Genomic DNA, 60,948 nt, shown 5'->3' on the forward strand with positions numbered 1-60,948 from the left:
GAGATGTTGTGGGCTGGGAACTTGAGTAATACATGTTAGCTTGGGGCCTCTGACCCGCTAGGGCCACTTTAGTTTCTTGAAAGCTGGACACACTTATAACATAATGGCATCGAAGGCGACAAAACTACATCTAATTTATAATACATCAATCTCAGATTTGACCGGAATTCAAATGATATATTCGAACCCTTTCAAACGCCAAAGAAACAACTAAATGGAACTAGCCTCACCATCCAAAATAATCAGACCAGCGAAAATAGAACTAACTGAAATCAAATGATCAGAGAATAAAATAAAGAAAAGAATCAGTGAACAAATATTTCAATTAGCAGACACTGTACACATTGTACAGGGGGAACAAAACACAAGGCCAGGGGAGGAAAGCGAAGCTGCCTCATTACCTCTCCTTAGAGCAAAACTGTGAGCTAAGCACTTTTATTTTTCGTCAAAGCATCTAAGATGGACACCTCTTTGTGAACACGAGTGTGGTAAGGAGGGAAGAGGGGAAACGGAGCAGGGTGGAGGATGTTTTATAGAGGGGGCGTGCCGGATGGGTCAGGCAGGTCACCCGTGACACAAGTCAGTATTCGACGTCCATCCGGCTGAGGACGTCGGGAGATGACATGGTTACCTTCAAGTAGGCTTTGGTTTTCCTAGGGTGTTGTAGATCGGGATGATGGATGCGAGTAAGCATTTGCCTCTGGTTCCAAAGGTTGCATGTACGAATCCAGCGATATAAAGTTAAGGCCCCTCGGCCCTAGCTTGAAAAGTATGGTATGCAAAATAAGCCGCCGTTCTAGAGACCCTGACATTAGTGACGCAGGTGGAGATGAAGATGCTTGGATTGTATGTGTACCGTATGCTTTCTGTGTGAATACCACAGAGTGGGTTGGGTGTTCGTATGTCTGTAGGTAGGCAGAAATAGGTCTATACAACTACTGTGTGTCTGTCCATTCTACTGAATTCCCTTCATGCTTCCTAAGTCTTTAAGGGGTAAGGGTGGCATCGGACAGAGACGGGGGAGAGAGAGAGAGAGAGAGAGGGAGTAGAAAGAAAGAGGGAGGGAAGGAAGGAAGGAGACCAAAAATCACCGAAATCACAGTGGAGCCCTTCACAAATGTCTGTCAGGAGGCCCAGCTCGGGCCAAATGATTGTGCTGCAGGAACCCACTTGTCTCCTTATGACAAGTGAGCTCACTCTACGGTGGTGTGTGTGTGTGTGTGTGTGTGTGTGTGTGTGTGTGTGTGTGTGTGTGTGTGTGTGTGTGTGTGTGTGTGTGTGTGTGTGTGTGTGTGTGTGTGTGTGTGTGTGTGTGTGTGTGTGTGGTTGAGAGGAGTCATTGGTGTATGGCAAAAATGCTCTTTTATTTTTTACTTGAATCGCTAACTCACGTGGCCAGTGAAAGGTGAGGGAGGCCTTTATGCTGGGGTGCTGTCTTTTACTCTTTTACTGCGGTGGAGGAAACAGCTTGGTCTCTATCTCTCTCTCTCTCGCTCTCTTCCCCCTCCTTTTATCTGTCAGTGTTGACAATACTAATGGTAATCAAATTACAGTATAACCTTTACTCGTATATACCTTTCACAAAGTTACAGCATGTAGTGCTTAACTATGTTTTAAATTCAAACATACTGTAAATCAAGCCAAACTGTAATGGCTTGCCTCTACCATTTCAAAGCCTCATTCACTTAAAGAAGGCCAGCATCCCGGAGTCGCCTCTTCACTGTTGACGTTGAGACTGGTGTTTTGCGGGTACTTTTTAATGAAGCTGCCAGTTGAGGACTTGTGAGGCGTCTGTTTCTCAAACTAGACACTCTAATGTACTTGTCCTCCTGTTCAGTTGTGCACCGGGGCCTCCCATTCCTCCTTCTATTCTGGTTAGAGCCAGTTTGCGCTGTTCTGTGAAGGGAGTAGTGTTGTGCGAGATCTTAAGTTTCTTGGCAATTTCTCACCGTCATTTCTCAGAACAAGAATAGACTGACGAGTTTCAGAAGAAAGTCTTTGTTTCTGGCCATTTTGAGCCTGTAATCGAACCCACAAATGCTGATGCTCCAGATACTCAACTAGTCTAAAGAAGGCCAGTTGTATTGCTTCTTTAATCAGCACAACAGTTTTCAGCTGTTCTAACATAATTGCAAATGGCTTTTCTAATGATCAATTAGCCTTTTAAAATGATAAACTTGGATTAGCTAACACAACGTGCCATTGGAACACAGGAGTGATGGTTGCTGATAATGGGCCTCTGTACACCTATGTAGACATTCCATAAAAAATCTGTCGTTTCCAGCTACAATAGTCATTTACAACATTAACAATGTCTACACTGTATTTCTGATCAATTTGATGTTATTTTAATGGACAAAAAAATAGCTTTTCTTTCAAAAACAAGGACATTTCTAAGTGACCCCAAACTTTTGAACGGTAGTGTATGTAACGCGGGTCTGTCTGCCGCTAACAGCTTAGCTTCTTCCACTGTCCGACTCCCCCATACTGGGCTCCAACCAGTGATCCTCTGCTTCGCAACACACGTGACCACTCTCCTTGACAACGGGCGAACCGATTTGAGCCGTACAAAAAAGTACCTCTTGGATGGCTCCATTTCAAGCTTACTCTGAAGTGAGCTTACGATACATTCTTAGCCGCTACACATATAACCCCTCAAACCTACTATGCATCCTCACGTGAGCTTAACATTGGTGACAATTGAGTCTGACATTATACTGTACCTTTTAAGTCTTCTGATTGGTTGGCTGGGCACTTCCTCTCGGGCGTCGGCCATTTTGTTTTGTTTGTTGGCACAAGAAACAGGCCTTGCGGGAGCGCAATGGGATTCTTGTTACTTTCGGTTATCTAGCTTTATGAAGAATGTACACCACTCATACAGCTAGATAACCAAAGATAACAGCCAACCCCTCGGGCCCACCCAGACCCACGCGGCGAAGGATAGTAGCAGCTAGGCTGGATACACACACACCTGTAGACGAAGGATAAGAAAACGACACACTCTTATTATGGCAAAGTACTGAACGTGAAGAGAGTGTGGACAAACGTACAGTTGGCTTTGTAATGAAGGAGAAAAGCTTTCAATATCAAAGAAAAACAAATAATCACAGAATTCTATCATCTTAAACAATTTGACCAAATACACAGTGCCACACAACCTCATAAACAGTAGCCTACAGATTTCCAGTCATCATCGATATATGCAGGACAAGCTTTTGCCTCCAATTATTTGTCTATTAATTGACTAATCATGTTGTTAATAATGAGACTAATCATGTTACCAAGTGTGTGAATTGTATTTCAATCATCTATTGTCAAAGGGGACAACAAGCTTACTCTTGTTATGTGGCTGAAGTAGGCCTGTATTATACCAAAATCATTACCGTTATTTTTAAATTAAGAGATCAATTGAACATTATAAGACTTCCATTTACTGGTCCTGAGTAAACATCACTCGTCTTCCAACCTGACGCCCAACCCGCTGTCAGAGTACGGGCTGTGCTTGTTCAATGACTCGCTTCGAAAATTACTACTGCCATCACATAGCAAATCATTCGTAAATATCATGGCACTGGCATATGCCTATCAGTATGGCCTGTTATTAATCACTGCGTTGGAAACTCTACAGCCAATTCGTTAGACTGTTATTCACAACTGTTGTAATAATATGACGCAGGTTGGTTTTTGCTTGTGCCACTTTGTTGTTCAAAGCGACGGAGATCAATAGAGAACACGGGGACACGCATCAGATTCAACCAGGAACATCACTGTTGCTTCATGTTCCGCTTCTGTCAAATACATGATGAGCATTTCATGAGCATAAGGGTGAGGGAGTGTGTGTGTGAGAGAGAGAGAGATGACGCCGGAGAGAGGGATGATGCCAGAGCGAACTCGTTTCCATTCGTTTGTCTGCAGCAAGGTGTGACTTCTCATCAAGATGAGAGCAGCCAACAGAGGAGCACACAGTATAACAACACACATAATCACACACACACACACACACACACACACACACACACACACACACATAATCACACACACACACACACATAATCACACAGACACACACACACACACACACACACACATAATCACACACACACACTGTAATTTGAAGCCTTTCATGTAATGGTGTATTGATTAGGGATTCATTTCCAATGTATTCTCAGAAGACATTTACCCCAAACAATAAAAACTGTAAAAATCTCTTGATGAATATACTATATATATAAGGACAAGCTAACACAATGACATGTCTTAGGGTTATCCCATACTGTATTCACGTTAGTCACTTTTGAATTTTGAACATCACTTCTCTGTTTCATGTTTGGAATTGGTTTCAGTATCATTCCACATTTCTTTTGCAGAGGCCACATGTTTTTGCAGGGCTCTGTTTCTAATGTCTTATGTAGGCCTAATATAATTTGTTAAGTACACTTACCCGCTCGTGATATATACTGAGGTTTGTAAAACAAAGTCTACCTAAAAGCTAAGAATAGGTTGATGTAAAAGCATTCCATAGACATCATTTAGATTATTACTTATTACAAACCAGGTTGTTTGAGCCCTGAATGCTGATTGGCTGAAAACCCATATACCACCGGTATGAGAACAAAAAAAATGGTACTGTTCTAATTACGTTGGTAACCAATTTATAATAGCAATAAGGCACCTCGGGGGTTTGTAGTGTATGGCCAATATACCACGGCTAAAGGCTGGCACTCCACGTTGCGTCATGCGTAAGCAGCCCTTAGGACATATATCACACCCCCTTGTGCCTTTTATTGCTTAAGTATATAGAGAGGCCTATTGGAAGCTCTACTCAGCTAAATAGGGATGTTGAGACAGCCATTTTGAGACCATAAACATACACACATTTTCTTCACAATAAGTTCGGCAAAGTGAAGGTCCTTATAAAAACAAATGTGTTACTGTTTTTCATTATTATTATTATTATTATTATTTTGCATATTATATACAATAACCGTAAATATACATATTTATATTTAGTATATTTATTTAATCAAATAATACGTGTCTGAATAATTACATCATTTGTGTTTCGTTGTGTTATAATGCATCTGAGACGCAGGGATTCTTGTCTGCAAATGTATCACTGTTGGATTCAATTAAAACTTTATTACAGTGAATGATTTTTCACTGTAACATCATTCACTGTTTTCCAAAGAAATAAGTCATGCAAAGTCGGTGCATTGCCCGCAACGGTGCCTAATTTAAATTACCTACACTTCCATATAGGTATCTACATGAATATCCCATCGAATATTTGACCCCACTTAGTTGCATAATTCCAATATCAAGATGATTTGATGAATGAATTCAACCGTTGATATGAAACAAAACCCTGAGAAATTATTTTCTAATAAAATAATATATGTATGTTGCATATGCCGACACTATTAAATTGATTGCAGAAAAGCTTAATTTCTAAGCACCTTGTTCAGAGAATAAATTGGTTGTATAACGTATTTTCTTCACAGAAATGAACACTGCATCGTCATTGGCAGAACACTTTCCGAGTTTGTTAGGGGTCTTTTCTGTAATAACGCAATGCATATTTATTCCATATTCTTTGAGTATTTGTGTTAATCGGATCAAATTCGTATGCATTTCATAATATATCTTGATAGATGATTATTATACTCTAAACAAACACATTAGGAAAATGAAGAATATTTATTTGAAGGCTGATGGAACAAATTCGGTAGCCTATGACAATTCAAACAATACAAACATCTACGATTCTTCAAATAGGCTATAGGCCTATTCCTCAACTCGTTTTTTTTTAAATGTCAGAACACCTTTTGTCTTAGAAATGAACATTTGGATATTGGTCAAGATGTCTAGAAAGGTTTTCGAATGTCCAGTTCGTTATCCATATAATTGAAAGGGTGGATTGGTGTGGCTGCTCACGAGGTCGATTTTCTTTATTTTGTGTTATCGACTATAAGAACAAATATCAACGAAGAAGCCAAAACCATCAGGGACAAGATATTGTGGGCACCTTTACGTCTTACTTTAAATTCTTTTGCCATTTGAAATATGATATTGATATAGGCCTACATATTAAACGTATAGGCCTACAATAAACTTTATAAAAATGATGGCCATACCTTGATATACAAGTTGTGTGAAACATATTTGTGTGAGTGTGTGTGTGCGCGCGCATGTGGTGTGAGAGGAAGAGATAGAGAAAGAGCGAGACATTTTCATAGTGCAAAATTAGACTTGATTTGTATCTGAAGAACACACACACTGAACACGTTGTATGCAGAACTAGGTCTCTTATACATGTCTAACGATGCGCAAAGCCCCACTCGAAGTGTCCCCAAAGAGAAACAGATGTGATTTCGTTAGTTACACACCCTATTGCTCATGAGTCATGTGATTGCTGCTACACAGGTAGGCCTATCAAACGAATTTTCAATTCCGTCTGGTGCATTTTGAAAATCCTCTGTCTTTGTAGCTTACTCTAGTGATCCTAAGAGGCCAAGGTGTACAAATTAAGGATGCATTCAAGTTCATTTTAGACTGACATGGGACAAATTGACTGGTTGTTCAAATCGCTTGTTTATGGCATGTATAGTGTAGGCCTATAGGCCTATCAACGGTTAAAAAAATATATATATATAATTATAAATATATATATATAGCCCAAATGTATTATGTTTACCTGTGCAACGTCGTATGCTACTTCATCTTATATTGTGGGAGGAAGTGCTGAAATTGAAGGAATAAGACGTTAGTAGTCGAAAATGGAAAATAATACCCAAGCAATTTCATAATTCAGATGCAGCTATAAAATAACGCCATAAAATATATTTTATAGGGCTGCTGATAACTATCGTTGTCCATTGGAAATGGAAAGCCATGGGAATAAATACAACCGCAGTAAAATACACATGCTTCTGTGTGTGCCAAGCGTTAGTGATCCCAAATCAGTGTGTGTGTGTGTGTGTGTGTGTGTGTGTGTGTGTGTGTGTGTGTGTGTGTGTGTGTGTGTGTGTGTGTGTGTGTGTGTGTGTGTGTGTGTGTGTGTGTGTGTGTGTGTGTGTGTGAAAATACCTGACACACGTGTCATGTTCAATTCAAACAGTCTTAAGCATGGTCAATGACAAGGCCGCAAATAAGACCGCAAATAACCAATACAAACCAAGTAATCACACTTAAAGTAGCTTTACAGGCAGGCGCTTTTAACCACCAAAACACTTGTATTGTTCCACCCCCATTGGTGTAGGCCACTATAAAACAATAGTTATTCTTACCCTGCATCAGTCATATCGTCGATGCATTGTGTAACCTCATTAATAACTACCCTTATATCTTGATTGTAACAGCATAATACAGGGCATGGCAACAATGCTACCATTTAAGTTAGCAACATCTAAGTTAGCAACATCAAATCGTCTTCAGCTTAGCATAAACACCATGTTATGCAGAACAGAATAGCCTAACACAGTAATAATAACAACAACAAGCTTAATAATAATGACTAATGGGCCTAACTAGTAACTATTAATAATAATAATAACAACAATAATAATAATAATAATAATGGCCATTTCATAGTTAATGATAGGCCTAATGTTATTAAGTTGGGGATTTAATCGTTTAATATAGAACCAAACTATATAGGCCTGCCTAGTTTAAGCCATAAAACTACGTCACGTCCCAATCCACAATCGAAAAGGTTTTTAATCAACCTCTTTCAAAATCTGATTTACAGGAGTTTAGTCCCAAAATACCCCAATCCTTGTAATCACACATTTCACAAGGAGGTGGGGTGACGCGAGAAAATAATCGCCCGAGCACAACTTCACAGCTCACTAGCAGACATTTCAATTGACAAATGTGCGATTTATTTCCAATTACATGCCTGTTATGAAAGGGACGTATAGATTGGACTAATAGCCATGAGAAAACGACTCAAGTCGGATGCTGACCTTCTGTTTGGGAGGTAAACCACTCATATAACAAGGTTGTCTGTTTGAGAAAACAGAAAGTGCACATTAGATGTTTGAAATCCCACTTTTCCCTCCTCACAAATGTTAAACATGATTTACGTAACAGGCCCCATAAAGCGCTTTGCTCTATAATCCCCATGCTGCTCGAGCCCATGTGTTGTGTCCGCGCGCAGCTGGTTTCACGTAATCATGTAATCATCTTTGCTTTTTTACATGCTTTTTACTCTTGGCCCTTTAAGAATAGACCACTAATATTTTAATAGTGCATTTCAAACATAGAAAACTATTATTTTTGGATTGCCCGGATAGCCTTGTTCAATACGCCACAGCCACATGCGAAGACATAGGCCTGCCTATACATTAAACAATAATTCAGAAATACAGTTACATTATAGCCTATATAGTGTTTTGAAGAAGATGGGTTAGATTTAACTGACACCTAGGCAAACGAGGCAAGTTTGAATGTAGGCCTATCTGTTAGACTACCTCCAAGGTTGGCAAAATGAATATAGGCTTATACAGTGATGGCTTATTCCATCATATGGAGTGTGTGTTCATTGTAGCCTAAGGAAGGCCTATAAATATATGTTTTCGTTTTGCTATTGGTTGTAGGGTAAGATCACCATATGGCGCAAACACTGCATTGACCACACATTAAGAAGAGATGTGTAAGAGCAACTCACCGTATCGCGGTATTTTGTGAGTTGTGCATGGTCTTAAATAGGTTTTCCCACAAAGCCTCAAATAAGTCTGCAAATATCAAAGACGAAAAGCACGCACGTATGAATAAGTATCTCTCATTATCTCATTTAACGAAGTGAGCCTATGTGGGCTATACATTCGCAGACCACACCAGCAACACGATAATACACGAGGAGAGAGGGAGCCATATGTCCAAGTGAATGCGATTTTAATCGGATAGAAAGCCAGCGTGACCTTCCAACTCCGTACCCAAGGAAACTTACCCCGAATGGCATCGTCCTATATAGCCTAATGAATCGTGCGCACTCGCTCACATAGGCTACTCTCATCAAATCTGCATCTCCATGATAACAATAGGCTATAGAAGGCTTACATGTGTTGGGATACTTATTGTGCTGGTGACGTTCTACCTTCCCATACTAGCCTTCCATAAGAGAAGGGCCAATCTGATTCGTGAAAATTAGAAATGTACAAGTGTTCGATATTAACCATTTAAGTAATATCGATTTAATCCACAAATCGTTGTTTCCCTTTCAACTGTATAACGTTAGTTCCCTTTTGACTGCGACTATCCCTCTTGCCAAGCACGGAACCTGTAATGCATTACGCATACCCAGAATGCAGAACCAACAGTCACCATATGCATAAAGACATTTCGCTGGCAACATCAGTCACACATAGGCCTGTAAATTGTTAATTGATTCCATAACGTTCGACTCTTACCCTCAGAAGACAAGGGTGGATCTAGTGGGGTTGTCAAGCGCCTCTCACAACTGCCGACTTGTCTGTATGAGCAGAGCGATGTAAACGAAATGAGCACCTTCAGAATAACAGCAGTAGGTTCTCGAGCTTCGTGCGGACGGTTGATAGTGACGTCGCCTGGGACCATCCATCTGTTTTAAATCAACCGGGTCCTCCGGTTTCTTCACAGCTATCGTAGTAGCAATATTTCCCCACATAGACAACCCCGTCTTTCCCCCCCTGTAAAATACAGAGTTGGGGCTGTCCGTTCTCCTCGTCTTCCAACCTGAAGATAGACTGGTTATGGTCTGGATCTCGTGTGCCCGAAATCATATACCATTGCCAAGGCCCACCCCTTTGTGACAATGCGGTAACATCATTGTCCCCACCATCTGAAACTAACCAGACAAGTCGGTGGAGTGACAATGTGGACCTGCCGTAACATTCCAACCCCCCCCTCCCCTCCCGCATCCCATATACACGCACGCATCTCTCTCTCTCTCTCTCTCTCTCAATCTCACTCTCACTCACTCACTCACGCGCACACACACACACACACACACACACACACACACAAACGTTTGTCTCTGGCCTATACACATCAATCATCACAAACAAACTTATAGGACTACATACTGGGGTGTATATTGGAGTAACCAAAATAGCTTAGCATTACAATCAACTGGGGTATATTCATGTGGACGTCGTGAATTGTAACCTGTAAGATATTGGCCTGGATAAATGAATACAATTCATGATGGAGAAAAACTATCTAGTTGTATTCAACTATTTAAAACAATTCATGCATCGCAAACTAGAGCGCGTCCGTTAGGTCATAAGGGTTGGACAGTGCACTTAAATTGTCAGCCAGGTTCAGACTTCCAAGAAAGCGAGTTTTAGGGAGGCAGTCTGGGCTGGCTGCGTTATTATCATGATAATCACACATGGGGTTGGGGCTAAGAAACCCCTTTGAATATTTGTTGAATAGGGGCGAATCCACCAAACAGTCATTGTAGTTACTGGTTCACCCCTTATTGTTGATTTGAATAAATGAAAAAAGATGGCCTTGTCTTCTACATTTTTTAAAATATATTTTCCTGGAAACCACCTTATAAATACAGCCTAAACCGCTCTCGGCCACGGGGCTCCTTTTGGAAGTGCGGCTAATGGGCTATGGATAATACACAATGGCCCCGGTTTTCTCCCAGAAATGTATGGGAACCCGGATCCACAGCAGTTGACAAGAGAATTTCAGAATCGTGATGTGATGACTCAAGTTCATTATCAACCCGAACTGCCCCACTCCCTCCTCCCCAACTTCCAGTCACACACACAGGCGCGCGACACAAGTTGCCAAGATACAGTACCATGCGTGACAAGCAGATACTTGGCAGGTCGTACGTCACAATCTCAGAACCTTGCAGACTGCTGCATACCACATACATTACCACACTACTGTTTTATCACCGGCGCTACCAGACGAGACCAATACATTTTGCGGTACACGGTGAGAAATATATGCAAAAGTAGATAACAAAAGGCTACTACGCACGCGCAATGCAATTTAGAGAGAACACTGTTTCACAAAGACTGACTGAGAAAACTAACGTGGAGGGAATCATAAGAATCACGAGCAAATTAAAGGGCGAGTGTAGACCGCTTATGTTGCGTGTCGTTGTTTAATTTCTGCATCTTCAATGTTTTTTATAGATTGAATTACATTTCTAAGATTCATTTTCAAAACATTTAGAGCCAGCGACATAGCCTATGTTCGCAGTGTATCAACATAATGTTTTGATAAATCTAATTGAATAAAGGGTAAAATAAACACGCATAAGGAAAATGACCAAGCAGGATGCTTTATGGGGTTTTTTAGGGTCCCAGTTCTAAAAAGAATTCAACTCGCTGGCAGCCTCTCACCCCCCCCCCGTCTCTATTCTGAGATGGTTACATCCCTGTCGCGCCAATATTCAAATTTAGAGGCTATGATTTGAATGAGGAGAGTGATGAAGGAGAATGATGAATGATGTGAAGTAAAACGGTGCAATGTGGACATTTCAGGACGGTTTTATACAATTAGGCTTTAGCCTTCTGCTGCCCCAGTATCTGTGCGTTAGAGATGTCGGCGATAAGTATGTGTGTCTTCTCTAACGCCCAGGAAGATCCGATTCAAACTCCCATTAGAGAGCTCTGCAAGCCTTATAATGTAAAAAATACGTTCGTCGCTCACCAAATATGGAGTTTCGCTGAGCAACTATCCCCATTTACTCCCATTACAGCAGGTATGTAGGCTACTTCCAAAAATGGTCTAAATAAAATGTATAAACCAAGGAAAATGACTATTTACACCTTGCAATGTAAATCACTCAATCCCTCCATGCACAGGTCGGAAGTCTACAACAGCACACTGGATGTGCCGAACATTTTTTCGGTTGGTTGTAACATTTTATTTAGACCTTTTTTTGGAAGTACATACCGCCATAACGGGAGTAAATGAAAATAGTTGCTCAGCGAACTCCATATTTGGTGAGAAATGAATGTATTTTGACATTTTATAACGCTTGCAGAGCTGTCTAATGGGAGATGGAATCAGAGCCTCCTGGGCGTTAGAGCAGAGATGTCAGAGAAGCAACACGTCATACTCATCGTCATCTCTAACTCACAGATACTCGGTCAGTCTTCTGCATGGATAGGAGTCAATATCCACAATTGCAGTATATTTCAGTGGAGGCTGCTGAGGGCAGGACCACTCATAATCATTTCCTGCAATGGAGGTAATGGAATGCTATGAAACACATGTGTTTGATACCATTGCATTCACTCCATTCCAGCCATAAAACTCTGTTCCAGTCATTAATATGATCCGTCCTCCCCTCAGCAGCCTCCACTGGTATATATACAGTTGAAGTCGGAAGTTTACATACACCTTAGCCAAATACATTTAAACACAGTTTTTCACAATTCCTTACATTTAATCCTAGTAAAAATTCCCTGTCTTAGGTCAGTTAGGATCACCACTTTATTTTAAGAATGTGAAATGTCAGAATAATAGTAAAGAGTGATTTATTTCAGCTTTTATTTCTTTCATCACATTCCCACTGGGTCAGAAGTTTACATACACTCAATTAGTATTTGGTAGCATTGCCTTTAAATTGTTTAACTTGGGTCAAACGTTATGGGTAGGCTTCCACAAGCTTCCCACAATAAGTTGGGTGAATTTTGGCCCATTCCTCCTGACAGAGCTGGTGTAACTGAGTCAGGTTTGTAGTCCTCCTTGCTCGCACATGATTTTTCAGTTCTGCCCACACATTTTCTATAGGATTGAGGTCAGGGCTATGTGATGGCCACTCCAATACCTTGACTTTGTTGTCCTTAAGCCATTTTGCCACAACTTTGGAAGTATGCTTGTGGTCATTGTCCATTTGGAAGACCCATTTGCGACCAAGCATTAACTTCCTGACTGATGTCTTGAGATGTTGCTTCAATATATCTCCATAGTTTTCCTACCTCATGATGCCATCTATTTTGTGAAGTGCACCAGTCCCTCCGGCAGCAAAGCAACCCCACAACATGATGCTGTTCCCTGTGCTTCACGGTTGGGATGGTGTTCTTCGGCTAACAAACATCCCCCTTTTCCTCCAAACATAACGATGGTCATTATGGCCAAACAGTTCTATTTTTGTTTCATCAGACCAGAGGACATTTCTCCAAAAAGTATGATCTTTGTCCCCATGTGCAGTTGCAAACTGTAGTCTGGCTTTTTTTATGGTGGTTTTGGAGAAGTGGCTTCTTCCTTGCTGAGTGGCATTTCAGGTTATGTCGATATAGGACTCGTTTTACTGTGGATATAGATCCTTTTGTACCTGTTTCCTCCAGCATCTTCACAAGGTCCTTTGCTGTTGTTCTGGGATTGATTAGCATATTTCGCACCAAAGTATTTTCATCTCTAGGAGACAGAACGCGTCTCCTTCCTGAGAGGTATGACGGCTGCGTGGTCCCATGGTGTTTATACTTGTGTACTATTGTTTGTACAGATGAACGTGGTACATTCAGGCATTTGGAAATTGCTCCCAAGGATGAACCAGACTTGTGGAGGTCTACAATTTTTTTTTCAGGTCTTGGCTGATTTCTTTTGATTTTCCCATGATGTCAAGCAAAGAGGCACTGGGTTTGAAGGTAGGCCTTGAAATACATCCACAGGTACACCTCCAATTGACTCAAATTATGTTAATTAGCCTATCAGAAGCTTCTAAAGCCATTACATCATTTTCTGGAATTGTCCAAGCTGTTTAAAGGCACAGTCAACTTAGTGTATGTAAACTTCTGACCCAGTGGAATTGTGATAAAGTTAATTATAAGTGAAATAATCTGTCTGTAAACAATTGTTGGAAAAATTACTTGTGTCATGCACAAAGTAGATGTCCTAACCGACTTGCCAAAACTATAGTTTGTTAACAAGGAGGGGAGGGCCCTGGTTGAGTGGTGCCAGAAAAAGAACCTCTCCCTCAACATCAACAAAATGAAGGAGCTGATCGTGGACTTTAGAACAAAGCAGAGAGCGCACGCCCCAATCCACATTGACGGGACCGCAGTGGAGAAGGTGGAAAGCTTCAAGTTCCTCGGTTTACACATCACTTACGATCTGAAATGGTCCACCCACACAGACAGTGTGGTGAAGAAGGTGCAACAGCGTCTCTTCAACCTCAGGAGGCTGAAGAAATTTGTCTTGGCCACTAAGACCCTCACAAACTTTTACAGATGCACAATTGAGAGCATCCTGTCGGGCTGTATCACCGCCTGGTACGGCAACTGCACCGCCTGCAGGGCTCTCCAGAGGGTGGTGCGGTCTGCCCAACGCATCACCAGGGGTCACACAGCCTGCCCTCCAGGACACCTACAGCACCTGATGTCACAGGAAGGGCCAAAAACCATTAAGGACATCAATTACCCGAGCCACGGCCTGTTCACCCTGATATCATCCAGAAGGCGAGGTCAGTACAGGTGCATCAAAGCTGGGACCGAGAGGCCTTAGAGGCCCAATGTACATAGACATGGAATCATTAGTCACTTTAATAATGGAACACTAGTCACTCTAATAATGTTTACATACTGCATTACTCATTTCATATGTATATACTGTAATATATTCTACTGTATTTTAGTCAATGCCACTCCGACATTGCTCGTCCTAATATCTGTATTTATTAATTCCATTATTTTACTTTTAGATTTGTGTGTGTTGTTGTGAATTGTTAGATACTACTGCACTGTTGGAGCTAGAAACACAAGCATTTCGCTACACCCGCAATAACATCTGCTGTGTATGTGACCAATAAAATTTGATTGGATTTGAAAAACACTTTAAAATGACAAATAGTTACACATCATACATGTTCTGGTTGATATTGAATTGTTTATCAATGATACAACATAATGCAAGTCATATATATACTGCAACACTTTAAGTTTATGCATTGTTTAAAGTAAGCAAATTGGCTTGCCCCTGTAGTGACCCAGTAGAGTTGTAGTGTTTGGGGGATTTAGAGATAACCATCTATTATTCTGAATGCTAGAAAGTAAACAAAAGTATTGAATATATTGTATAGATCAGTAAAAACAAAGAAGGCTATTAAAATACTTTTTATGAATATAATAAGTATCCCTAATTTTACGTCATTGGTGTTACTGCCTTGAAAATCACTCACTACTAAGATATGCAAGGACCTTGTGCATTCCCTCCAGTGGCAAACTGTTATCCGGGAAGGGTCTATATAAAAATTATCAGCTAATGTCATAAAATTATTCCATTGATAATTTGGTGTGTCTGAATCCAAAGTGTCACTTGATGTTACACAAATTAAACGAAAGGAAAATACATTGTGAGCAAAATGATTAATCATATCACTTTAGTAAATACTTTCGAATGGGTTAATGACCTTAGATTTGAGCATCTGTGGCCTCCATTTTAGAAAGTTCTAATATACCTAAAATGTTTCATCAGTGTTATCATCAGTGGTGTTACCACTCCTACTGGTGGCACAATGTTATCATTATGGGAAAAGAAAAAGGCCAAACCCAGGTCAAACCATTTTGAATCATATTCGATAGTGTAACGACTGCCGTGAGAGAGAGTGGACCAAAACGCAGTGCAGTTAATGTTCATCATATTTAATTAAGAAAGAACACTATACAAACAACACAAGAAAAAACCGACAGCCAAACAGTCCTGTCAGGTGAAACACAATGACAGAAACAATTACCCACAAAACCCCAACGGAAAAACATGCACTTATGTGTGACTCCCAATCAACAACAACGAACTTCAGCTGTGCCTGATTGGGAGCCACACACGGCCCAAAACAAAGAAATACAAAAACATAGAAACAGAACATAGAACGCCCACCCAATGTAACACCCTGGCCTAACCAAAATAAAGAACAAACAAAAAACTTTCTATGGCCAGGGCGGTACAGATAGTTAAGTCTCTAGACAAATACAATATTTTGAAGGAGTAGGCTGTCATTTCCCTCAAGTCCATGACATATCATCCTACTAGCAATACTAAAGGAGAGGGTCTTTGGCAAGTGCACAACGAAAGATGACTAGGAACAGGCACAATCATAGTCGATGACGTGGTCAGATAAGAATAGTAGCAACCAAATAAGCTTCAGTTAGAAGTAGCCTTTGCTATGAGCACAGGGACCCAAAGTCCCATAAAACATGCTTCCCAGAGAAGTGAGGTGTGACAGCCTGTGAATTACAGGGGTGTGGGGGTAACACATCAGTGACGGTTTTAATTTGTTGAAACATTTAAATGAAATGTTGAGAGGTCATTATAAGGGTTTATTAGCCTCATAGACCAGACATAACATAGTAAATGTAAATCTGGGACACTCAAATTAGTATGATGTTACATTTGGTATGGTTACATAAGACAGATGGTTATTTAGGGTGGTTGGGGGTAGATGGTGGGCGTATAACACGAATGGCTAGCAACCAAATGGATGCAAGTTCGAATCTCATCACAGACAATTTTAGCTAATGAGAAACTTTTCAAATACTTATTACTTTTTAGGTACTTTGCAACTACTTAGCTTGTTAGCTAACCCTAACCCTAACCTTAACCCTAGTAGCTAACCCTTCCCCTAACCCTAACCTTAACCCTTTTAGCTAACCCTAACCCTAACCTTAACCCTAGTAGCTAACCCTTCCCCTAACCCTAACCTTAACCCTAGTAGCTAACCCTTCCCCTAACCCTAACCTTAACCCTTTAACTTAACCCCTAAACATAACCCTAACTCTAACCTCTAGCCTAGCTAACGTTAGCCAGCTAGCTAGAATTCGTAACATATGAAATGTTTTGCTAATTCGGAACATTTTGTAAATTTTTACATATGGCAAATTCATTACATATATTACGAAATGGGTGATGGACATCCACAAATGAATACATACCATATGAAATGTAACATAGCATACTAAATGGAGTGTCTCGAATTTACGTACATAATAATACAAAATGCTCTGAGACCAGGTTGGATTTATACATGTTTATTACACTTTAAAAAAAAAAAAATATTATGCAACTATTGGTATTGAGTAAAAGGTCCCCCCTACACACACATTGTTTTTATGGCATAGTGAGTTGTTGCACTCCTGTCATGTCATTCATCATGAAAATAAATGACGCAGTGGTCTGCATACAGCCATTATTTATGGTTAAAATAATATCAAAAGATTCATCTCAATTTGACCGACTGGCCTACCTTCACCTCTCTCTCTCTCTTCACCTTTCTCTCTCTCTCTCTCTCTCTCTCTCTCTCTCTCTCTCTCTCTCGCTCTCACTCTCTCTCTCTGTTCTGTCCATTATCTCACTGACAAGTCTCCATCCAGATAATAAGGACACGAAAGAAATGCCAGTTCCGTGTTATGGCAAGATCCCCATAGTACTGGAAAAGAATATCAGTACTGTAAAGCGAAATGACAGGGTATAGGGCAGGCTATAGAGGTCAAAGATGCCGGTCTGAAGGCATCTAACCTCGGTGATTGAGTTGCCAGCATGAGGCCTTCTTTATTAGGACCGTTTGAACAGGGGAGCAACGGTGTGGATGGAAGCTCGAGCTAATGAACTCAGACTGGAGCGCACAGACAAAGCGCTCCTGACTGAGTTTAAAGGTTCCCAACATTTGCCACTTTCAACTAACGTTCGGACAAATGTGAGAATCTATTGCTTTGTTCACCTGTTCAAATGGCGTCTCGCACTAGGAAATTAGAATTGGCGTCGCTCTCGTAAACTCTGATTGAAAGGTGTAAACAGGTGCCCGTTGACTAGATTGTGATATTAATACGCTAAATACAATGGTTATATTTTTCTTATGGTAACTATAGATTTCGAATGCCTAGCATATACACCTCGCACTCATATAATAATTGATTGAAATTACCTAATTATTATTATGAAATTGCCCAATAAATTACTTTTTATTTTGCTTTTTTTAATGGCAATTTCAATACATGACCGTGAAATCATTTGCGGGAGACTATTTAGGCTCATGACAATAATAGCCTAATAACAATAGCCTCATAATAAACCCAGATAAAACATTCATCATGTTTGGTTAATTGAACAGAATCAGCATGTTCTCATGTTTATGCGCACATATATTTCGAAGTAGGTTACACAGTGCCACTTAGCCTAACAAAGAAGTTGCAATGGAACTAACATTGCATTGTGTTAAAAAAAAAAGGTTTAAAATCTCTAATTGTAACAGAGAGTCTGTAACATAGAATATCGCCTATAGGCTACACAATGAACCACTAAGCAAACGCTGGTTTATTCAATATAGTCAATTTAAAATGAATTCCGTTTCAAGTTAGTTTTTTTTGTCTGTAAGGTATTTTACAACCTCATAAGTTACCTATTTGTGTCTAGGCTAATAGAGTACTAACGTTTTTTCTGTCAATGTTCCAAAACGCAAATAAAAATCACTTACATTTTCATCCCATGTTGAAACCTTTATAGGCCTTTGTATCACTGTAAGCGTGACATTGCCTATTTTTTTCTTCACTTTCTGTCCATATCAGAAGTTTATTGGTAGGCTACGCTTCGTTAATTCGATCTATTTGATTTTAGTTCATTTGACTACTGAGAATTAAAACAAATTATTACGGTGGCATATTTGACAATCCTTTATGGTGGAAATGATAAGAATTCCAGTGATTCCTTTGGAAAACGTAGCAACGGACTATAAACACTATATATACAAAAAAGTATGTGGACACCCCTTCAAATTAGTGGATTCGGCTATTTCAGCCACACCCGTTGCTAACAGGTGTATAAAATCGAGCACACAGCCATGCAATCTCCATAGAACAATATTTGCAGTAGAATGGCCTTACTGAAGAGCTTAATGACTTTCAATGTGGCACCTTCATAGGATGCCACCTTTCCAACAAGTCAGCTGGTCAAATTTCTGCCCTGCTAGAGCTTCCCCTGTCAACTGTAAGTGATGTTACTGTGAAGTGGAAACGTCAAGGAGCAACAACGGCTCAGCCAGGAAGTGGACTCTGGAGCAGTGGAAACTCATTCTCTGGAGTGAGGATTCACGCTTCACCATCTTGCAGTCTGACAGACAAATCTGGGTTTGGTGGATGCAATGAGAACGCTACCTGCCCGAATGCATAGTGCCAACTGTAAAGTTTGGTGGAGGAGGAATAATGGCCTGGGGCTGTTTTTCATGGTTCGGGCTAGGCCTCTTAGTTCCAGTGAAGGGCTATCTTAACTCTACACAATGACATTCTAGATGATTCTGTGCTCCCAACTTCGTGCCAACAGTTTGGGGAAGGCCCTTTCATGTTTCAGCATGACAATTCCCTTGCTCAAAAAGTGAGGTCCATACAGAAATGGTTTGTCGAGATTGGTGTGGAAGAACTTGACTTGCCTGCACAGAGACCTGACCTCAACCCCATCGAACCCTTTGGGATGAAATGGAATGCCGACTGCGAGCCAGGCCTAATCGCCCAACATCAGTGTCCGACCTCACTAATGCTCTTGTGGCTGAATGGAAGCAAGTCCCCGCAGTAATGTTCCAACATCTAGTGGAAAGCCTTCCCAGAAGAGTGGAGGCTGTTATAGCAGCAAAGGGCAACCAACTCCATATTAATGCCCATGATTTTGGAATTAGATGTTCGACAAGCAGGTGTCCACATACTTTTGGACATGTAGTGTATTTTGCAAAACCACCATGTAAATGTGTGGCAAGTAGTCCAAAGGTTAAGTAACAGAAAGGTTGTTGGTTCGAATCCCAGAGCCAGCAAAGTGGAAAGATCTGCTGTGTTTATTACAACCACATCTAGCCGTAACCTACTGACATAACCACGGCTCTATGAACCAATTTATATTTTGTTTAATATTAGAGTTTACTCTAGTGACCCCATTTTCAAAAAATGCGACCACTAGTTTGGGAAACGCTTATCTAGCATTTTGGGGGCGATGAAACAACAGTCTTTTTCATTTTCAATGAAGGGAAGCTTAGTGGGCAGGGGACCATTGGGTGATGCAAGTATGGGTGAGGAAGCATGAACAGGGTGGGACTAAAGTTGGTGAAATCTGAACTTCAGTTACATACTCTGCGACATCGTGTTGCTATTGACCAAGCAAAGATCATTATAGTTTTCAGCCCATACTGGATTGGCTGTTGATACCTAGCACTACCTAGCCTGCTTGCTAGAGCGAAGCTAATACGATGCTAGCGTGGCTATCTGTGTAGTGGATCACTGCTGTAACAGCAGGCGTGCCAGTCTTTCTCTGTTGTATTTTTAATATGTACAGTAGGTCTACCCATATGTGTCATAACCCTTTCTTGCAAACAATTTGGTATTAACATACATCAATGAGAGTTGATTTATCTTTCTTTTTTCTTCTTTTCTTTACATTTTGAGGCAAAATCTTCGACATTATTTCAGATAGAGATTATAGGAAACATGCATTCTCACTATTTTACTACTAATCATAGTCTTCCCTGTGGCTCAGTTGGTAGAGCATGGTGTTTGCAACGCCAGCATGGTGTGTGCAACGCCAGGGTTGTGGGTTTGATTCCCACGGGGGGCCAGTACCAAAAGAAAAAAAATGCATGAAATGTATGCATTCACTACTGTAAGTCGCTCTGGATAAGAGCGTCTGCTAAATGACTAAAATGTAAATGTATATGTTATATGTCCAATACAAGGCATGTTATTTTTACTATCCTGTCAACACAAGATCTTATCACTTGAAATTAGATAAATCTGAGCCATGTATTTTGATAATATATGTATCTGGTTTAAACTAGAGTTGGGGTTAATTCCGTTTCATTTCAGGAAATAAATTGACATTCATATTTAAGAATTGAAAATAGTTTTAAAACAAATGTATTGTTAATGAGTAATATAATCAATTTAGGAGATAACTTGGGCAAATACATGCTTCAGTGCAATCCGAAAATGCCAATACAATTCCGTGATAAATATATATTTTTTTCTCATTTGAAATAACTGTTCTTGTTGTTTTTATTTATTTATTGAATCTCAAATGAGGTAGGCTAAATGAAGTGTAATACATTTGGTAAAAGAGATAACCTCAATTCAGTCAATTCTTCTGTAACTGTTACACAACTGTTAAGCCACTACAACTGTCACTACTCATTTGCTTGCACTAATGACTATTTGATGTAGGAACTATTGTGAAACGCCTCCACTGTATGCAATTATTATCTGTGGAAAGTGGAGACGGAATAAAGATAATCACCATTCTAAAGACTATGCTTCCATCCTGTGGTGTGTTTGTGTATTTCACATCCACCTGCTTCACTGATGCTGGGAGCTGACAACATATAGGATTCTGCATCCCCCTGCTGTTTCTGAAGTTGCACTACACATATTTAGAGTTGAGACGTTCTCTCAATATTTATCTGTTGGGTGGGGAATTATAATGTGTCGATCTGTAAAGGTAGCCTATAATCTGCAATATTTACAGAATTTTCAATGGTAATGGTTCATTTGGTGAAAAAACGTACAATTGAAAGAGCATTGGCCAATTGTGACTGCTGAGGCCAAATGCAGTAATGTCAATCTACAGTTGAAATCGGAAGTTTACATACACTTAGGTTGGAGTCATTAAAACTCGTTTTTCAACCACTTCACAAATTTCTTGTTAACAAACTATAGTTTGGCAAGTCGGTTAGGACATCTACTTTGTGCATGACACAAGTCATTTTTCCAACAATTGTTTACAGACAGATTATTTCACTTATAATTCACTGTATCACAATTCCAGTGGGTCAGAAGTTTACATACACTAAATTGACTGTGCCTTTAAATAACTTGGAAAATTCAAGAAAATGATGTCATGATTTTTCCATGATGTCATGGCTCATGACATCATTTGAGTCAATTGGAGGTGTACCTGTGGGTGTATTTCAAGGCCTACCTTCAAACTCAGTGCCTCTTTGCTTGACATCATGGGAAAATCAAAAGAAAACAGCCAAGACCTCAAATTGTAGACCTCCACAAGTCTGGTTTATCCTTGGGAGCAATTTCCAAACGCCTGAAGGTACCACGTTCATCTGTACAAACAATAGTACGCAAGTATAAACTCCATGGGACCACGCAGTCGTCATACCGCTCAGGAAGGAGACGCGTTCTGCCTCCTAGAGATAAACGTACTTTGGTGCGAAAAATGCAAATCAATCCCAGAACAACATCAAAGGACCTTGTGAAGATGCTGGAGGAAACAGGTAAAAAAGTATCTATATCCACTGTAAAATGAGTCCTATATCGACACAACCTAAAAGGCCGCTCAGCAAGGAAGAAGCCAGTGCTCCAAAACCGCCATAAAAAAGCCAGACTACGGTTTGCAACTGCACATGGGGACAAAGATCGTACTTTTTGGATAAATGTCCTCTGGTCTGATGAAACAAAAATAGAACTGTTTGGCCATAATGACCATCGTTATGTTTGGAGGAAAAAGGGGGATGCTTGCAAGCCGAAGAACACCATTCCAACCGTGAAGCATGGGGGTGGCAGCATCATGTTGTGGGGGTGCTTTGCTGCAGGAGGGACTGGTGCACTTCACAACATAGATGGCATCATGAGGGAGGAAAATTATGTGGATATATTGAAGCAACATCTCAAGACTTGGTCGCAAATGGGTCTTCCAAATGGACAATGACCCCAAGCATACTTCCAAAGTTGTGGCAAAATGGCTTAAGGACAACAAAGTCAAGGTATTGGAGTGGCCATCACAAAGCCCTGACCTCAATCCTATAGACAATTTGTGGGCAGAACTGAAAGAACGTGTGCGAGCAAGGAGGCCTACAAACCTGACTCAGTTACACCAGCTCTGTCAGGAGGAATGGGCCAAAATTCACCCAAATTATTGTGGGAAGCTTGTGGAAGGCTACCCGAAACGTTCGACCCAAGTTAAACAATTTAAAGGCAATGCTACCAAATACTAATTTGAGTGTATGTAAACTTCTGACCCACTGGGAATGTGATAAAAGAAATACACACTGTTGTTGCCAGTGAGTTACTTACAGTATTATCACAATACCTCCAGTCTACATCCTACAATATAATTTGTACTGTATTACAATATTCTGTCATGCCATCTATGTAGTTAGTAGTACTATAGAAAAATTATGTTGAACACTGTACTTTTTTACATCCCCATTATTGTTGCTCTCATTTCCTCTGTCTGTCTGCCTCATGTCTGCCTGTCACACACACACACACACACACACACACACACACACACACACACACACACACACACACACACACACACACACACACACACACACACATCCCTATGTGCGGGTAATGTGGAAGTGGGCTGTGGGTGGGCGCTTTTGTTGGTTTTGTTGCCATGGTGACGGTGTGTTGCCAGGCAGCAGGCGGGATGCGATGGCCCTTGGGAGCAGCGGGTCACCGCACACTAAGGGTTCCCCACCCACACATACACACACACACACACTTCAGAGGAAAAATGGATAGAGGAAGTGAGGCACCCAGGAAAGCACCCAGGAATGGTTCAAGAATAAACACCAGATCTGAATTCCGTCATAAACCTATGGAGTGACCTATGGAAACCTGGAAACAGCAGTTGATGGAAGGCACCACTCAAACATTGAAGATTTGGAGCAGTTTGCAGCTGAAGAGTGGGATAAATTACCCGTAAAAGGTGCAGCCAGCTCATTGATGGCTACAAGAATATTTTTTTTTGCAGTTATCTTCACCAAAGGCTGTTTAACAAAGTATTAGCGCCTGGGTGCCAATCATTTTGTCATTGTAAACTTACGTTTTCCAAAACAAAATTGGTTCTGCAATGTTGACAATATAAAAGCAACGTGTGGAGACCAAAGTTTTTTTCAATTTAAACTTATTTTATAAGAAATAATGAAAAGTGCCAAGGTGCAATATTTGGCTGCCACTGTATGGTTGATACATACTGATGGTGACTTGATGTGACATTTAAAGGCAAAGAGGCAGTCGAAGCGTTATAACAAATGTAGATATTTTTCCCCACGCTTTTTCACAGATCAAATTAAATCACAGATTATGTCTGTTTATAGTATGAAATGATGTTCCCAGTCATAAACCCAGGAAATATTACAGGAAATGTGAAACAAGTAATCCGTTCAACATGTTACATAATGTTTCTAAAAAAGCATTTAAGGAGGGCAATCCACCACCACACGCTGCTTTATCTGGGAATTTAGTTATTATTCCTTGAAACCCCATTATGCTAAAACAAGATAAGATTGGAATATCATCACTATTAAATCCATTGATTCATCAATTCAGTTATTAAGGTGAATCTTCAGGTCACACAATACAGCCATGATATAGGTTTCCTGTAATAAGTGTACCAAATACTAATATCTGTTTCCATGTTTATTCTGAATGTGTAAAGGCCTCTGTCCAATCTGACAGAGGGGTTAGATGTTGGCAGATGGGGACCCATCTGTTTGCAGTGTATTTCCCCTGTAACCTACATAAGCTTCTTACATAAAACACACAGTAATCTTCTCCCCCACCACCGGACTCACTCTCTCTCTCTCTCTCTCCCTCTCTCTCACACACACACAAACTCGCACACGCAATCTCACTTTATCTCTCTCTTTCCTCTTTCCTCTCCCTCCATATTCAATTAGTTAGGTTCCATTATACACTGAGTGTACACAACATTAGGAACACCTAATGTTTCCATTAATACTGTCCAGGTGAATCCAGGTGAAAGCTATGATCTCTCATTGATATCACTTGTTAAATCCAATCAGTGTATATGAAGACGGGTTAAAGAATGATTTGTAAGCCTTGAGACAATTGAGACATGGATTGTTTGTGTGTGTCATTCAGAGGGTGACTGGGCAAGACAACATATTTAAGTGTCTTTGAATGGTGAATGGTGTATGTCAATAACTGCAAATGCTGCTGGGTTTTTCACATTCAACAGTTTCCCACACTCAACAGTTTCCTGTGGGTATCAAGAATGGTCCACCACCCAAAGGACATCCAGTCAACTTGACACAACTGTGGGAAGCATTGGAGTCAACATGGGCCAGCATCCCTGCGGAATGCTTTCGACATGTTGTAGAGTCCATGCCCTGATGAATTGAGGCTGTTCTGAGGGCAAAAGGGGTGCAATTCAGTATTAGGAAGGTGTTCCTAATGTTTTGTACACTGTGTATTTTCATGACAGGTTTTACTAGGTTATTGTCACAGGACGATCCACAAAAGGCCATGGTCATAAACCAAGAGTTTACGCACAATAAACTGTGAGTGGATCTATGCCTGCAAATGGTTTAAAGATGGCAATTTGTCTTTCCAAGATCATTCATCCTGACAGAAGTTGATTTACAAATGCTTCATAAAACCTCATCAAAATACATGCCCTGTCATGTGTTCTTAAAAACCTTGTGGTCTATAAGTTACAGACCCAGCGTACCCCGTTTCACTCTGAATTCAATACTTTTCCGTCATACAATTTTATTTTCTTTCTACTGAATCATCTATGACCTTCCTCAACTGTAGTCTGATTTAGAAGAATAGAAATTCTTGTGGCATCTTTAAATCAGACAATCAAGGTGCTTCTGCCCTTGACATCAATGGAAGTGTCGCAGACGGGGATCTGTGAAACTCACTCTTCAGTCTGAAATGTCGCCCCATGCACAGACTTCTTCAGACAGGTAGAGACGCTTCAGGAGGGTGGTCACTAGAGTTGGGTGGTATCCAGATTTTCACACCATCATATTTACCATATGGGGGTATACACACAAGGGGCGCTACAAACCATTAATGTTACCCTACAAGGTGTCAGAAGCATTCCATAGGGATGCTGGCCCATGTTGACTCTAATGCTTCCTACAATTGTGCCATTCCTTGATACACACGGGAAACTGTTGAGCGTGAAAAAGCCAGCAGCGTTGCAGTTCTTTACACAAAACCGGTGTGCCTGGCACCTACTATCATACCCAGTTCAAAGGCACTTCAAACTTTTGTTTTGCCTTTTGTCACTCTCTGAATAGCACACATACCCAATCAATGTCAATATTGTCTCAAGGATAAAGAATCCTTCTTTAACCTGTCTCCTCCCCATCATCTACACTGATTGAAGTGGATATAACAAGTGACATCAATAAGGGATCATAGCTTTCAACTGGATTCACCTGGTCAGTCTATGTCATGGAAAGAGCCTGGCTGCTGGCTTTAGTCTGGCGAAAATCATAGCAAGCTAGCTAGCCTTTTTAGCTCCCCACATCGCCATGAGAAATAACCATTCTGATATCAGCTAAAAGTAGAACGTCATCTTTCGTCACAGAGAAGAAAAAAAAGCCCATGCCTAGCTAGTTGGCAACAGCAGGTTCTACCATTTCACAATAGCCCGGGATCACTCCTTATTACTTCTAAAACAAAACACCTTTTTGGGCAGATTCTTGTTGTTTGGTTTACTGTTTGAACAGTCGCTGAGATTATATTTGGTTGGTTATTAATGCAAAATAGGCTACTTTGAGGAATAGCCTATATAGCAAATAGATCAGATCAAGGAACCAAGCGATAACACCGCTGCGGAAGGAATATGGCGCGTCTTAATTTTCAGGCAGCACAGCAGTCCTTTGAATGCTGGAGTTTATTACAAGGAGCCGCCCCTTTTGTGACTAAAAACGACATCGCAACTCTGCGCTATGCTCCGTACCTTCGCTCTCTGCAGTGTGTGAGTTTACCTTTAAAGCAACCAACTGTAGACAAAAATCCAAGTTGTGAAGTCGGGAGAGGTGCATCGGCAACAGCCGAAAGTCAGACACCGATGTGGTTTTCCAACAGAAAGGCTCAGTGCAACATGGCAGTGTTGCCATTGTTATTAATAAAAGTTATTTGTAATGCCGAAATAAACATATATTCAACCCCCATACCTACACTCACAAACTTTAAATATACTTTGTGTGTACATTGTACAATCAATTGGTGGGAGAGAGACTCAAATATCACATTCAATTGTACATATCCACTGTATACATGAATTGCGGCAAAGTTGGTTCCTGTTTCAGGCGTTTAAAAAAAAAAATCCTGTTTCAGGCATGTCTTCGGTCACGTTCACGTGGGTGAAACAAAAACACCCTGATGATGAGTTACAATAGAGCCTCACACAATGCAGGTGATGGTTGCAGGATTAAGATGGTGAAGAGCAACTGCAGAAATTTGCAGTTGACTGCAGTCAAAACTTCATGACCTTCCATCCCATGATTTTTGTAAATGTCATTGTAGGCGCATATCGAAAAATATTTATCCCCATAATGCAACACACTTTGAAAGGCGGTGAACGTCTTGGAAATAGGGATCCGCTTGAACGCAATTGAAAAGCAATTGGTTTATTAACACAATTAGAACGCAAATCCTGCTGCCTAAAGAATAGGCCTATACTGTTGAAATTGCTCCCTCTCCTGATCATGGAGGAGACTGCACAGATTTGTATTTATTTTACAGTTCACATATCCACTTTATTTGGCGTAAACTCTAAAACTAGGGGAGAATCTCAATCTGATACTCCTTGCGTCCTCTCTCCTCGCCTCCTTCTCAACACCCATTGGAGGAGAAAGTCAGACAGGCGGGACCTCTGGCTTTCTTATCCAATGGGTTTTGAGAAGGACCCGAAGAGTATGCAATTGAGATTCTCCCAATAATCTGAAGATATGTGGTCTGCAGATAGGACGTTAGTATAATTGTAAAACAGCTAGTGGGTCTTCTCCAGGAAAACAGGGTGGTAAGGCCATTCGACCGTAGGCCACACAGTGACATTTGCAAAAGGTAAATACCAAAGCGGAGGGATACAAACACCCTTGAAGAACATGGCCGTCATCTCGTCTCTTTCATGCCCTGCCCATGTACAGTAACTTCTACTGTGATTGGCCTTGACGTTCTAGTATTAGCTTCTTATTGGCTTTTTACAAGTCACTAATGACGTTGAAGCTATAGTATTAGCTTCCTATTGGCTTCTTACAAGTCACTCATGCACTGGTGTCAATGACGTAAATTGTGCACTAGGTACACTGTATCGTTTGGCTGAACTGAATAGTTACATTTTACGTTAAACGGAAAAGGGTAGAGTGGATTTCTCTAAAGAGACATCGATCATGGTTATAGCGCTTTGTCTTTTGATTACATCTCTATTTTAAGCCGTTCCTGTATCTTTTCACACCATTGTCGATGTGATATTTCAGGGTAAGTGGAATGATACATTTGCTTTCTGCGTATTTTTCCTTGTAAGAACACGAATGTTTGTTTTAATCAAACAATTGTTGTCAGACGGATAGCTTATAATAGGCTAATTCGTATTGACAACATGATTCACCTCAATTGTATTTTGATTATAATTTTGTCGGCCCAGTAGTCGCATTCATAGCTGGCTAGATGGTTGGGTTGTATTTGTCGGAAGAGTTGAGGTTTGCAAGCAAGGTAGGCTAATGGCTGTCGGTCGGATTCGTCAGAGATCGTGAAATGGCCTAAAGAACTCCTTCGCTAGACGACAGATGAACCCTCCACGATGGTGTGAACAGTGAAAGCTCTCGGTTTAGAACGGAAGAGGTGCGTGCACGTTGACAACAGGGCCACAACCAAAATAAGAGCTAGAGCGAGCTGTCACAGCGGATACATTTTCTGCCTGTCAATTGCTGCGTTAATAACAACTGGGAACTCTGGAAAAATACGAGGTCAAATCATGACGTTAGTGATATTCCGGTAGTTAAGTCGGAGTTCTAGAAAGAGGACAGAGTTGGATGACCATTCAAATGTATTTATTCCAGTCGGGAGCTCGTTTTTCCCCGAGTTCCCAGTTGTTTTCAACGCTCAAAAGTCGGAGATTTCCGAGTTCCGAACTCCCCGTTGTTTTCAAAACAACTGGGAACACTTGCCGCGTTCAAACAACTGGGAACTAGGAAATCTCCGACTTCAGTGCGTTCAAGACGACTGGGAACTCGGGGGGAAAAAACGAGCTCCGACTGGAAAAATCGTTTAAACGGTCATCCAAGTCGGTAACTCTGTCATTTTTATATAACTTTGTTTGCCAATTCTTTTTCTAAGAAAATAATAGGTTACACTTCAGGCTACAAACAGTAGGCCATATGTTTCCCCAGGATTAACAGCAATACTTTAATTTTCAATGTAGCTGTCAGTGACGAAGTACTCCGGTAGGCTAGCTATCAATAACAAAACATAATGTCAGAGCATGCTGATAAATTAAGTTTGACAGGTTTCTTTGCATTTTACAATCACTATACCTCTTCAAATGTCATTATTGCACTTTGATTAACTTTGAATGTTATTCTTAAAACAAGCAACACATCACTCATTTGTGATACTGGGGTTTGGAGATGATATATAATCCATGTGCACTCTGTACTGCACACAGGGGCCTACGATACAGCATTACTTTAATACATTCTATGATTACATTTTGAAGGAAAAGTTGTTGTATGAAGCCTCTTATGCAGAGATGGTCTTTTGAAAGTATTTGGAAGGCCTTGAGCACCATTCAAATATAACAGATGTTACCTCACATGGGGGACATTTGCTCAGATCTCTGTGAGCAGTGCCATAGTACAGAGGGTAGGGATTCCCTAGCTGTTAATCCACCTAAATACTATACTTTAGTTTATGCGTAACCTCTTGACCCATCAGCAGACAATATTAGATTCCGGGCCTTGATTTTAGATTCATAGTGGAACATTCATCATTTCAATATCACGTGACCTGAAAGTTGGCAGCCATGTTGTGTGGATGGTCAAATCAAATTTTTTGAGACATGCGCCAAATACAACGGGTGTAGACTTGACCATGAAATGCTTACTTACAAACCCATTCCCAACAATGCAGAGTTAAAAAGTAAGGAATGTGCTAAATAAAAAAGGAAATAGTAACACAATAAAATAACAAGGTTATATAGGAGTACCGGTACAGAGTCAATGTGCAGGGATACGAGGTAATTGTGTGTGTGTGTAGAGTTCAGTGAGTGTGCCTAGAGCCAGTGCAAGAGAGTCAGTGGAGAAAAAAAACTAAAAAACAATACAAGGGTGTCAATGCAAATAGTCCTGGTAGCCGCTTGATTAACTGTTCAGCAGTCTTATGGCCAGGGGGTAGAAGCTGTTCAGGAGCCTTTTGGTCCCAGACATGGCACTCCGGTACCACTTGCCATGTGGTAGCAGAGAGAACAGTCTATGACTGGGGTGGCTGGAGTCTTACACTGACACTGCCTGGTATGTACAGTTGAAGTCGGAAGTTTACATACACTTAGGTTGGAGTCATTAAAACTCGTTTTTCAACCACTCCACAAATTTCTTGTTAACAAACTATAGTTTTGGCAAGTTGGTTAGGACATCTACTTTGTGCATGACACAAGTCATTTTTCCAACAATTGTTTACAGACAGATTATTTCACTTATAATTCACTGTATCACGATTCCAGTGGGTCAGAAGTTTACATACACTAAGTTGACTGTGCCTTTAAACAGCTTGGAAAATTCCAGAACATGTCATGGCTTTATAAGCTTCTGATAGGCTAATTGACATCATTTGAGTCAATTGGAGGTGTACCTGTGGATGTATTTTAAGGCCTACCTTTCAACTCAGGGCCTCTTTGCTTGACATCATGGGAAAATCAAAAGAAATCAGCCAAGACCTCAGAAAAAATGTGTAGACCTCCACAAGTCTGGTTCATCCTTGGGAGCAATTTCCAAATGCCTGAAAGTACCACATTCATCTGTACAAACAATAGTACGCAAGTATAAATACCATGGGACCACGTAGCCGTCATACCTCTCAGGAAGGAGACGTGTTCTGTCTCCTAGAGATTAACGTACTTTGGTGCGAAAAGTGCAAATCAATGCCAGCACAACAGCAAAGGACCTTGTGAAGATGCTGGAGGAAACAGGTACAAAAGTATCTTTATCCACAGTAAAACGAGTCCTATATCGAAATAACCTGAAAGGCCGCTCAGTCAAGGAAGAAGCCACTGCTCCAAACCCGCCATTAAAAAAGCCAGACTACGTGTTGCAACTGCACATGGGACAAAGATTGTACTTTTTGGAGAAATGTCCTCTGGTCTGATGAAACAAAAATAGAACTGTTTGGCCATAATAACCATCGTTATGTTAGGAGGAAAAAGGGGGATGCTTGTAAGCCGAAGTACACCATTCCAACCGTGAAGGACGGGGGTGGCAGCATCATGTTGTGGGGGTGCTTTGCTGCAGGAGAGACTGGTGCACTTCACAAAATAGATGGCATCATGAGGGAGAAAAATGATGTGGATATATTTAAGCAACATCTGAAGACTTGGTCGCAAATGGGTCTTCCAAATGGACAATGACCCCAAGCATACATCCAAAGTTGTGGCAAAATGGCTTAACTTCTTTGGGAACGGGGGCAGTATTGAGTAGCTTGGATGAATAAGGTGCCCAGAGTAAACTGCCTGCTGCTCAGGCCCAGAAGCTAGAATTTGCATATAATTAGTAGATTTGGATAGAAAACACTCTAAAGTTTCCAAAACTGTTAAAATAATTTCTGAGTATAACAGAACTCATATGGCAGGCAAAAACCTGAAAAATCCAACCAGGAAGTGGGAAATCTGACGTTTGTAGTTTCTTTTAAGTGATTGCCTATCCAATATACTGTGTCTATGGGGTTAGCTTGCACTTCCTAAGGCTTCCACTAGATGTCAAGTCTTTAGAATGTTGTTTCAGGCTTCTACTGTGAAAGGGGAGCGAATAAGAGCTGTTTCAACCAGGGGTCTGGTTGAAAGCCTTTAGTTGTTGATCGCGCGTGGCCGTGAGCTCCGTTCCCTTTCCTTTCAAAAGACAAAGGAATTGTCCGGTTGGAATATTGTTGAAGATTTATGATAAACATCCTAAAGATTGATTATATACATTGTTTGACATGTTTCTACGAACTCTATAATGGAACTTATTTGACTTTTCGTCTGGACTTTGTGAGCGTGCCTTGTGCATTTGGATTACTGGACTAAACACGCAAACAAAAAGGAGGTATTTGGACATAAAGAGGAACTTTATCGAACAAAACGAACATTTATTGTCTAACATGGAGACCTGGGAGTGCCATCAGATGAAGATCATCAAAGGTAAGTGATTAATTTTAACGCTATTTCTGACTTTTGTGACACCTCTCCATGGTTGGAAAATGGCTGTATGGTTTTCTGTGGCTAGGCGCTGACCTAACATAATCGCATGGTGTGCTTTTGCCGTAAAGCCTTTTTGAAATCTGACACAGCGGTTGCATTAAGGAGAAGTTTATCTTTAATCGTATGTTAAACACTTGTGTCTTTCATCAATGTTTATGATGAGTATTTCTGTAATTTGATGTGGCTCTCTGCACTTTCACCGCATGTTTGTTTGAGACAAGGCATTTCTGAACATAACGTGCCAATTTCAAATGAGGTTTTTGGATATAAAGATGTTTTTTTTTTTTTTCACCTTTAACCAGGTAGGCAAGTTGAGAACAAGTTCTCATTTACAATTGCGACCTGGCCAAGATAAAGCAAAGCAGTTTGACACATACAACAACAGAGTTACACATGGAGTAAAACAAACATACAGTAGAAAAATAAGTCTCTATACAATGTGAGCAAATGAGGTGAGATAAGGGGGGGGTAAAGGCAAAAAAAGGCCATGGTGGCGAAGTACATACAATATAGCAAGTAAAACACTGGAATGGTAGATTTGCAGTGGAAGACAGTAGAAATAGAAATAATGGGGTGCGAAGGAGCTAAATAAATAAATAAACAAATAAATAAATAAATACAGTAGGGCAAGAGGTAGTTGTTTGGGCTAAATTATAGATGGGCTATGTGCAGTAATCTGTGAGCTGCTCTGACAGCTCAGTTTCAGAGATTTTTGTAGTTCGTTTCAGTCATTTGCAGCAGAGAACTGGAAGGAGAGGCGGCCGAAGGAGGAATTGGCTATGGGGGTGACCAGTGAGATATACCTGCTGGAGCGCGTGCTACAGGTGGGTGCTGCTATGGTGACCAGCGAGCTGAGATAAGGGGGGACCAAGAATTGAACCCTGTGGCACCCCCATAGAGACTGCCAGAGGTCCGGACAACAGGCCCTCCGATTTGACACACTGAACTCTATCTGAGAAGTAGTTGAACCAGGCGAGGCAATCATTTGAGGAACCAAGACTATTGAGTCTGCTGATGAGGATGTGGTGATTGACAGAGTCGAAAGCCTTGGCCAGGTCAATGAATACAGCTGCACAGTATTGTTTCTTATCAATGGCGGTTAAGATGTCATTTAGGACTTTGAGCGTGGCTGAGGTGCACCCATGACCAGCTCTGAAACCGGATTGCATAGCGGAGAAGGTGCGGTGGGATTCAAAATGGTCGGTAATCTGTTTGTTGATTTGGCTTTCGAAAATGAACTTTATCAAACAAAACACACATTTTATTGTCCTGGGAGTGCCATCTGGTGAAGATCATCAAAGGTTAGTGATTCATTTTAATGCTATCTTTTGTGACACCTCTCCTTCTTTGGAAACTGGCTGTATGGTTTTCTGTGGCTAGGCGCTGACCTAACGTAATCCCATGGTGTGCTTTTGCCGTAAAGCCCTTTTGAAATCCGACACTGTGGCTGGATTAACAAGAAGTTTATCTTTAAAATGGTGTATAATACTTGTATGTTTGAGGAATTTTAATTATGAGATTTCTGTTGTTTGAATTTGGCGCCCTGCAGTTTCACTGGCTGTTGGCGAGGTGGGACGCTAGCATCCCACATATCCCAGAGAGGTTAAGGACAACAAAGTCAAGGTATTGGAGTGGCCATCACATAGCCCTGACCTCAATCATATAGAAAATGTGTGAGCAGAACTGAGAAAACGTGTGCGAGCAAGGAGGCCTACAAACCTGACTCAGTTACACCACCTCTGTCAGGAGGAATGGGCCAAAATTCACCCAACTTATTGTGGGAAGCTTGTGGAAGGCTACCCGAAACGTTTGACCCAAGTTAAACAATTTAAAGGCAATGCTACCAAATACTAATTGAGTGTATGTAAACTTCTGACCCACTGGGAATGTGATGAAATAAAAGCTGAAAAATCATTCTCTTTACTATTATTCTGACATTTCACATTCTTAAAATAAAGTGGTGATACTAACTGACCTAAGAAAGGGAATTTTTACTAGGATTAAATGTCAGGAATTGTGAAAAACTGAGTTTACATTTATTTGGCTAAGGTGTATGTGAACGTCTGACTTCAACTGTATGTATAGAAGGCATTCAGCTCGTCTGGTAGGTTCTCATCAAACTAGCTGCCCTGTCTCTGAGGAGCATTCCTCGGAGAAGAGGTCTACCTCAGAATATAAGGAATTTAATTGAATAGTTTCTGTCATTCAGTTAAGCCTGTACTCGATTGAACTGTATTGTTTGATGGTTCGTCAGAGATCGTAGGGCGATTCCCTATAAGCATCTGGATTATTGTCCCGCTCCTTGAAAGCGGCAGCTCTACCCTTTAGCTCAGTGTGGATGTTGCCTGAAATCCATAGCTTCTGGTTGGGATATGGTATGGTCACTGTGGGGACGATGTCGTCGATGCATTTATTAATGAAGTCGGTGACCGATGTGGTAAACAAATCCATGCCATCTGATGAATCCCGGAATATATTCCATTCTGTTAGCCAAACAATCCTGTAGCTTTGACCACTTCCGTATTGATGACGTAACTGGTACTTTTTGAGTTTTTGCGTGTTAGCAGGAATCGGGAAGATGGCGTTATGGTCAAATTAGCCAAATGGAGGGGGAGCTTTTATATGAGTCTGTGTGGATTTTTTTGGTTGTTGCCTGTAGTTGCACAGGTGACCTGCTGGTAGAAATGTAGGTAATACGGATTTCAGTTCACCGGCCACGAGAAGCGCAGCCTCTGGATGTGCATTTTCTTGTTTGCTTATGGCCCCATACAGCTTGTTGAGTGCGGTCTTTGTGTCAGCATAGGTTTGTGATGGTAAATGGACAGCTACGAAAAAAGTAACTCTATTTTTAAATAGTATGGTCTACAGCTTATTATGAGATATTCTAACTCAAGTGAGCAGAATCTCGAGACATCCTTAATATTAGAGATCGCGCACCAGCTGTTAATGCACCCCCCTTGAGTTTACCCAACGCTGCCATTCTGTGCTGCCGATGTATAGAGAAAACGGATGGATTGGTATTTTCCATGTCCTTGTTCAGTCACGTCTTGGAAAAACAGGATACAGTTCTTCAGATCACATCGATAGGATAGTCTCGACTGGAGTTGGTCCAGTTTATTGTACAGTGATTGCACGTTCGCCAATAGAACGGAGGGTATAGGCGGTTTATCCACTCGCCGACGTAGTCTCGTCAGGTATCCCGAAAACACTGGCCTCTTTAACGCCACAAATTCCTTTTTCGAGTGTCAGGGTTTTGGTTCTGGTCCGGGATGAGCAGAATGTCCTTAACCGCAAACTCGTTGAAATAGAGGTTAGCGATCGCTGCTCTGATGTTCAGAAGCTCTCTTTGGTCATGTGAAACGATGGCGGAAACATTATGTACAAAAAAAGTTACCAATTCAAAGGAACAAACAAAATGGCACAGTTGGTCAGGTGCCCATAAAACAGCTGCTATTCCCCCCAGGCTAAGAACCGGATCCCAAGGGATCTTAGTCTGATCCCAATGCTGCTGCTGGGGTAGAAGTATGCCAAACACAGCCTTGTGCTTTGGGGCCAGTCTGAAGGATACTTGGATCATGCAGGTTCCCATCTCTCTGGGTCATTTAATACATTCTTGAAAATATACTTGTCTAACCCAACATAGGTAATGTGCTACAATGTAATGAAATCTCATCATGGTTATTGTAAACCACACTTACTTTTGGAGCTCACTGTATTTCATACTGTACTGGGACAGTGACAATTAGTTGTTTTGGCTCTGTAATACAGCACTTTGGATTTGAAATTATACAATGACTGAGGTTAAAGTGCAGACTGTCAGCTTTAATCTGAGGGTATTTTCATCCATATCGGGTGAACCGTTTAGAAATTACATCAGTTTGTGTACATAGTCCCCCCCCATTTTAGGAGACTAAATGTATTTGGACAAATTCGCATGTATTCAAGTTCTAAAAAGTTTAGTATTGGGTCCCTTATTCCTAGCTCTCAATGAATGCATCAAGCTTGTGACTTCACAAACTTGTTGGATGCATTTGCTGTTTTTGTTTGTTTCAGATGATTTTGTGCCCAATAGAAATGAACGGTAAATCATGTATCGTGTCATGTTGGAGTCACTGTTATTGTAAATAAGAATAAAATGTTTCGAAATACCTCTACATTAATTTGGATTCTACAATGATTACAGATAATTAAGTGATGATGCCCAAGAAGATGGTATTTAGAGGATGTATTGACATGGGTGTTCGTCGAGGGTCGGCAAACCGTGCCAATAAATCCTCCAAACACCGGCTTCGAGGGCATTATCGCTTTTATACAATTGGTTACCAACATATTCAAATAATGATTGACATATTTTCACAAGTTATTTTGCTGAATTTATTCATACTATTTCATCCTTCCACAAGATATAGTCTCGACACAAATCTAGGATTGCTAACCACCTGGTCGTTTCTTCTATCGGTTCGGTTGCTAGAAAACGACCCAGTCTGCATCTATGGACACGACCAAGTCTTTAGTTATTCCTTGCTTGCTAGCTAGCCAACTACGGATAACTTAGTCATGGCAAACAGTGCAGCCAGAATAACAGCGAAGTAGCTGCATTTGTTTAAACTGTTTTCTAGTGACATTTATTTGGATACCTCCATAACAATGAGGTGCGATATTGCCTGGCCTAGAAAATGTGCTGACTCGTCAGGACACTGTTGTTCAGAGGAGCTAGCCAACAACACACCTAACACAATCACTTCAAACTGAAGCTGGAAAGACTGCAATCTAGCTGCACCTTGTTTGGTTTTACCTTTTTTCAATTGACATTTTTTTTGTATATAGTCATAAAAATGATGCCAAATGATTCATGATTTCTACTGGCTGAGAAACGCTGCCTGTCTGACATGCTCATTTCTACCAGACAGCTGCAGATCGGATTTGATTAATGAAACAAAGTTGCAAATGTCAGAGAGACAGACGGCAAGGTTTATACAAATCTCTGCAGTTGAAAAGTAAATGTTAGACTAAAAGAAATGTGAGAAGGTCTAGATGTATTTTTTATAGTAGAGATCAAGTTAATAACTTGTCTGCTTGGGCTGATGAGACAGTGGATTGCGCAGTCCGATGGAACAGAGGAAATAGGCATTTTAACGTCATAGATTTAGCTGGTCGTAAATTGTGGAATAAACACCGGCTGGAATGCGGTTTTAACCAGGATTCAGGATTAGACCCACCTGTTGTATAATCCTGAATAAATAGTGAATAATAAGTGAGAAAGTTAGACGCACAAATATCGTACCCCCAAGACATGCTCACCATTACAATAACACAGGAGGTTTTAACATTGTTGGGGGTATGATATTTGTGCATCTAACTTTCTCACTTATCATTATTCACGTTTCATTCAGGATTATCCGTAATTATGGTAGCATCCACAATAATTAGTTTAGAGACTGGTTATTCTTATTTGCAGTAATAATCTGAAACGCAACGAAAAACAAACCGGAAAGGCACACAACTCATTTGTAGAGTCACAAGTTTGATGCAGTCATTGTGTGCTATGAATATGGGAACAAATAGTTAACCATGTACAAAAAGTGCTGCAATTTCTAAATGGTTCACCCAATATGGATGAAAATGCCGTCAAATGGGGAACAGCTAAAACAACGGTCACTTACTTTTGGAGCTCACTGTAGTTTGCTACACAAAACATCAGCCAGAGTTAAACCAACTTTTGATTTTGTTGGGAATTCATGGGATGTAAAAAAAAACAAAAAAAACAGGTTAAATATTACAAATAAAACAATAGAGTACACATGAAAGCTGTTATCAGAATCCGATGTGAACTTACAACCTTCTGAAACACAGTATCATAAACCACTCTAAGCCAGCTGTGCTAATTGACAGACCAAGAAACTAATCTGTCACTTTGTGAGATCTTCGGGAAGATGCTGTCACAGATGGCCACTAGCCAGTTCACTAGTCAAGTAATTGTACATGTGACACACCTCCCCACCAACCTATATCAATGAACTCAAGTTAACCAAGAAAATAATTTCTACTTGTTTCTCTTCACCAAATCTTCAACAGGATCAGTAGCTCCCATTGATTTACTCTACAGGATGATCTATGGTGATTGAGATAAAGGCTGGCCTGGCTTGTTTATATTTAAAGTTATCCACAGTAGTAAAACATCTTCCTCTTCTCCTGTCATTTGTCTGGTTGAACTGAAGGAGCAGGGGCCCTGAGGGCTTAACGATATTTGTCCTCATATGCTTCAGGATTGGATTGATATCAGAAGAGATTAGTGTTTTGGGGAAAGCTGTTAGGAATAACAGATGCTACACCTCCTGAAACCTTTGTTAGATCTTGTATTGTTAAGAAGGCAGGTCCATAGCATAGTGGCATGAAATAATTGTGATTGAGAATGTTTTGCGGTTCTCTGGTGTGACGGCACTATGTAACAGGGTTTTCTTCTTGATCACAAATGGGGCTTAGGAGGTGGGTGTGGTGTCTTTTGATATTGGCGGTGTAGCCAATTTCCTGCGACTCTACAAATATCTCCATGGAGTTGTGTGAGAGTGTTGCCGTTTTTTAAAGCTAATTTCCTACAATTCTACGCTTTGCCATGGCTAATGGTGTATTATTTTGCTCAAACGTAAGAACAGAATCTATTCTGCTAAATTGTTTTTGGAATTGTTTATTTTTCCCTGACTGTCTAGCTTTTATTTTGGTGATTTTGTTAGTTCTCCAAATTATTATTTAAAAAATAGATGGGTCATTTATCTTTTCCACGTACTTTCTGGTTGTAGTTTATTTTAAGTTTACACTGAAAGGTTTTTCCATCCCGATTTTTAAAATAAAATGTCTATATTTTACTGTTTGGATTTAGGCGACCCGCCCAAAGATTAATGGCAGACAAATCCCTTTGTAATACCGCTCACCATGTGCTCCTATGGTCACATGCTGACACACCAGGAACTCCCTTACTGACACAATTTAGTTCGCACCTGTCATGTTCCGCTATTGTGTTAGACCTGACTTGACAGGACCTGTGAACGCTCTTCCCTCAACAAGAGTTTGCTATTGGAAGCCAATGTGACAGGAGTCATTGCAAAGAGACTCCATGTAGCCCTGGTGTGAGACTTCTGGCGCATGAGGAGATTGAAGATATCGGCGGTCATCTCCATCAATAGAAAAGGTCAGAGGAGAGGGATGTGAGGTGACAAGGAAAAGTCTGAAATTCAAGAGATCCATAATGAAATGAATATGAGGAGAGCTTATAGAGAGAACCCAGTAGGCCTAGGTGAGTTTCATGGTGGGATAAGGGTGAGTGATCAAGCAGGTGAAGCTGTATCTAAAAATACTAATTATCAGGTCTCTACCTCTCTGCATGTAACCCAGCAAAGTCTTTGCAAACCACTAAACCTAGACTCACGAAAAAAGACAGGACTGTAATTTTCTCAGCCTTTCCTCCACTGTGAAGTAATAACGACAGATCCCTCCATCCGCTGGAGTCCGATAACCGATGAGTACTATAAGCTGCCCTCTTCAAGGCTTGGTCCTCATTCTAGGGCTTTGCCCACATTTCATTGACCAATGCGTAATCTGCTGAAAGGTCTGGGCCACTAATTCCTGTACACCATTCAAACCGATAGATGCCTCGCCTGGCTGTATTGTGCTCTCTCTTTTAATCAGAGGACATTTTCACGGGGTGCGAAAGCAACGTTTTCAAGGGGGTGTCCAGGCAGGTCGATAGAACCAAGGTGACTGAAGGCCTGCCCTTGACAGATGAGGCGTTCTCTGTAAGGTCTCAGCAACCCGGAGCGGTCCATTTCAGACTAACATATTTTTCTGCCCGAGCTTGTCCAGTGTCTGAGTCTGGGCTCAAGTTGAAAGCCACGTCTCTCCTCTGAGGTTCCTGTAATGTCACTGTCAGAGTGAGCTCGGTTCTGCTCCGGCTCAGCGTGAGTCGAGCCACGGCCTCATTATCTTTTGCGTCTAATCAGTCCTCCAGCCAGCTCTTAATTGAGCCATCAGCGCCTTAAGGGGGAGGATGGATGTGTCAATTAGAGTAACGAGAGGGAGTAGCCATGCCAAGTGCAGCACAGGGAGGACATGCCTTGCAGAGCAGAATCCTTGTTCTGGTTCATTCAACGGCTAATCCAATAGACCAACTATAGCCGAATATGTCAAGAACTTGTTAGGTTGCAGAGTTTTTACTTCTTGTATGTCATTCATTACCCCCCCCCCCCCCCCCCATGCTGATTGGGTCTTTGCTGCAATACCTCATGTTGAGGTACTTATGCAGGGTCAGCCTCTCAACCAGCTACAATTTGTCCCAGTCTCAATTTCGGACAATTGGATGGAGAATGTTTTTGTGTGGAGGTTTTGGGTTCTAAGCTTTTGTAGTTTTTTTAAAAATGTGGATTTTGTTCTATGGTATACTGTTGGGGTTTGGCACATCCACAACTTATTCCCTGACCTCACCAGCCGCTGTTTACTATTGTTCTGTCGAGAAAGGGACAAGTCCAAAGAGGCTAAATTGTAATATATATATATAATTTTTTTTTTTACTGGAAGAAAATATAAAAAAATCTGGAGAAGTGAGTGAACAGACATTGGAATCAAGGACTGATCTCATTTTCAGGAGAGGGTAGAATGCGAGTTCTAATGTCTAGGATTACCATGAATATGGTGATGGTACATAAAAAGCCATTTTCTTGCCCAATATGGACGTAGTCACCTACATGCAGTTTCCCTCGATGGAGTGTCACATTGTGTCATAGGCTTTTATTCAGATTAAACACTCTCGAGCGAATGTAATGTTTGATAATGGAAATGATCACAGGGATGAACACTTGGGTGCTTTTGGAGTTCATTTTCCTGTCATGGCCAGTGTCTTCAGACTGTTAACTGTCTTGTGACCTACATAGGCAAAGCCCTGCTCTAACTCCGTCTTTTAATGGCACTTGCCATCATATAAACACACATTTTAAGTTTTTCAGTCGTGATAGAAAATAACAAAAAGCCCTGGAATGTGTAGGTGTGTCCAAACTTGACTGGTACTGTACATGGGCAGCAGCACCCCCCCCCCCCCCCCCAGTCCTCACTTTCCTGAGGCCTTTAATGATGAAATAAAGCTGGTTTTGTGGAGGACCTAAGTGCTCTCCACCAGCTACAGAGATGGCTTTGCATATTTTCCATCTGGCCTCACAATGATCCCACTGAAAAGCTAGGGGCTTGAAGGGTCAGCGCTTGGAAGGGGAAACGCTTTTGGCATTTACATAACAGCCACAGGGCTGTGTTCATGTGTAGATAAGTTGTGGTGGCATTATTGGACAGTACAATGACAGTCGTCTGTTATTTGGCGTAACAGTTGGACACCATCACATTGAATGACAGACAGGCCTATCATTCAGTGTAACTGAATAGTTCCATATTCAACGGTATGTGGTCGCTTTGCATGCATAACCCATGTTTGTCTTACACGATTCCATATCCTGGAATACTTGGTTGGTTGATAAAATGAGCTTGAGCTTGGATGCATCATGCCAAGTTTGTCATATCAGTCCAAACCATCAAACAAGTGTGGCTATAGCACTGTGAGCACACAGTGAGGGGCCATGACAACCTTGCATGGCTGTCAGAGACCTGACAGAAGAGCGTGAATTCGGAACTTGTTCCCCCTCAAATTGAAACAGTCTTTTAGAAGTAGTGAAACGTGTGACTTGTGAATATGAAGGTGGACGGCACATGTGCTAAAGGACACAGGTGGGTTCTGACTGAGGTGGGGGTGGTCTGCGCAAATTTACCTGGTTTCCTTTCGGTCATTAGTTATAGTGCAATTTACCTCCACATTGATCCTGGTGACCCACTGTGTATGCAGGATTTCCCTCCGGCTGAGCATTAATTGGACTCGATGCACTTAGCATCTAGGGAAGCTGCAATACTGTACGACACTTGGAATGAGATTGGAATAGAGATGCTTTCCCTTATGCTTCTGATCCCAGCTTAGGTAGGGCACTAGGCTATAGCCTGGGTTTGTATTAAAACCACTCATGAATTCATATAAGCCTAAACACCAAAAATACATGGACGGTACAACCAAGCGCCAAATAACAACTAGGTTGTTCGTCAAACTCCGAGAACAGCTAATTGAACACGGTTTTACAAATAGCCCGTAAGACCCTCTCTCGATGTGGGCCTACTTACAACAGAGTCTTATGAGAGGAATATGAGGATGTAATTGATCTTTGCAGCTTTTTCATGCGTGTAATGGAAATGTATGCTGAATGGAAATGAACCCCTGCTAAAAGAGGAAACATGTTGTGTGGACTATGGTGAAAAAGATCCAGCTTTGTTCCAGGTCCAGCGGCTTTGGGCTTTGGCAGGAAGTGCCTAATGTTAAGGGGGATGGCTAATTCCGGTCATGTGTAAATGTTCTTGGCGAATGAAGGTGATTCTGATATCTGTTAAGTCATTTTAGTTCCCTCTTCAGTATTCGACTTTTGAAATCGCTGCAGAATGTTTTCGAGCTACATCGCTTCACCCACAAGTCTCAGGCCCCAAGGAATAAGGTTTGACTCCAGAGTAGGAAATTGGCCTTGTTGCTTCTTCTCATCTTGTCATTTAACTTTAGTCTATGAAACCGTCATGCTACACGCTAATATGCTACAGACTTCTAATCTATCAGTCTCACCTGGAAGTACAAGCCACCCTGTTGTCACAGACCAGCCTTGATGAATTGAAGGCTGTCGCTAATAGGATGGAAGTGCTTGCGGCGGTTAGCATGCCTTTCCTCAATGTGAGGCTGTGGGATCACGTCTGATGGGGAGGAATGACAATGGCAGGATGACATCAGAGCCTTTCTGCCATTGAGCTGCGGGGAGTATTGTACTTGTCTTTCTCTGTGCGTGCCTAAACTGACTGACTGGAGAAGCATAATAGCTGGGGTGTGTGTGTGTACGCACTGTGTGTGTGTGCTCAGACAGGTCAGACTGCATAACCTGGGCTATTGTCCTTGAGCCACAGGTTTTGAAAATGACATGTTTCTCTCATATAACTGGGTACACAGTACTTACAGACATGTTAACAGTAAGTTGCCGTATTGGGAGCAAATCTGCTTTGTTGAATCAGTCCAATTAATACATTTATAGCCTGCGGTTAGTTTAGTTGTCTTTTAGTTAGTTTTATTCCCCCCTCACAGTGTAGTGTAGACCACAGTTTCTGAGGCATTTTGGTCACATACAGCTGAAACACGACATCTGTTCTATGAGAACGCACCATAAGGGTTGTTTCCTGTGTGTACATAAGGAATGTAGAAGTAACTCTCTCTCCCCTCCCTTTCCAGGAGTGCCATCGTCCTGACCACAACAACGTCGAGAAACTGGTGACCTTTTGACCTGAGTGAACAATGAACTGAGGGCAACCCCCCCACCCCACCCCTACCCCTCCCCCCACCCCCTCTCCACCAGCTCTAGCAACAGAAAACCCTCTGCCCCGTCACCCCAGACCTGGGCAGAGGAGTGTGTGTGCGCGCGACTGCGTGTGGCGTGTGTTTTCTGAGTCTGCCCGTGCTCCAAAAAGAGCTAAAAGGCTAACCTCCCTCCCTCGCCTGAGAGGAGTCACTTCTGACCTTTGACCCTCTTTGACTGGCCCCAGCCAACACATTCACCACCAGGAAGCATGGGGAGGAAGAAGATTCAGATCCAACGGATCACCGATGAGAGGAACAGACAGGTGAGACTGAGATGTGGCCGTGTCGCCAAAGTCTGTACCAACGCTATTGTTGTTGTTGTTGTTATAGTCGACTCTCTTTATAAAATAGGTGAGAAAGATGGGGCCTTGTTTCTTTGAATACTGAAAAAAATGTTTATCCTTCCTTCCTCCCAATCCAGTTATACCCAGGTTGACCCATGTATGTGTTAGCCCATAGCTATTTGATTAGATGTTCAGGAGTCTTTTGGCTTGGGGGTAGAAGCTGTTTAGAAGCCTCTTGGACCTAGACTTGGCGCTGCAGTACCGCTTGCCGTGCGGTAGCAGAGAGAACAGTCTATGACTAGGGTGGCTGGAGTCTTTGACAATTTTTAGGGCCTTCCTCTGACACAGCCTGGTATAGAGGTCCTGGATGGCAGGAAGCTTTGCCCCAGTGATGTAGGCCGTACGCACTACCCTCTGTAGTGCCTTGCGGTCGGAAGCCAAGCAGTTGCCATACCAGGCAGTGATGCAACTGTTCAGGATGCTCTCGATGCAGCTGTAAAACCTTTTGAGGATCTGAGGACCCATGTCAAATCTTTTCAGTCCCCTGAGGGGGGGATATGTTTTGTCGTGCCCTCTTCACGGCTGTCTTGGTGTGCTTGGACCATGTTAGTTTGTTGGTGATGTGGACACCAAGGAACTTGAAGCTCTCAACCTGCTCCACTGTAGCCCCGTCGATGAGAATGGGGGCGTGCTCGGTCCTCTTTTTCCTGTAGCCCACAATCATCTCCTTTGTCTTGCTCACATTGAGGGAGAGGTTGTTGGCCTGGCACCACACTGCCAGGTCTCTGACCTCCTCCCTATAGGCTGTCTCATCATTGTCAGTGATCAGGGCTACCACTGTTGTGTCGTCAGCGAACTTAATGATGCTGTTGGAGTTGTACCTGGCCATGCAGTCATGAGGGAACAGGGAGTACAGGAGGGGACAGAGCACACACCCCTGAGGGGCCCCTGTGTTGAGGATCAGCGTGGTGGATGTTACCTACCCTCACCACCTGGGGCGGCCTGTCAGGAAGTCCAGTGTCCAATTGCAGAGGGAGGTGTTCCAGGGTCCTTAGCTTGATGATGAGCTTTGAGGGCACTACGGTGTTGAACACTGAGCTGTAGTCAATGAATAGCATTCTCACATAGGTATTCCTTTTGTCCAGGTGGGAAAGGGAAGTGTGGAGTGCAATAGAGATTGCATCATCTGTGGATCTGTTGGGGCGGTATGCAAATTGGAGTGGGTCTAGGGTTTCTGGGGTAATGGTGTTGATGTGAGCCATGACCAGCCTTTCAAAGCACTTCATGGCTACAGATGTGAGTGCTACGGGTCGGAAGTCATTTAGGCAGGTTACTTTAGTGTTCTTCGGCACAGGGACTATGGTGGTCTGCTTAAAACATCATATTGTGTTGGCTTTCTGCCGTATTTGGGAAGTCAGTGACAGCTGTACAGATATCTTTTTATGTCTGCTCCTCCCCCGTCTTCTCAGAAGGCAGGCCCGTTGCCCTTGCGACTCCAGACTCCACACAGACACAGGTGTGCTGCTCTAGAGCCAGTACTGTTCATTTGCACAATGTCGCTTGTAAATGTCCAAACTCACCAAAAATGGCATTTGGTAGCTCCTACTTATATATGTATCACTTTATGAGTTGGACTGCCTGTCTTTGCAATTCATTTTTTTTGGTTTGCTCTCGTTAGCATGTTTAGCTAGCAACCTCCATGGAAATTTGCTATTATTTGGGCTAATTTTGATAGCATTCTGGTAGTTGATGTCCAATGGGCTCTTGTGTTTTGGCGCCCCCTAGTGTACTAAGCCAGTAATACCTTAAATCCCGGGATGAGTGAAGGATGGTATGACATGAAAATGTTGATTCTGCCCAACCCAAGTGCAAATGTATATCTTTCTCTATGTTGGTGTCACTGAGCCCATTTAACGAACATCGTATCAGTGTTGTAGTGTAGTGTAATGTTACTGTTACTGGTTCGTGCATCTTTGTTTGTTTGAGGGTGTTTGTGTTTGACTTGAATGGAGCGCTCATGCACCCATGGCCCTTTCTGAGAGTGCATAGTGTTTCAGGCCGAGCAGGCACAGAGTTTAAACCAGCATGGAGTCAATCAGATCACACACAGCTCTGCGGACAGCTGCTCCAGATAAATCAATCCGCCCACAGCAGCTGCAGGCCAGTGGACACAGTAATATCAGGGACAGAAGTTACTGATCTCTCTCACTCTCTCTGTCTCTGTGTGTGTGTTTTAAAAGGGTGAGTGTTTCGAAATGGTAAAAGTGTGTCTGAGTGAGATTGTGGCCCGAGTGTAGGGATGTCTCTGTGTGCTACTGTTTTGGGGAAAATGTGCAATTGTACTGTATGTGCAAGTGAGTTTCTCATTTTCAAGGAGTCATCTGTTACGGTTCTTGTTCACAAATAGGTATAGAGTTACCAACCACCACCCTGCTATTTGACTAATGTTCCGATTTTTAGATTAAGTATGAATGGTAAGTAGTCATGAATGGTTAAACATGAAAATAATCTTCCTGGTTGTACATAAGCAAAATACATAAACTGACCATAGCCTTGTACCGGTTTTATGTCAGTTATTCAGTGACAGATGTTCCTCGTTCACATTCCTACATTCCTCCCCAATAACAACTGTTATTGCCTCCGGTAATTCAGAAATGTACACACCAAACATGGATACACGAAACGTTCAAATCAAATCCAGAATTGCTGACCAAAGGTCACGTATCACTACAGTAGCGTTGCATAATAGCGTCTTACAAAAGCATAACCCCAGTAGATGTTACACCCTTCCTTGTCCTCACGCTCTTCCGTGTGCTTGTGCGCACTTGCTTGCATGTGCGTTTTGTGTCGGTTTGAGAAGATAGGATATTAAAGGCCCTTATCAGTTTTATCATCAAATCATCTCATAGGTATGTTCATGGATCTGAGAAACGGGGAAGGAGAGTTGGGGGGGGGGGGGGGAGAAGGGTAAAGAGAACTGTGATTAGTTGGCAAAGCTGGGACATGTTCATTCGGCACGAAACTGAAGAAAACAGTCTGAAATGGAGGGAGATGTTTTTCGTGGCACAATGTTGTGAAGCATTTTGCTACAGTGTGCCCTAATGAAAACGTCACTGAAGAACCTGACGGTGGCACCAATTTAAATGAATAGCGGGTAAAGAAAAATTGCACTGCCGGTTCACTCAGATTAGTAACGCTGCCGGACGTGTTAATGACATGAATTTACCCTCTACAGACACACCACAACTCATTTTCACGCCTTCCTTTCCTCAACCTCTGCAAGCTCTTCCCACCTCCCTCCGTTATGTTATTACGTAAAGGACTTTGTGACAACGCTGATGGCAAAAGTGCTTATATTAATAAATGTAATGGAGAATAAATAAATAAATCTCCTCCCATCCAGGTGACGTTCACCAAGAGGAAGTTTGGCCTGATGAAGAAGGCGTACGAGCTGAGCGTGCTGTGCGACTGTGAGATCGCCCTCATCATCTTCAACCACTCCAACAAGCTGTTCCAGTACGCCAGCACCGACATGGACAAGGTCCTGCTCAAATACACCGAGTACAACGAGCCCCACGAGAGCCGGACCAATGCTGACATCATCGAGGTAAAGCCATCAGCCTCTAACCGTACCACTTTTGCTTGAGCATGCCTGGAATGCCAAGTGGGCAGGGTTTGTGCTTTTGTGACTATTCCATTGGTCCCACTGCACCAGGCAAGCTCAATCGCTCGCAGTTAACTGCTTTGAACCCAGTTCTTGGCAGAACAACGAACCGTATTTGCAGCCACAGTGTCGGGTTGCCTTTCTGTAGCCTCCAGTGTTGTGGAACGCAAATAGCAGCCAGAGAGGGAATGGGAATGTTGTCTCAGAACTGAGCTGTGTGTCTTCTTGCCAGATCCGCAAGTCTGAAACTCTCGTGTGCACTAGTTCATATTCAGCCAGACTAACCTCCACCTTCCGTGTCATCTTTTCCTCTCGTCTCCCTCCGCTCTTTTTCACCCTGTCATCACAGACGTTGCGAAAGAAAGGCTTCAGCGGTTGCGAAAGTCCCGAGCCGGACGGCGAGGACTCCATAGACCAGATCCCCCTGAACGACGACAAATACCGCAAGACCACCGAAGACCTAGACATCCTCTTCAAGCGCTACGGTGTAAGTGTAAGTATCTCCCTCTCTCACTATCTCCCCCAATCTAAAACCCCTTGCCCTTAGCTTGCCACTATCCCCTAGTACGGCTACTAGTACTGGGATAGGTCAAATAAGTGCACTGGCTGGTGGTACTCAAATAGAGGTTTGAGGAACACTGGCGGAAGCTCCCTTTCACCTAAAGAGCAGTATCAAACTGCTATTCTTCCATTGTCTGTCTATCAAATGTCAAGAGGCTTGAAAAGTGCTAACTGTCAATTCTCTCATCGCTTTCAGTCTTCGGTCCCGCCCCCCACATTCTCTGTGCCCGTCACCGTCCAGGCCTCTAATCAGAACGCATTGCAGTTCAGTAACCCTGGGAACGCCATGGTGACCACCACCTACGTGACGTCGTCATCGCTCTCTGACAACCACCACCTGTCACCCCAGCCGCCGGCGCTCCAGAGAAACACAGTATCTCCCGGGTTGCCACAGCGACCGGCCAGCGCAGGTGAGCGAAAGAGCGGGAGCACCTTCTACTGTGGCATGTGGAGGAAATTAGGTTGTCATCTTTTCTCTCCACACAAATTCTGTGCTCTGCCATAACCAGGGTTATGTTCATCATGACATGCAATGGAAAATGTTTAAAATGATTTGCAACAGCAAACGAATATGAGCGTTTCTTAACTCCAGGTAGTCCCTCCATGTTTGTCTATTTGGTGCCAAATGAACAAGACCCTTGTTCCAATCAATGAATTGGAAACCTGTTCCAAATCAATAAGTTGTTCTGAAGCAATGAATCCAGATAACTTTGGACCAAATATACATGTATTTGTTTGAGTATTTTCAAATAATGTGGTTGAAATCAACTACTTCTATTGGAAGTATTTGAAAATATTTTTAAATAAGTTATAAATAGCTTAGCATTTGAAAATATTTTCTAATAGTTTTTTCTAAATACATTTATTTCAAATACTCCTAGGACCTGGGTTGAAATGCATGGGAGCATTTTATTTGTATTTTCAAATACTTGCCAATACTTTACAAATGTATTTCCAAATACATTTCCAATATTCAACTACTTGTATTTTCAAATAGAAAATATCTGAATACTTTTAATGTAGGTGAAAGTAATTAAAATAATAATAAACATTTTAAATTCGGTGTCCTACTAGTCCTTCTAGTAGGAGTGTTCATATTTTCCTTGCTCAGCCAGTGTTCATCATTTCAACAGGTGCTATGCTTGGAGGTGACTTGAACAACTCAAATGGTGGATGCCCAAGTCCAGTCCGTGAGTAACCTTGACAGAATACTCTACAATACCACTGCTACTGACAATACTACACTCTAAGAAATCGGTGTACCCAGTGAAAAACAACAAATTAATCCAATATCTTAGGCGCTAGACAGAAAAATGCCCGTACTCTGATTTGCTCCCAGAATGATTTATTGAGATGCTCAAATGACAGAAAACGTTTCCAAAAGTTTCAATAAATATCAGCATTTTAGAAATGCGGACATTGCTTTTTTTTCAAGCAAAGGGCCTGCTAAAAGACTGTGGAAAAAGTCAAGGAAAGTGAAAAACATTTGATGCTTGACACATTGCCAAGAGTAATCATATACTCCACCCATGTCCTTCATAGTTCCTCTCCCTTCCTTCTCTGCAATTACTGGGACAGCCCCGGATCATCTGGGAATGTCACCGTTGACGTCAGCTGGCGTGCCTGGAATCCCCAGCACTTGCCTGGATAGACACCGGAGCAATGCGGGAGGGTGGCAGGTAGAGCGGGAGACCCAGAAGGTTCAGGTGTCAACCGCTCCCTTGGGGAGAAATCAAATCTAGCCCCAGGCTTTAGGATAGAGGCAGGTGCCTAGCGTTACGGCTGAAGCATGCAGCCCAGGGATAGCTGAGATTATGATGTAAAGACGTTTTGTCATGTGTGACACGTACGTCAACATGTTTTTCTGTGTAATCAATGTACTTTTTGCTGTGGAATGTACACATATTCTCACAGCTCACGAGCCATGCGAGATGACTACGGACACATAATTGTTTTTTCAATCAAAGCATTGTTTGTCATTGAGTCATGTGTTGGGAGTACATCAGGGGTGTCTGTTGCCCCCCATCCAGTGGTGTAGGGATATTTATTTTTTTTAGGTGCAGGACCTATTTAAAAAAAAATTGTATTATATTTTTGGGGTCATAATTTCTCAGTTTGTACCGACATATATATATGTAGCCAATTGAATATCATTATAGAATATGCATAAAATACATCCTCCAATTGCAACGTCGGCCTATGCCCACACATTGTCTCAAGAAAATGTTATATTTCGAACAGAGATGGGCCATCATCACTGCATCTGCAAGCCAATCATTTGATCTCAATCAGTTTCATGGGAATGTGCATTTAGATCTTCTTGAGTGACTGTTTGGTGAGCGAATCAGAGCAGATGGTGTTTACAAACTATTAGTCTTGTATTTGATGTTCAATCCAAGCATAGACTTTATCCTACCTGGTGGCGCACACTGTTGAGTTTTGTCCGCGTGATCATTTTTTGGGGACTGTTCCGCTTCAGTGAGCTAACTATCCTAAAAGCTCCTAAGAAAGTGTTTTTGGTGTAAAGTAATATACTGTAGGCTTACTATGCTACTATATTCGGGTATATTATGTAAAATACAAACTAATCATTAGGCCTATGTGATCTTGCAAGACACACTTGGACAGTAGGGCAAGTTTATTGCGTCGTAGCTTGCCCCAAGTCCATAACAAACTGTTTTGAGGACTGCCATTTTAGCAACCACTTGTAGGGTTTTCTGTCTGTGGCTGTTATGTCGCATCTGGCCCGCTTTAAGTGATTATCGCTCTTTCAGATGATCGCATTGTACAAACCATGAAGGCAGACCCTCCATCTAATTTCCTCGGAGACCACATAGACCATATAGGCTCTTTGCTGTATGTCATATATAGGCTCCTGTCAGATCGGTGATCATGAAAGAAAATACTTAACATTGTCAGAGGTTCCATCTTCTAAATACACTAAACAATTCCTCCTGTGCCTAGGTGTTGAATTACCTGCAAGCTGTTTTGTCATTTATCTTTGGATGTTCTCTCTTCCTTTTTCCCCCTCCAGCTAACGGCTACATCAGTGCCAGGGCCTCCCCGGGCCTCCTCTCTGTCTCCAACGGCAACAGCCTGGGGAAAGTAGTTCCGGCCAAGTCCCTACCTCCGCCTCAGAGCCCACAGATGGTCAACAGCCGCAAGCCAGACATCCGGGTAATCACCACTCAGGGTGGGAAGAGCCTGATGCAGATGGTGAGCTCAACCATGTCTAACCAGGGCCAACCAGGCTTTACCAGACTAAATGGGATCTGTCTGTGTTTTGTCACCTTTTTAATTGCATCAAAATAATAATTTACAGAGGTTGTGAATATTCGCCTTCTACAAACTTTGACACTTAATATGCACAGGGTCATCTCAGTTTCGTAACGAGTGAAATCTAGCATGGAAGTTCCAGATTGCCAAAACACAACCTGTGCAATCTAGAGTAAGCAAAGGTTATAAAAAAAGATTGTATTATATATATATAATATATATATATTATAAATAAAATCATTGACAAACAGGACCTTTTCCTCTCTACGATTACTGTCTTCTCTCCAGCATGACCTTTAGTCAACGGTCGGTCTAAACTAGAGATGACGACAGTGTTTTGAGTTCAGAGAAAGGTCAGTGGTGTAATTATCTCCGCTCCCGTCCCTTTACAGACAGATGATGAGCTGGAGATGGTGAGCGAGGTGAATCTTTCTCTCCCGTCACTCGCATGTGTCGATGACTGTTGACCACCCCCACCCCCCCTTCATTCACATTGTCACAAGTGTGCGACGCAACTCGTCATTTAAGCCCAAAGTATAGATGGTCTCTTTGTCTTTAGTCTAATGGCATGTGGCGGTATGGTCATGAGTTCATGGTTGCCACCTGACTGCATGTGGTTTTAGGGTCGAGGTTATGCTATTCCAGCATGATTGCATATAGTCATACAACTATGATCAGTTTTGTGTATTTCAAGGGGAAAATAAAGGGGCTTTCAAGCAATGCTAGCATCTATCAGTGGGAACGTTAGCAGCAACTTTGGACGTTTCTCACCACACACCTAATTCGGCTCGTCTACGTTGTTTGTCGGCCCGTTTTCTTCCGTCAAACCCTGACACCATTGGGTTGCATGATGAGTGTCATTTCCCTTGGCAGTTTGCCATCGCCACCACCTCGCAGCACGTTCCCTGTCCATCTGGAAACTGCATGGGGTTACCCAAACGATGAATGGCATACATTGAAAGGGATAGTTCACCTTTTGAAGTTGGCTTATTTCCAGCTAAAAATTTTAAGTGAACTATACCTTTTAAGGCTCGCGTTCACCTGGCAATGCCACCACTACTATTATGTCTCCCAACACCCCCCTCTACCTAATACGAGAGACATTTTGAAAGTCGTAGCTTGTCATGAATCCAACCGTGTTGACGTTCAAGCATGTCAGAAGTTCCATTCATTGAATACACAGGGGTTTTAAACATGTCGCTCAGTTCTGTCCAACACCAAGGTTGAAATTCTTTGTTTATTTAGTCTAACCCTTTCATCTCCTTTCTTCCCAGAATGCCCAGCGTTTGGCTGGTGCACAAGTGACCCAGATGCTCACCACACCGGTGGTCTCCGTGACAACGCCCAGCCTCCTGGCGCAGGGGATGCCCTTCTCCGCCATGCCGACAGCTTACAACACAGGTTACCTGAAGCATGACCAGATAGCTACAAATGCTTATACATGCTTGTATTGTATATACCAGCACGACTCATAATAATGTCTGGAATGCAGTAAATGGAATGGCATTAAACCCATGAGGTTGATACCACTCCATTGACTCCATTCCAGACATTATGAGTCGTCCTCCCCTCAGCAGCCTCCACTGATATATACTGCACACACACTGTAGGTCAGGATTGCACAACTCTGTGCGCAGTCCTTCTGGTTTTCATTTCTCCCTGACACTTGATGTTATCGAAGATCAGTAGTTTCAGAGTAGCAAAGAGCGAGTAGCAACCAGTTGCAAAATGCACCACAGCTGCACAGAGTTCGAGTTCCTATATACAATAGATTAAGTTTGTTTTATTAATCAATGACAGCACATATAAGGAAATTTCCCTCTGTTTTTCACTTCCCTCAGAATACCAGCTGACGAGTGCTGACATCACCGCTCTGCACGCCCTGGCGTCACCAGGTGGCCTGCTGCAAGGCAACGCGCCATGGCAACAGTCTTTATCCCAGCAGCAACATCAACAACAGCAACAACTTAGTCTGGCGTCGCTTAGCAACTTGGTGTAAGTCCATCCTTGCATTGCCACGTCACAAAGCAACCATGAAGCCCTCCTCCGTTCTCTACAAACCAATCGACGGCTGTCGACCTGTCCATCAAAAACACTATGTGACCGACCATTCCTGTCATGTAGCATAGTGTCCCCATGTCATTTGTAGCTGCAAGCCATTCACATTCTTTGAAAGGGGTCTGTGAATTGGTCTCACCGACATACGCCAACCCCGATCCTTCTCATCATAAAGCACCATTGTTTTTTTTTAGGGGGGGGGGTTGTGACTTCATACAGGATTTGATTGAAGTTCTTATACTGATCAAATACCAAATAATCTTTGGTCCGATCCCATGTTCAGTGCCTTCGGAAAGTATTCAGAAACCTTGACTTTTTCCACATCTTGTTACGTTACAGCCTTATTCTAAAATTGATAGTTTTTTCCCCCTCAGCAATCTACAAACAATATCCCATAATGACCAAAAAAAAACCTGAAATATCACATTTATATAAGTATTCAGACCATTTACTCAGTACTTTGTTACAGCCTGGAGTCTTCTTGGATATGACGATTGGCACACCTGTATTTGGGGAGTTTCTCCCATTCTTCTCCAGAAATGTTCGATTGGGTTCTAGTATGGGCTCTGGTTGGGACATTCAGAGACTTGTCCCAAAGCCATTCCTGCGTTGTCTTGGCTGTGTGATTAGGGTGGTTGTCCTGTTGGAAGGCGATCCTTCGCTCCAGTCTGATGTCCTGAGCGCTCTGGAGTACGTTCATCAAACATATATAAACTGTTTTTGCTTCGTCATTATGGGGTATTGTGTGTAGATTGCTGAGGGGGGAAAAAACAATTTAATCCATTTTAGAATAAGGCTTTAACGTAACAATGTGGAAAAAGTCAAGGCGTCTGAATACTTTCCAAATGCACTGTATTCCTTTCCTCTGATGGGGCACCAATACGGCCTGTCGTATTATGCTGCGTTCTTACTCCACACACAGCTTTACGATGGCAGCATACAGGAAAGCATATTTCCTTAGAACCTGCAAAGCTGTTAACGGGCGGGTCTTCCAGGCCTTAAGGAGAGAAGTCACGTTTTGTCCCAAATGGCAGAGGTCAAAATGGATCCCACTGCTAGCACCAATACCCCAGCCCAGCCAAATCCTCAGCTGGTCAACTGACCCAAATTGTAGCGGTCAAAATTGCCACCACCGCGCACACACACACACACACACTCAGCTTGTGTGACTGAGTGTGTTCTCTCCTCTTGTCCACAGCATGTGGGGCATGGACAAACAGAGCGGGGAATTGTCTAGCCAGATCTCCAGTCTGGCAGCCAATCTGAGGTGAATGTGTGCCTTCGGGTGGTTGGGGACTGTTCTCTATTCTGTTTTCACACAACCCCTTTTCAGAATAATGTTATTCAGGACAATGTCAATTATACTGTACTTACACACACACACACACGCAATGTCTATTATAAAGGAAGGGAGTTGTCTTTTCCACACGGTGACATATTAGCATTAACCATAGGACTGCCCAACATTGAATCCGGCAACACTGTCCAGAGACCACTTATGAAAATCATGAAATGTAATTTTCCGCCCCTGAAAATGTTTTTTATGCTCCTATATTGGAAGAAATGGGATTGGGCTCAACTTCAATCTATTTATGACCTCTCAATAAATGTATTATCCATCTATGCTTGTTTAAATTGCTGTATAGATGGATAGGTAGATTGGTGAATACTCATACACCCCTTGCACACCTTTCACATGCATAACTACTTACTGTCATTTTCTTTTGCAAGTGTTTCCAATGTTTCTTTCTCCCCACAGCGCCTCGCAGTCCAACCTCCTCTTGGGTAGAGATGAGTGGTTGGGCCGGTACTGTATTTCTCCGTACTGTGTAATGTCTGTGCGCTTTTGGCTGCCCCGGCATGTCAATTCTGTGATGGTGGTTTCCACCGTCTCTTAAACGGGCGTAAGGTTGCAAAATTCTGGAAACTACCAAAGTTCCCAAGTTTTTCAGAAATTCTGGAATTTCTGAAAAACCCAGTTTCTGGATAATTTTTCCATAGCCAAATCACCACCCTTCATACACAGGCAATTTCATGCTTTTCTAATGCTGTTGGCTTGTTTTTGTATGGATTTTGGGAGCTTGAGGGTTACTTTTGCTTGCCAATTGCTTGGAATGGATTTGATCATTGATTCAAATGGTGTTGCTACCACTATGTCTTGTTGGTGCTCTGTCTTGTAATAAGGGATTGCGTCTGAAACTTCACATCAGAAGTCTGTCATTATGCTTGTTTTCCAATATATTGTAATTGATTGTCAGGTGAAACTGACTCTCATCCATCTTTTCTTCCTTTTCTTTCTTAATTTCCATCTCTGTGCTGTGGCTTTTTGTCCATGTTTCCCCCCCCCCCCCCCCATCTCCTGCACTTCTCTCTCTCCATCTGACGCTCAGGCCGGTGAGCCACATACCTCAAGGCGCCATGCTGACTGTCAACACCAACTCCAATGTGAGCATCAAGTCTGAACCCATCTCGCCCGGCCGAGACCGCCGCTCACCGTGCCCCCCGCCGTCCTCCTCTGGAGGGGGCAACCAGACGACCGTGCCCCCGCCACAGTACCCTGGTTCCCTACTGTGCCTGGAGCCACCAACCGGCCGTTCCCCCGCCCACAGCCTCAGCAGCAACGGCAGCTCCTACGAGGGCAATGACCGGGATGACCCTGGGGCAGGCGGCGGCATTGGCGGAAGTGCAGCGGGCAACCGTGGTCGTTCCCTGCCTCCTGACTTCAGCCCTTCGGTGGAGCTCCTGCGGGCCCAGAATGAGGTGGAGCAGGAGGGGGCCAACATCAAACGCATGAGACTCGACGCGTGGGTCACATAGAGGCCACGCCGCCAACGTCATCGACCCCTGAAGCACCCCGAACACAGGCCCCTCCCCCAACACACGCTGAACCCTCCCCACTGACATTTGCCACCCACCACCACACAATCCCCTCTTCCCTGCCTCTATCCAAAGAATTTACAACCACCTACCCGGCTCCCCAGGACTCCAAGCAGAGAGAAACGTATGGGCTTGTGTTCCACCTGAGGGGAGGATGGTGTAGTGTGTTGGATTTTGTATGGGGCGGCGCATTGAATCTCGACGCGGTCTCGCTCAAACTCAGTTTGTTTTTCGTGGGAATTGACACTTGCGCAATCAGGACTTGAGGATAACGGATGGATTTAAAATGGAACATTCTCAAACGTTTCGACTGCTCGTTGCTGTTTATACCACTTGTAAAAGTGACTCTAGATTCGTGAGACGACACAGTCGACACCGTCACGTATTTAGTTTGAGCACGACTGTATCGGTAACAGTATGATGGATGGCTTTATGCTGTGTTTGCTCGACAAGTGCTGGTTGTTTTCACCGTGGGACTTCCTGCCATATTGACTCTTCAGTTCTGTTAGATATATAATTAGCAGTTAGCACTGTCTGTTTTCCACAAAGGCCGCCCCCCCCCCCCCTTCAAAATGCACTTTGGGAATGACTCTGTTTTGACGAGCACTGTTTGCGAAGATTGTTGGCTCAGCTTCATCGGTGGCACTGAGCGAAGAGACCCAGACGGGCAAAAACAGGATGTCCGGTCGGTCAGGGATATACAGGAATGGATCCTACCGCTGCCACCAATTTCCAACACCCAAGCCTCAGGTGGTGGCACTCTGCGGTCAACTGGCACTGTCAGCCAAGGCCAAAATGAGCACCTTGCCAGAGTGCCGATATCAACCTCTTCTCCTAAATGCCAAATGCCTCGGACGCGGTAGAGGGACACTGAAGAATATTGTTCAGTTATGACTGACAAACCTCTATGAAACAACAGGAAACACTCATAGCCTTTGCGTCTGCCCTCTCTCTGCTCAGATGCATTTGGAGTCATCCATCACCTGTTTTCCATTCTGATTTTGAAGGAATTGTTGCATTCTTTGTTGCTCCAGAAATTAGGCTAGATGCAGGGATACATGTCAGAGGACTTCTAAAGGCTCATTCTACTAGTAGAAGACCCCAATGCAATGCATATTTAAAGTTTTTTTGTTTTGGACTTCTGGTTGCTCTCTTTAGGGAAGTATTTGGTATGTTCTTGGCATTTTAGACCCGTTGTTAAAGGTTAGAACTGTTTAACTGTAGATCGTTTTGGGGAATTAAGAGTGAACCTTTGTATAAAATCACCCGTTATACAAAAGCGTTTGATGTTCCCTTAGCTTTCTGCAGCTCTTTGCAATGTTTCAAAAGCGCTGTTTCAGCAGAATTCAAAAACACATTCTATATTTCTATAGCTTCAGTTGGCTTTTCAATACGGACGATGTGTGTACATATGAGTATATTTGCATAGACTTTGCTAGGTATCCCTAAAACAAATAATGTGGTCATTCTCTCAGTGGATCTGTTTGCATATGAGTGTGATTGTAATTTCGAGCTATGATGCAGGAGTCCTGCCGCAGTAGCCGAGGAGTTTGTTTCAGTAACCTAATATAATGCTAGTGTTGACGGTGTGCACGTTCTCTCACTCACTCTTTAGAGGCCTGCTTGGCTTCGGTGTCAACACGTCCTTTGGCCTCACGCTCTGAACCCAATCCCCAGTTATCAAAGTCAAATGATAGACCACTATAACACAAGTTATAGAAATGAAATGGATTCTACTATTGAAAGTAGCACAATGTGACATTTGCATTGAATCATGGCATTTTGTCTTAAAATGATCAAACTTTTAACTACAGTATACACTAAGGTTGAGTGAAAACAAAAGCGACTTTAAATAAAGTAATTTGCCGATTTTTGAAATTACTTTTTATCCTATATGAAATCATGTTTTCATATGCTTCACACTCTGCCGTGAGCTTCGTCAAATGGAGTTGTCCTATTTAACACAATGTAAGTAGGTGGTGTTGATTTCTAGAAATGTAACTACAGTCCATTATGCAACACAGATTTAGTTTCATTGCCTGCTCAGGTGAATCCCAGGGTTCAGTGCGTATGGCTGGCACCAGTGACTTATCTAGTGGGGTGCAACATTTCACATAGAAATGTAATGTCTAGAATGAAGAACAAAGGCCCAATTTGTTGAAAGGGGGTTTCTTTTCTACACACTACATTTCTATCTGAACTTATGTGTTATCACGCCCACCTCAGTCTGAGGGAGAGGTCCCTCTTTGGTTCATGAGACATTTGACACCACACTTGATTGGTTTTAACACCCTGCCTATTGCAGGTCACTCATGTACAAAAGGTTCTCTGTCCAATCTAGCAATGTAGTCTCAAGACAATCTATAATGGTCAATGAAAAACCTGCACCCTTTTTTTTTTCCTTGTGTAAAATGTTTTCTAGATCTCATTTTTCAAGTGTTAATTTGTGCTGGTGACAGTTACTTATTATTATTGTTGTATTACGGAGCTTTTATTTTTCTGGTATTTTGTGTAGGATATTCAACCTTTTTATTTAATCGCCCTTATATACATGATATATGAAACTGGTTTCCTTTCTTGAAACAACTTGCTAAAATTGCACGATCAGTTATTGTGATATAGCAAATGCAATGAAGGACAAGACCAGTTAAATGCTGCAATATTGATTTAAGATATGAAAATATTTATGTGGGGGAAACTGAAATGAGCAATTAAAACGAATTAGAAAATGTAAATGCATGGGATTATACGAAACGCTCATGTTACATACAACATTAACAAAATGCATCACAAATGAGTAAGACAACCTCATAAAAATGTAGCATAAGTAAAATATATGAAAATGATTGATAATATATTGTGTTCAGTTAGTCTGCTTTGGGTTTTTTGTTGTAAAGACTTTGTTGTTTGAGAATTATATACATTTTGTGTATATTTTCATATGCAATGTATGCACTGATATGTTATGAACATTCTATACCGCTTTTACAAGTGTTTTGTTGTACCAAAGTATCCCAAGTCCCTTAACCTTATCCTTTTTGTGTATGTTTTACCGTATTTTATATATTAAATAGACAAATTGAGTGAAAAAGGGTATCTGTTTTGTTTTGAACAGCAACGGTGCATGGGTAAAATCAAAGGGGAAGCCAACCCAGGGGAAAAAAGCCAAATTACAACCTGTTATCACACATGCTTTGTGATAATTGTTTGTACTATAACCTGTTAGTTCATATGGCTTGACGCCGTGATATAGATAGATAGAGATCTAAGGCCGAGACAAGACACAGTGGCAGAATAAATTCAACCACACATTTGTTTCATCACAAAACATATTGCATGTAACAAACAGTTACATGACCTACAGTATGGTCAAGCAAGTTAATGTTTCTGACATTTTTGGACAACTGATTTTAGAACCACTGAGTTGTCGCAACAAAAACAGGAGCTGCCTCCACTACAGAGGTCGACCGATTTGATTTTAACGCCGATGCCCATTATTGGAGGACCAAAGAAGCCGATACCGATTAATCGGACGATTTAAAAAATAATATTTTTTTTAATAATAATAAATAAATAAAAATTACAAAATAAATAAAAAATAAATGTAATTTTTTTTTTTACATTTTAATAATGACAATTACAATACTGAATGAACACTTATTTTAACTTAATATAATACATAAATAAATAATAAAATGTTCAATTTGGTTTAAATAATGCAAAAAACTAAGTGTTGGAGAAGAAAGTAAAAGTGCAATATGTGCCATGTAAGAAAGCTAACGTTTAATTAAGTGCCTTGCTCAGAACATATGAAAGCTGGTGGTTCCTTTTAACATGAGTCTTCAATATTCCCAGGTAAGAAGTTTTAGGTTGTAGTTATTATAGGATTATTTCTCTCTATACGATTTGTATTTCATATACCTTTGACTATTGGATGTTCTTATAGGCACTTTAGTATTGCCAGTGTAACAGTATAGCTTCCTTCCCTCTCCTCGCTCCTACCTGGGCTCGAACCAGGAACACATCGACAACAGCCACCCTCGAAGCAGCGTTACCCATGTAGAGCAAGGGGAACAACTACTCCAAGTCTTAGAGCGAGTGACGTTTGAAACGCTATTAGTGCGCACCCGCTAACTAGTTAGCCATTTCACATTGGTTACACCAGCCTAATCTTGGGAGTTGATAGGCTTGAAGTCATAAACAGCGCAATACATTGCGAAGAGCTGCTGGCAAAACGCACGAAAGTGCTGTTTGAATGAATGCTTACGAGCCTGCTGGTGCCTACCACCGCTCAGTCAGACTGCTCTATCAAATCATAGACTTAAATATAATATAATAAACACACAAATACGAGCCTTAGGTCATTAATATGGTAGAATCTGAAAACTATCATCTTGAAAACAAAACGTTTTTTCTTTCAGTGAAATACGGAACCGGTCCGTATTTTATCTAACAGGTGGCATCCCTAAGTCTAAATATTCCTGTTACATTGCACAACCTTCAATGGTATGTCATAATTACGTAAAATTCTGGCAAATTAGTTCGCAACGAGCCAGGCGGCCCAAACTGTTGCATATACCCTGACTCTGCGTGCAATGAACGCAAGAGCAGTG

General features: G+C 42.0%; 1 protein-coding gene across 8 annotated transcripts; it reads left to right on the top strand.

Moving 5' to 3' along the window:
* Positions 1-27,987: 27,987 nt before the first annotated feature.
* LOC106588308 (myocyte-specific enhancer factor 2D homolog) lies at positions 27,988-59,426 on the top strand. Of its 8 annotated transcripts, none has more exons than XM_014177142.3 (13): positions 27,989-28,184; positions 43,490-43,878; positions 47,303-47,506; positions 47,913-48,056; positions 48,321-48,534; positions 49,258-49,314; positions 51,159-51,340; positions 51,793-51,822; positions 52,675-52,801; positions 53,242-53,395; positions 54,657-54,725; positions 55,218-55,265; positions 55,849-59,426. In XM_014177142.3, exons 2-13 carry the CDS (start codon positions 43,825-43,827, stop codon positions 56,273-56,275), a joined length of 1,710 nt encoding a protein of 569 aa, XP_014032617.1. In that variant the 5' UTR covers positions 27,989-28,184; positions 43,490-43,824; the 3' UTR covers positions 56,276-59,426. The 8 variants fall into 8 exon arrangements, with proteins under 8 accessions (XP_045565534.1, XP_014032617.1, XP_014032618.1 ...); XM_014177143.3 differs by having other exon boundaries at positions 51,793-51,813; XM_045709578.2 differs by lacking the exon at positions 43,490-43,878 and having other exon boundaries at positions 27,988-28,184.
* Positions 59,427-60,948: the final 1,522 nt, after the last annotated feature.

This window comes from Salmo salar, chromosome 27 (assembly GCF_965601325.2).
Source record: "Salmo salar chromosome 27, fSalSal1, whole genome shotgun sequence".
Lineage (NCBI taxonomy): Eukaryota > Metazoa > Chordata > Actinopteri > Salmoniformes > Salmonidae > Salmo > Salmo salar.

What these genes read in the sequence shown, in the direction of transcription:
- LOC106588308 (XM_014177142.3), top strand. Translation starts at nt 43,825, where the DNA reads ATGGGGAGGAAGAAGATTCAGATCCAACGGATCACCGATGAGAGGAAC. An exon ending in AGCTGGAGATGGTGAGCGAG is followed by an intron (nt 51,823 to 52,674) that starts GTGAATCTTTCT and finishes CTTTCTTCCCAG; the next exon opens with AATGCCCAGCGTTTGGCTGG. An exon ending in AGTCTGGCAGCCAATCTGAG is followed by an intron (nt 54,726 to 55,217) that starts GTGAATGTGTGC and finishes TTCTCCCCACAG; the next exon opens with CGCCTCGCAGTCCAACCTCC.